General features: G+C 42.4%; 1 protein-coding gene across 1 annotated transcript; it reads left to right on the top strand.

The window, feature by feature from the left end:
• Positions 1-20450: 20450 nt before the first annotated feature.
• On the top strand, positions 20451-48060 carry LOC121569126 (V-set and transmembrane domain-containing protein 2A). Its single transcript, XM_041879787.1, has 5 exons — positions 20451-21105; positions 22286-22455; positions 40215-40265; positions 40483-40813; positions 45091-48060. The coding sequence occupies exons 1-5, from the start codon at positions 21027-21029 to the stop codon at positions 45165-45167; spliced, it is 708 nt and encodes a 235-aa protein (XP_041735721.1). The 5' UTR covers positions 20451-21026; the 3' UTR covers positions 45168-48060.
• Positions 48061-72089: the final 24029 nt, after the last annotated feature.

Below are 72089 nucleotides of genomic sequence, written 5' to 3'. Positions count from 1 at the left end.
CGGTGCTGCCCCTTAGTCAGGTACTGTCCCTTAGCCCGGTGCTGCCCCTTAGTCCGGTGCTGCCCCTTAGTCAGGTGCTGCCCCTTAGCCCGGTGCTGCCCCTTAGTCCGGTGCTGCCACTTAGTCCGGTGCTGCCCCTTAGTCAGGTGCTGTCCCTTAGTCCGGTGCTGCCTATTAAGCAGTTTGTGACTGTGGTGGGGTGGGGATCACGACCGGGGCCAGAGCCGCCACCGTGGACAGACGCCCACCCAGACCCTCCCCTAGTCTTTATGTTGGTGCGTCCGGGGTTCGCACCTTTAGGGGGGGTACTGTCACGCTCTGGTTCGGGACGTTGTGAATGAACCAGGGTGTGTTTGTTTTGTTGGGTATTTGTTGTGGGGTTGGTTGTAAGGGTGTATTCGGTTGGTTGTGTTTTGGGTGTTAATTGTGGTGTCGTGTGACTCCCAATCGGAGGTAACGAGTGTCAGCTGTCGGCTCGTTATCTCTGATTGGGAGCCATATTTATTCTGTCTGTGTTCTCATGTGGGTTGTGGGTTTTGTTCCAAGTTTAGTCTTTGTTACTATTTGGACTTCACTTTCGTCTTTTGTTTTGTATTGACGTGCTTTTCTAATTAAAAGTCATCATGTTCACTCGCAACGCTGCGCCTTGGTCCGCTTATTTAGACGATCGTGACAGTAGGCTCGCGCCCTCATGCCATAGACATTAAGGTTGACTCTCTCAGGGAAGATGAAAATGACCTGTCACGGCCACTTTCACCATGATCCATTGAGCCCCATTCAGCAATATGGTGCCCTTCAAATTCAAATACTTCCGGCTTCATGCGCCATCGGGAGTTTTCCATAGGAATATGTGGATGACGTCAGCACTACCAATATCTACTGGTTTTAATGTATATGGACTTTACCTTGAAACTTCCAAGTTTAGCCCTTTATCTCAGCAAAAGCACATTGAATTGTGGGAATGAATTGCATCGTGCTGAGATCAACATGTCATTCAGCCGTGAGTTACATTCAGAGGTACTTGGTCAAGAGAGCATTTAAAGTGGTCTCTGTGCTCTAAATGACATTTCACGGTCCGTCCAAACATAATTGGGTCTTAAAAAAAAAAAAAATCTTCACCATCTAATAAAGAACAGACTCATATTTTGACATTCATGATTCTATTAAGTGGAAAAATGCTTGATGGCTGTACCTTTGCAGAGGCTAAAACCATTCATTGTCCAAGGTTCACCTTGTGGTAATAGAGCAAAGCTCTATTTGTATTCCTCATATGTTTACAGTAAGATAGATAGAATTGCAAATGTTACCGCAGTTAAATTGGGAAATTATTATTTGGGCCAATGAAAATATAACTGAATTATTCCCGTCTGTAAATTAGATAGAAGTATCGGACCCCGGAGGAGAAGAAGTTTGTTTTATTTGTGTGTTAATAGCTTCACACGCGCGTAGTCACATGGTAGCAATGATTAATTATAGAGTCAGGCCTGTGTTACTGGATTTTGGTTAGTTGATGTCTGCCAAATCACGGACAGAAGCAATAGTGCTTGATCATTTCAATGGTAGATTGAGGGTAGATTGATTTGGTGAGTGAAGATTGTGTGAGCAGGCTAGTGTGAGGCAGAATCCAGGTACCCTATGGCTATATTGTAGAATACACCGATTATAGTTCATTGACAGTGAAAGAGGTTTACTTTTAAACCAACATAAAGATTCAAAACTAAGTTATGCTGTGGTGTTTGGCCCAAAAAAATAGTATATTTTAAGTTGGATATTTGTTACCAAGTTATTGTTAATTGGGCAGTGCAGTACTCTCCCATTGCAAATCAAAAAATATATATACACTGCTCAAAAAAATTAAGGGAATGCTTAAACAACACATCCTAGATCTGAATGAATGAAATAATCTTATTAAATACTTTACATAGTTGAATGTGCTGACAACAAAATCACACAAAAATTATCAATGGAAATCAAATTTATCAACCCATGGAGGTCTGGATTTGGAGTCACCCTCAAAATTTAAGTGGAAAACCACACTACAGGCTGATCCAACTTTGATGTAATGTCCTTAAAACAAGTCAAAATGAGGCTCAGTAGTGTGTGTGGCCTCCACGTGCCTGTATGACCTCCCTACAACGCCTGGGCATGCTCCTGATGAGGTGGTGGATGGTCTCCTGAGGGATCTCCTCTCAGACCTGGACTAAAGCATCCGCCAACTCCTGGACAGTCTGTGGTGCAACGTGGCGTTGGTGGATGGAGCGCGACATGATGTTCCAGATGTGCTCAACTGGATTCAGGTCTGGGGAACGGGCGGGCCAGTCCATAGCATCAATGCCTTCCTCTTGCAGGAACTGCTGACACACTCCAGCCACATGAGGTCTAGCATTGTCTTGCATTAGGAGGAACCCAGGGCCAACCGCACCAGCATATGGTCTCACAAGGGGTCTGAGGATCTCATCTCGGTACCTAATGCCAGTCAGGCTACCTCTGGCGAGCACATGGAGGGCTGTGCGGCCCCCCAAAGAAATGCCACCCCACACCATGACTGACCCACCGCCAAACCGGTCATGCTGGAGGATGTTGCAGGCAGCAGAACGTTCTCCACGGTGTCTCCAGACTCTGTCACGTCTGTCACATGTGCTCAGTGTGAACCTGCTTTCATCTGTGAAGAGCACAGGGCGCCAGTGGCGAATTTGCCAATCTTGGTGTTCTCTGGCAAATGCCAAACGTCCTGCACGGTGTTGGGCTGTAAGCACAACCCCCACCTGTGGACGTCGGGCCCTCATACATACATGGAGTCTGTTTCTGACCGTTTGAGCAGACACATGCACATTTGTGGCCTGCTGGAGGTCATTTTGCAGGGCTCTGGCTGCTCCTCCTGCTCCTCCTTGCACAAAGGCGGAGGTAGCGGTCCTGCTGCTGGGTTGTTGCCCTCCTACGGCCTCCTCCACGTCTCCTGATGTACTGGCCTGTCTCCTGGTAGTGCCTCCATGCTCTGGACACTACGCTGACAGACACAGCAAACCTTCTTGCCACAGCTCACATTGATGTGCCATCCTGGATGAGCTGCACTACCTGAGCCACTTGTGTGGGTTGTAGACTCCGTCTCATGCTACCACTAGAGTAAAAGCACCACCAGCATTCAAAAGTGACCAAAACATCAGCCAGGAAGCATAGGAACTGAGAAGTGGTCTGTGGTCACCACCTGCAGAACCACTTCTTTATTGGGGATGTCTTGCTAATTGCCTATAATTTCCACCTGTTGTCTATTCCATTTGCACAACAGCATGTGAAATTTATTGTCAATCAGTGTTGCTTCCTAAGTGGACAGTTTGATTTCACAGAAGTGTGATTGACTTGGAGTTACATTGTGTTGTTTAAGTGTTCCCTTTATTTTTTTGAGCAGTGTATATATTCCCACTGATGTGGACTTTCAAGTCTATTCCTATGCTTATCTATACATTTCCTTTAAGACCAGAGCCAAGATTTTGAAATCCACACTTTCGCCCCACTTCTGCATATTATTGTGTTTCCTTGCCAGGCATTTTGCTTTTAGATGTGCCAGCATTCAAATGTAAAGCAAAGCCTCAATCTGCAATGTTGAAGCTGTGACAAATGGTTGGGCTTTACGAGTGTCTCGCCAGGGGTAATTATCAGCCCCAGCATAACAATCAGATAGGACCCCGGGAGCGAATCTGGAGCCCGGCATTGGCTATCTATCTGTAAACATATGAAGAATACAAATAGAGCTTTCACAGACATTATCTGTAATAACCTTAAATTCATACCATCAATCACAGCCTTCATTCACTGCATCATAATAATATCATCACCAAAGTCATAAACAGTTATACTCGCTGATTGCTGACTGCCTGATCGCTGACTCTTAAGGTGCAAATCTTTTTTTTTATTCAGTGTCCATATTAGCATAGTCACTTCAGTTACAATGTATGCCACTTTGAAAGAGAAGATCTTACTGTACAACAGCATCACTACGGTCTGTATGTATGGTGATTCAGCATCATGGAGGTCTTTTCAGTCTTGTAAGCTGATGGATAGTGTGCGATAATCCTACCCATTGTAGTCCCTCTAATCAGTTTCCCCATCGCTACAGAGATAACACTGTTTGCAAAACACTGGGCCTCAATATAGAAGCCACTGGGTCTAAAAATAGCAGATCTGTCCTTACAGTAAGCTGGGTTAATGATGCAGGTGATATGGCAATTTTCGTTCACATAAAGAGTCACAATGTCATGGCCTCTACATAGCTGCCCCCTCAGTCACAAACCAAGCAATACTAAGTTAGCTTAATTTAAGCTAATTGTGTTGATTCAAGAGGAGACGTGATTTAATTACGTCTTATCAGGCATTCTATTTTCCAAAAAGTCAATTTAATTCAGTTTTAATCACACAGCCAGCGCCTAGGGTTTTCATCATTGCATTTATCTGCGTGCAAATCTATTTTTCTCCTCTAGCCACAACATGGTGGGCTAATCCCTATTGTAAATCAGGTAATTACCATTCATTAGTCATTTATGCAATCATTTCCATTTTGACATTAATTACTGCATCACTCAAGCCACAAGTGAGTAAAACAACACATAAATGCATCCCTTAACTTTATGGCGCCCATTTACTCATCACATCATGTTTTAATGATACCAGTGGCTGAATATACAATTGGACCTCTTCAGGGATGATACAAAACAACCAATGATCCTCTTGCACTCACTTGTGTTGTGAATGATGTGCATGCATTGTGTTTTACAGGTTCTGTTACCACTGGGATGATGGTAGTTAGCCCTACTCTCCTATACTAACACTAACTGTTAGCATAGAGAAAAAGCACATGGAACAATGCAGAGAAAGAAAGATCATCAAGGTCTCTCTAATCATGTCTGAAATGTTGAACTACAGAGTGGAACACCATCTTTAGTTGTATTCTATAGACATACCCTAATGTCTTTGCCAGAGGTAGCATTAGCTTTTCAGTTCTCTCTAAGCATTTGGAAATGTTCCCCCTCTACCCAGGTGATGGCGCCATGCCATCCACAGGATGCCAGTAGAACTCTTCCTCTCTTTACTCATACTAATTTCACAGGGCCCAATAACAAGGATTTCTATCCAAATAAAATGATTTCTTCCTGGTGTTGCTCTTGACACAACCCCCTTGATAATGATATACAGGAGAAAACGGATTGTATCTTTCCTTAAAGTCATCTCTTAGGAAAAATGAAAAAAAGATCAAATAGAGACTACCCAGCAAACCAAAATTGGTTCTGTGAATGTTCCCAGAACATTTTTAAGGTTGCGGTGAATGTTCTCATAACACAAAAACTGTCCATTCGTGGTGATGATTATAGAATGTTTGTATAAAACATTTGCCCGATGTTGCAAGAACATTCTTAGAAAACATGTAATCTGTTCTTTAAAGGTTACCAGAATGTTTCATTAGGTTGTGGGAACAGTGTGGTGAGAACATTGTGGGGACAATCACAAAATAAATGTTCCCAAAAGACAAAAGTTGTCCAGTTGTGTGCGGATGATTCTAAGTTTATTTTAGGGTGCAAAGAACATTCACCTGATGTTACAAGAAAGTTCCTAGAACACATTTAATCTGTTATTTAAAGGTTTGCAGAATCCTTCATTAGGTTTTTTAAGACAGGTCTTTTATACTTTGCGCCACCATGGAAGCTCTCTTACATCTTCTTTTTTCAGTATATAGCCATGCCTGTCACGACTCCCTCCGAAGCTGCCACCTCTCCTTGTTCGGGCAGGCTTCGGCGTTCGTCGTCACTGGCCTTCTAGCCACTGCCGCTCCTCATTTCATCATTCCATTGGTTTTGTCTTGTTCATTACACACACCTGGTTCATATCCCCTCATCAGTACGTGTATAAGTGTTCCCTCTGCCCCCTTGTCTTTGTGTGTGATTGTTTATTGTGAGGATAGTGAAGCTCGGTGGAGCTCCTTGTATTTTGTATTGCCAGGTTATTTTCCCCATGTGCCTTGATGGTTCCAGTGCGCCTGTTTTGCGCACTGGACTGTTTTGACGCATTACTGCGTAACTATGTTTTCTCGAATAAATCCTGTTATTCTGTGATTTACCTTCCTGCGCCTGACTCCTTCAACTCACCCATCACAGAAGCACACACCCAACATGGAGTCAGCAGGAGAGGAGCACATGCCTGGAGTCGTGGCATGGGTCCGGGAGCATTCGACGATGCTAGCCAGCTTGGGAGAAGCGATGGATCAGGTTCTCCAGGTCGTCCAACGCGAGAGGACCCGATCTTTCGGGACCAGCTGGCCGACCGGATCCAGCCACCCACACCCCAGCACCCAGAGGGATCCATATATCCCAACCACGGGATTTCGACGGGACAGCTGTCTCTGCCAGGGATTCCTCCTACAACTAGAGTTGTACTATTCGAACATCAGCCCAGCTCCATCGGAGCGGGAGAAGGTATCCGCCCTCGTCTCCTGCCTCTCGGGGAAAGTCCTGGAGTGGGCCAACGCGGTCTGGAGTGAAGGAGGAGCCGCGTTGGACAACTACGGGGAGTTCACTCGCCTCCTTCGGGCTGTCTTCGATCACCCACCCGAAGGTAGAGAGGTGGGCGAGCGGCTGGTCCACCTGAGGCAGGGGACGAGGACCTTGCAGGACTTCGCCCTGGAGTTTCGGACTCTAGCGACTGGGTCCGGGTGGAACGAGCGGGCCCTCATCGACCACTTCTGGTGCCATCTACGAGAGGACGTCTGAAGGGAGCTAGCCTGCTGGGACACCATATTGTCCTTCAATCACCTGGTGGACATGGCCATCCGGTTGGACAACCTGTTGGCTGCTAGAGGACGTCCTGGAAGGGGCCTGCCCGTTCCTCCCCCAACCCGGATCACGAGCTGATGGAGCTGGGTGGAGCGGCGATCTGGGAGAGCGGAGGATGACAGCGCCAGTGTCACTCTAGTGGCACGAGAGGACATTCTCCTTCACGCTGTCGTCGGCGTTCTTTTGGGTCTGGAGGCGGCAGGCAGGGCACTCTCGCGTCACCCCAGGTATCGAACACCCACACTCGTTCAGAGCCCTCTGCTGCGCACTGTACCCTACACATCCACTTCCCTGATTACACAGTAGTTTCCAAGTGTAAGGCGCTGGTCGATTCAGGCTGTCACGAGTTACAAAGCCAGAACCCAGAAGCAGACCAGGACAAGGTAAGTTGAAACGAAGGTGAGTGTTTATTTACAAATTCAAGAGTGATGCTGAATAATCCAGGGAACAGAGCGGGCGGCGTTGATTAGTTGTTGGGGGTGCAGTGGTTGATCCAGTCATGGCTCGGCAGCCGCCGACCACCAGGCAGAGGTTGGATGAAGGTTCCGGACGAGTGACTGCAGATGGAACAAAACGGAGGTAAGTAAACAACAAACCAACAAGGTGCAAAAACAACAAAACTAACGCTAGAAGCTCTAAGACTGATACTCTGGTAAACCTACTGTTCATGGCTAACGATCCGGCAGGGAATGGATGTTAGGCCAGAGCCTAAGAAGGGTGATGATCAGGACCAGGTGTGCAGATTGCTGATGGGATGCAGGTGCGGAAATCAAGAGAGCTCCCCGGAGCGTTCCAGAACCCTCGGGAAACTGGAGATCACGAGCAGAAAAACTAGTCCACAGACAGGACCCGACTCAGACTGCCGGGATCGTTACAGTACCCCCCCGACCAGACGCCACCGGGCGGACTCCCCGGAGCGCCAGGATGGAGGCGGTAGAAGTCACGGATGAGGTCAGCATCTAGGATCTGTCGCCGCGGAATCCAACTCCTCTCTTCAGGACCATACCCCTCCCAGTCCACGAGATACTGGAAACCCCGGCCCCGCCGTCTGGAATCCATGATGCGTGCGCACCGTGTAGGCAGGACCACCTCCGATCATCCGAGGAGGAGGAGGAGGAGGCGGAGGAGGTAACAGAGGACTGAGGAAAACAGGCTTGAGGCAGGAGACATGAAAGGTGGGATGGACTCTGAGCGTCTCGGGAGTTTGAGTCGAACTGCCACCGGATTGATCACCTTCTCCACCACAAACGGACCAATGAACTTGCACAACTTCCTAGACTCAGTCCGTAAAGGAAGATCCGTGGCCAACCAGACCCTATCTCCGATGGTATAGGTGGGAGCGGGGATCCGGCGACGATTCGCCTGGAGCTGATACCGGTCCGAAACTCTAAGGAGTGCCTTTCTGGCCCGATGCCGGTCCGGTGGCAACGACAATATGGGCCTGAACAGAAGGCACTGAGAGCTCCTTCTCCTGAGAAGGGAACAAGGGAGGTTGGTAGCCATACAGGCACTGGAAGGGAGACATCCCAGTGGCAGATGTAGGGAGAGTATTGTGGGCATACTCAACCCAAGGCAACTGAGAGACCCAGGAGGTGGGGTTGGAAGAGGCCAGGCAGCGTAGCGTGGATTCCATCTTCTGGTTGGCTCTCTCCGCCTGACCATTAGATTGGGGGTGAAAACCAGATGTGAGACTGACTGTAGCTCCAATGGCCAAACAGAAGGACTTCCAGACAGCAGAGGTAAACTGAGGGGCCACGGTGGAAACGATATCACTGGGCAAACCGTGGACCCTGAAACCTCCCTAACCAGGATCTCGGACGTCTCCGAGGCAGAGGGAAGCTTGGCAATTGGCACAAAGTGGCGAACTTTCTGAATCTGTCCCACGATAGTCAGAACGACCGTGTTCCCCTCAGAAGCGGGCAACCCAGTGACAAAGTCCAGGGCCAGATGCGACCTGGTCGCCGGGGAATAGGAAGGGGGTGAAGTAGTCCAGAGCTGGGCCGATTGGTACTCTTATTCTGCGCACACACTGGACAGGCAGCAACATAACCCTCGAGTATCCCGGCCATGGCAGAGCCACCAAAAACGCCTGCGAAGAAACGCCATCGTCCGAGCCACGCCAGGGTGACAAGCCATCTTGCTGGCGTGGGACCATTTGAGACCGCAGGACGAACCGACTCAGGCACAAACAACCGACCGGGTGGACCGTTACCGGACCGGGCTGCGTCCGAAGGGCCGCCATCACCTCCTCCTCAATCTTCCACCTAACAGCTCCCACGACGCAGTTCCGGGGAGAATTGTCTCGGTCTTGGACCCACTCTCCTCCGTCTTGGAGAACATCCGAGACAAACGTCCGCCTTGCCGTTCTTAGATCCAGGTCGAACGTCAGGAAAAAAATTGAATCGTCCGAAAAACAACGACCACCTGGCCTGACGGGAGTTGAGACGTCTAGCCGATTGCACGTAAGCAAGATTCTTGTGGTCAGTCCAGACAATAAACGGTTGCTCCGCCCCCTCCAACCAGTGGCGCCACTCCTCCAAGGCAAGTTTCACCACGGCGAGAAGCTCCCGGTTACCCACATCGTAATTCCTCTCCGCAGGCTAAGGCGACGGCGAGTAGTAGGCGCAGGGATGGAGTTTTACTGTCCGTGGAGCATCGCTGCGACAGGATGGCGCCAACTCCCACATCAGATGCGTCCACTTCAACGGCACGAACTGACGGGCGTGTCCGGTTGAGAGAGAATCGGTGCGTTGGTGAATCGCCTCTTCAAATCCAGAAACGCTCGATCCGCCTCCGGATTCCACTTGAAGCTCCTGATACTGGAAGTCAAGGCAGTTAACGGAGCGGCCACACGGCTGTAATCCCGGGATGAATCTGCGGTAGAAATTCGCAAACCCCAAAAATCTCTGGAGCTGCAATCTGCACCGGGCTGGGCCCATTCCAGAACCGCTCTAACCTTCTCCTGGTCCATCCTAATCTCTCCCCTGGAGATGATGTACCCGAGAAAGGATGTCGTGTGGGCGTGAAACTCGCACTTCTCGGCCTTCACGAACAGGCGATTCTCCAACAATCGCTGCAGAACCTGCCGGACATGCTGGACGTGGTCGGAAGGTTCCTTCGAGAAGATCAGAATGTCATCCAGATAAACAAACACAAAGAGACCGATCATATCTCTCAGGACGCTGATTTCACCATACTCTGGAATACCGCTGGAGCATTGGTCAGTCCAAACGCATCACCTGATACTCGGTGACCCATCGGTGTATTGAAACCGTCAACCACTCGTCTCCCCTTCTGATCCGGACCATGTGATACGCATTGCGTAGGTCTAGCTTAGGAACACCGTAGCACCCTGTAAGGAGTCGAAGGCAGAACTCATCAAGGGCAGGGGATACTTGTTCTTGACCGTGATGTCATTCAACCCCCGATAATCAGCACACGTCGAAGAGAGCCATCCTTCTTACCCACAAAGAAGAATCCTGCCCCCAGGGGTGATGACGTAGGGACGAATCGAGACCAGCAGCTAGGGACTCCTTGATGTAGGTCTCCAAGCCTCACGTTCAGGGCGGGAGATACTGTATAACCTACCCTTGGGGTAGACAGCTCCAGGGAACAGGTTGATGGCACAATCATATGGTCGGTGGGGAGGGAGTGACAGAGCCTTCTGCTTACTGAACACTTCCCCAAATCGTGATATGTCTCGGGAACCAGGGACAAATCTGGGGTTTAGCCTCAATCACCTGACTGGGAACCGAATGGGGACAGGCAGTCTTGAGACAGTTAGCATGACAATCAAGGCTCCAACTTCGTTACCTTCCCGCCACCCAATCGAACGGGGATTGTGTTCCTTCAGCCAGGGGTATCCAGGACCAGAGGAACATGGGAAGACGGCAGAATGAAGAATGAAATCATCTCCGAATGATTCCCGACAACAGCATCTTAACCGGTTCAGTCCTCATCGTGATACGTGCCAGACTACTGCCGCTCAGAGTGGTCGCTTCAATGGCTTCCGGCAATTGCTCCCTTGGAAAGCCCCAGCTGTTCCACCAACTCGGCATCAAGAAAGCTTCCATCGGCACCTGAATCGATAAAAGCGTTAATCGCTAAGCTCTGATTCCTGTTCACAAGGGTAGCCGGGAAACGGGGTCTGACAGAGGTATTGAGAGGGATTCGAAACTGGCTCGCTAAAAGTCCTCCCAACTTTAGCGAGCCGCGCAGTTTGACGACCGCCGGGAACAGGTGGCGAGGTAATGTCCCGAACCACCACAGTAGAGGCAACAGTTAGTCCTCGCCTGAGTTGGCGTTCCTCCTTGGTAACCCGTGCCGCCCTACTTGCATTGGTTCCCGAATCGGGAGACAGACCTCTCCACTAATCCTGTGTGGTGGACGATGATCGACGTATTCTGGTCCAATCCCCCGACCCGACTGGAACCTGAGAAGCTGATCGATTGGACGGACCCCATTGCTTCTCCCTCCTTCGCTCTCGGACTCGATTATCCACCGAATAGACAAGGCTACCAAGCTGTCCAGGTCACTGGGCTCCGGATAGGAGATCAACTCATCCTTGAGCTGCTCCGACAGACCCTGGTAAAGGCCGCTTGCAGAGACTCCTCATTCCACCCACTCTCCACAGCCAACGTCTTGAACTCGATCACGGTCGGCCACGCTGCGAGTTCCTTGGCGAAGCGAAACGCGCCTAGCTGCGTCCCCTCCTCGGGACGGAATGGTCGAAGAGCTTCTCATCTCGGCCGTGAACCCCTGGTATGAAGCCATGCAGGGGTCTTGTCGTTCCCAAACGGCTGAAGCCCACTCCAGCGCCTCGACCACGCAGCAACTCAATCACAAAGGCTATCCTAGCCTTGTCTGTGGCATAAGAGTAGGGCTGTAGATCGAACACTAACCCACACTGCATAAGGAAAGAACGGCATCTTCCCAGCTCCCCCTCATATTTATCCGGCGTCCGGAACCTTGGGCTCACGGAAGGACACCGCTCCAGACGCGGCAGGCGAGATGGGTGAAACCGGTAGTGGATCCTCCACCGGAAACTTGCGCTGGTTCTGGACCTCCGTCAGACCGGTAGAAAGGTTCCGAACTGCCAACGCGATCTCCTGTAGCTCCGTGCTATGATGGCCCAACATCTTCTCCTGATGGGTAATGGCATGGCGCGAACAGAGTCCAGGTCCGCTGGGTTCATTACTGGCCGGATCGTTCTGTCACGAGTTACAAAGCCAGAACCCAGAAGCAGACCAGGACAAGGTAAGTTGAAACGAAGGTGAGTGTTTATTTACAAATTCAAGAGTGATGCTGAATAATCCAGGGAACAGAGCGGGCGGCGTTGATTAGTTGTTGGGGGTGCAGTGGTTGATCCAGTCATGGCTCGGCAGCCGCCGACCACCAGGCAGAGGGTTGGATGAAGGTTCCGGACGAGTGACTGCAGATGGAACAAAAACGGAGGTAAGTAAACAACAAACCAACAAGGTGCAAAACAACAAAACTAACGCTAGAAGCTCTAAGACTGATACTCTGGTAAACCTACTGTTCATGGCTACCGATCCGGCAGGAATGGATGTTAGGCCAGAGCCTAAGAAGGGTGATGATCAGGACCAGGTGTGCAGATTGCTGATGGGATGCAGGTGCGGAAATCAAGAGAGCTCCCCGAGCGTTGCTCCAGAACCCTCGGGAAACTGGAGATCACGAGCAGAAAAACTAGTCCACAGACAGGACCCGACTCAGACTGCCGGGATCGTTACACAGGCGCAGCTGGGAACTTTATGAACAGGTAATTTGCACATAGCCTAGGCATTACATTGGTTCCCCTATCCATTCCACTCCACATCAGAGCACTTGGCAGTCGACCACTAGGGTCCAGGTTCATTAGGGAGGGTACAGCACCAGTCACTATGGTTACGCACAAGACCCATAGAGAGCAAGTCACCTTTTTTATTATTGAGTCTCCTGATTTCCCTGTTGTGTTAGGTCTTCCCCCCGAATACCTCGATTTGGCGCATGCGTTTTCCAAAACGCAGGCGACCAAATTACCACCTCATCGGGAATTACCACCTCATCGGGCGGGGGATTGCGCGATAAACCTCCGGGTAGATGCTGTGCCTCCCAGGAGTCATGTGTATCCCGTGTCGCAGGCTGAAACGTAGGCGATGGAGACATACGTCTCCGAGTCCCTGCGTCAGGGGTTCATACGTCCCTCCACTTCGCCCGCCTCCTCTAGTTAATTTTTTGAGAAGAAGATAGACGGCGGTCTGCGCCCTTGCATTGATTACTGAGCACTGAACAAGGGGACAATACGTTATAGTTATCCTCTACCCCTCATTCCATCTGTGATCGAGTCAATGCATTGGGCACGCTTCTTCACAAAATTAGATCTCCGGAGTGCGTACAACCTGGTGCGTGTCCGAGAGGGGGATGAGTGGAAGACAGCATTCAGCACAACCACGGGGCATTACGAATACCTGGTGATGCTGTACGGTTTGATGAATGCTCCATCAGTCTTCCAGTACTTTGTGAACGAGGTGTTTCGGGACATGCTTGGTCGCAGTGTAGTGGTCTACATCGATGACATTCTGGTGTTAACCGCTATGCGTGCTGAGTATGTGTCCCTGGTTCGCAAAGTGCTGCCCCGACTGTTGGAACATCTTTATGCCAAGGCAGAAAAGTGTCTGTTTTTCCAACAGTCAGTTTCCTTCCTCGGATACCACATTACCACCTCAGGTGTGGAGATGGAGGGAGATCTCATTTCAGCTGTGCGTAATTGGCCGACTCCAACCATGGTTAAGGAGGTGCTGTGCTATCGGAGGTTTATCTGGGGCTTTGGCAAGGTCGCAGCTCCCATCACATCTCTGTTGAAGAGTGGGACGTCCCGGCTCCGCTGGTCTGCTGAGTCTGACAAGGCCTTCAGTAACCTGAGGGTTCTGTTCACCTCAGCCCCGGTACTAGCCCATCCCGATCCATCACTACCGTTCGTAGTGGAGGTGGATGTGTCCGAGGTTGGGATAGGCGCTGTCCTATCTCAACACTCAGGCACGCCACCCAAATGTTTTGTTCCCCGAGCCACTTAGTTATCACTTTTGCCTTATGGCAAGGTGCTCCATCATGCTGGAAAAGGCATTGGTCTTCACTAAACTGTTCTTGGATGGTTGGGAGAAGTTGCTCTCGGAGGATGTGTTGGTACCATTCTTTATTCATGGCTATGTTCTTAGACAAAATTGTGAATGAGCCCACTCCCTTGGCTGAGAAGCAACCCCACACATGAATGGTCTCAGGATGCTTTACTGTTGGCATGACACAGGACTGATGGTAGCGCTCACCTTGTCATCTCCGGACAAGGTGTTTTCCAGATGCCCCAAACAATCGGAAAGGGGATTCATCAGAGAAAATGACTTTACTCCAGTCCTCAGGAGTCCAATCCCTGTACCTTTTGCAGAATATCAGTCTGTCCCTGATGTTTTTTCCTGGAGAGAAGTGGCTTCTTTACTGCCCTTCTTGACACCAGGCCATCCTCCAAAAGTCTTTGCCTCACTGTGCGTGCAGATGCACTCACACCTGCCTGCTACCATTCACTGGTGGTGCCCCGATCCCACAGCTGAATCAACTTTGGGAGACGGTCCTGGCGCTTGCTGGAATTCTTGGGCGCCCACACGCCTTCTTCACAACAATTGAACCTCTCTCCTTGAAGTTCTTGATGATCCGATAAATGGTTGATTTAGGTGCAATCTTACTAGCAGCAATATCCTTGCCTGTGAAGACCTTTTTGTGCAAAGCAATGATGACGGCACGTGTTTCCTTGCAGGTAACCATGGTTAACAGAGGAAGAACAATGATTTCAAGCACCACCCTCCTGTTAAAGCTTACAGTCTGTTATTCTAACTCAATCAGCATGACAGAGTGATCTCCAGCCTTGTCCTCGTCAACACTCTCACCTGTGTTAACGAGAGAATCACTGACATGATGGCAGCTGGTCCTTTGTGGCAGGGCTGAAATGCAGTGGAAATGTTTTTGGGGGATTAAGTTCATTTTCATGGCAAAGAGGGACTTTGCAATTAATTGCAATTGATCTGATCACTCTTCATGACATTCTGGAGTATATCCAAATTGCCATCATCAAAACTGAGGCAGCAGACTTTGTGAAAATTAGTATTTGTGTAATTCTCAAAACTTTTGACCACGACTGTATATCACCTTGTAGTGGGCCTACATTACAGTCCTTAAATGCAAATTGCCGTCACATCTGAAGAGAAACATAATGGGGATGTATTCCAATCTGCTTTCTTATGCTTTAAGGAGCTACAAATGTTAAGGTAATATTAGGTAAAAGTTAAATGTTCTTGAAATATTCTGAGGACCTCCAAGACAAGGTACAATATATATTGCGTGAACATCAATGGAATATTATGTTGAACCTAAAATAAATATGCTATGAAAGTAATTAAAACTGACTTATTTGGAAATTGTGGAACATTGTGCAACATTGTGGGAATGTTCCGTGCAACCTATGTTAATATCACAAGCAGGTTCTTGCAACACCCCAGACAACTCCCATAACTTAATTAAATGTTCTGGGAAGCTTTAACACCAGAACCACCAAGACAGTCAATCGGACTGACCAAGTCCATTTTATGGCAAGAACAGCTCAAATAAGCAAAGAGAAACAACAGTCCATCATTCCTTTAAGATATGAAGGTTAGTTAATACGGAACATGTCAAGAACTTTGAAAGTTTCTTCAAGTGCAGTGGCAAAAACCATCAAGTGCTATGATGAAACTGGCTCTCATGAGGACCACCACAGGAATGGAAGACCCAGAGTTACCGCTGCTGCAGAGGATAAGTTCATTAGAGTTACCAGCCTCAGAAATTGCAGCCCAAATAAATACTTCACAGAGTTCAAGTAACAGACACATCTCAACATCAACTGTTCAGAGGAGACAGTGTGAATCAGGCCTTCATGGTCGTATTACTGTAAAGAAACCACTACTAAAGCACACCAATAAGAAGAAGAGACTTGCTTGGGCCAAGAAACACGAGCAATGGACATTAGACCGGTGGAAATTTGTCCATTGGTCTGGATTCCAAATTGGAGATTTTTGGTTCCAACCGCCGTGGCTTTGTGAGACGCGGTGTGGGTGAATGGATGATCTCTGCATGTGTATTTCCTACCGTAAAGCATGGAGGAGGAGGTTATATGGTGTGGGGGTGCTTTGCTGGTGACACTGTCTGTGATTTATTTAGAATTCAAGGCACACTTAACCAGCATGGCTACCACAGCATTCTGCAATGATATGCCATCCCATTTGGTTTGGGCTTAGTGGGACTATCATTTGTTTTTCAACAGGACAATGACCCAACACACCTCCAGGCTGTGTAAGGGCTATTTTACCGAGAAGGAGAGTGATGGAGTGCTGCATCAGATGACCTGGCCTCCACAATCCCATGACCTCCACCCAATTGAGATGCTTTGGGATGAGTCGGACCGCAGAGTGAAGGAAAAGCAGCCAACAAGTGCTCAGCATATGTGGGAACTCCTTCAAGACTGTTGGAAAAACATTCCAGGTGAAGCTGGTTTGAGAGAATGCCAAGAGTGTGCAAAGATGTCATCAAGGCAAAGGGTGGCTTTTAAAAACACAGAATTTCAAGTGTAGGTCTAAAATCTATTTTCTCCATGGAGTGCCTTTGTTACAACTATGAAACAAAAAGCATGTGCGTTGAAACACAGTAAAAGCGTATTATTATAAGGACAAAAATAAATAAAAAATACCCAATCCGCAAGACACGGGTCAATTAAGTAAATATCAGAAAATATCAGTAGTCTAACATCAGTATAAGCACCAAGCGTGCATGTGAATAGTGAAAATCAGCACAAAAGCAATAATGGCATTATAATGAATATGTGTCGATATGACAGCGGTCAAAAATAGTATATTATAGTCAGTTATTGGACATGTTATTTGTGGCCTTGCTTGTGCTTACAGTATGGTGTGCATCTTCACGCAACAGTTTGATCTCATTTAGCTGTTATCCCTTGTCCTATCAGTCACCACTGTCACTTTCACTTGATTGCAACACTTCCTACAAACAAGTCGCTTGCAGCTGAAACAGGTGTCATGGGTTCTGTTCCGAATGCATCTGCTCACCTTGCAGTTTCTCCTCCCTGGGATCTGTGGGCAATTTGGCTCGCACAATGGCTCGCACAATGGCTCGCACAATGGCTCGCACAATGGCTCGCGTGGAATCTTTACTGCAGCCTTGGCCCTCGTACAGTATGTCTCTCACGTAGCCTGTGTGAGACTCATGATGAAGTCTCTCCTGCTCATGATGTTGTTAATGCACTGCTTGAACAACACGTATGCGTTGATAGAAGCCAAGTCAAGCATGTTGTAGAACACAGCAACAGGCCATCGGCGAGTTCCTCCTTTCACCTAGCACAGCCGTTCCGTCTGATCCGAAACATTATCAGACACTCCTTCAGCTGCTGCCCGATATGGATCCTTTCCCAGATATGGAAAGCTGTTCAGCATGAATCAGAATAATCATCATCAGAGATGACATGATCCATTTCTTCCTTGTTTTTATTCAGATCTTGTAGCAACGATCCATTCATCTTGGTCTTGTCATTGTAAATTACACCCACTCTCACTGTGTAGCCTACTCCAAGGAGGCCTAGAGTAGACTAATAAGACTGCTTGGATTCGGTGGGCTGATATAGGGTACACCGTTTTGAGATTATAATAGAATAGATGAATAGAATAGAATTGCCCGCCCTGTTCTTCATTCACAATTGGTAATTACATAATTATGCATATTTCGCTTCCCCTCGCTCATCAACTCACCCATTCTCCCCCTTTCTCCCTGATCATACTATACTTCATTTATTTAATCTGTTGTTATTTGTGTGAAATTAGTTTAGATTTAGTTTCGAGGCAATTATCGGGGTGATTATCAACTAGGCACGGTACATTTAACTTCTTACCCCTTTTTCTCCCCAATTGGTAGTTACAGTCTTGTCCCATCGCTGCAACTCCCGTACGGACTCGGGAGAGGCGAAGGTCGAGAGCCATGCGTCCTCCGAAACATGACCCCCTTCTTGACACACTGCTCGCTTAACCCGGAAGCCAGCCGCACCAATGTGTCGGAGGAAACACCGTACAGCTGGTGACCGAAGTCAGCGTGCATGCACCCGGCCCGCCACAAGGAGACGCTAGAGTGCGATGGGACAAAGACATCCCAGCCGGCCAAACCCTCCCCTAAACCGGACGACGCTGGGCCAGTTGTGCACCGCCTCATGGGTCTCCCGGTCGCAGCCGGCTGTGACACAGCCCGGGATCGAACCCGGATCTGTAGTGACGCCTCTATCACTGCGATGCAGTGCCTTAGACCACTGCACCACTCATGAAGCCCTGGGAACATTCTTCTAACATCAGGTGAATGTTTTTTGCATCCTAAAAGAAACATTGTAGAATCATCCACATAACTGGACAGTTTTGTGTGTTTTGGGAACATACTGTATCTTACGTAATGTCCCCACAATGTTCCCACCAGACTGTTCCCACAACCTAATGAAACATTATGGGAACCTTTACATTACAGACAAAATGTATTCTGGGATTGTTCTTGCAACCTCATGCGCTACTGGCGACAGGTAGCCTAGTGGTTAAGAGTGTTGGGCCAATAACAAAAAGGCAGCTTGTTCAAATCCCCGAGCAGGCAAGGTGGAAAAATCTGCTGTTCTCCCCTTGAGCAAGGCAGGTAACCCCCAATAACAACTGCTCCCCGGGCGCTGATGATGTGTATTAAGGCAGCCCCCCACACCTCTCTGATTCAGAGTTGTTGGGTTAAATGCAGAAGAAACATTTCGGTAGAATGCATTCAGTTGTGCAACTGGCTAGGTATTCCCTTTTAAGTGTTTGTGTTATGAGAACATTTGCCACAACAAATGTTCTGGGAACATTCACAGAACCAATTTGGGTTTTCTGGGAAAACATTACTGGTACATTATGTTATTACATTACCTAGAAACCTAATGTGAACTTTTGGGGAATGTTCTGCCGTCGTTGTTACAGATGCTGTGCACGACATTTTAGTGATTGTTCTGAGAACATTCCACGTTTTTTGGGGGGGGGGTATCAAAAACATTTTTGAATGTTTTGCGGATGTTATCATCCTAATGTTAGATACAAACCTAACTAGAACTTAATGGGAATCTTAGCTAATGTTCTGAGAATGTTCCTGGTTTGCTGGGTAGGAACATGCTATTTCAGTATGACAAACCATGTCTGAGGAGCCTATTAATATTTCATGGTGGATAGAGGTGTCCTTTTTGTGCAGACACAGTGCTCAGGGCAGACTGTCTGTTTCCCTTGATAATGATGGTGACCTAGCCAACCCTTTGTCATTGACTCCCACCAGCATTAACAGTGTGTGGTGCTCAAGGCCTAGTAGCCCTCTACATGCTATCAGCATGTTCTGCATGACCAGCTGTCATTAACATGATGAGAGAGAGAGAGAGAGAGAGAGAGAGAGAGAGAGAGAGAGAGAGAGAGAGAGAGAGAGAGAGAGAGAGAGAGAGAGAGAGAGAGAGAGAGAGAGAGAGAGAGAGAGAGAGAGAGAGAGAGAGAGAGAGAGAGAGAGAGAGAGGGTATTATTGTTGAGTGCACACTAATGAACGTGGCTGGATGTGAATGTAATTAATTATTGCTAACATCATCACCTCAGAAAAGTATTTAATTATTTCTGGATGCACTGTCAAAGGAGCTCGTGCAGAATGCTCAGGTTGAGAAAGTGGATACTGGCAAGGAGCCAGAGCTGGACAAGCCCCTTTGTGTACCGTTGCCTGCCCCCCACTGACTATTTGCTTAGAGAGTGCTGATCATCAACAACAGCAACCATAGAGTATATAACTGGACCTAGGGTTCTATTCAATCTGTATCGCTGATTACAGATTGTGTGATAGAAATGTAAAGGTCATTTCAAATTGAGCCTACATATGCAGAGTTTAACATGAATGCGGTCTCCGCTAACGCAGGAACATTGCCTTTAAATTTCAATCACACTGTAAGGCTGATCTTCCACGGTATGGATTGAATAGAGCCCTTAGCCTGATTTGATGTAAAATACTGCAGAGTTTAATGTTGCTATAAAGCCAGAATAGGCTGAGCAGGACTTCAACCAGTGACCTGGTGGTGACAAGGCAAGCTCCACTCCAACTGTTCCCCCTCTTTCACTACACTGGTGGCAGCAATGGGATTATCTCTCAGGCCTGCATTGCAAGTGTACCCTTGTCTGCGCTGAGGTTTTCACACTGGCCAGAAACACATCCTGGGATGTAAGAGAACTATAGCCTCTGGCAAGAGGTCAGGGTCTTAATGGCATAGGAAGTAGTCGTTTGTGCTTGACAGGTACATGCAGGGTTGCTGGTTCAAGCCCTGTCTGAGCTGTTGACCCTCAATGGCTACAATATTGTTTTATAGCCTCTGTACCAGTGGGTCTGATCTATGCCTGCTTGAGTGTCCTCTGACTGCATACAGTAGCTATTAAACGTGAGATGGACACACCCACACTCCATACGTAAACGCTTCATGCCGCATACCACTTCAGAATCAGATACCGTTATGATATTGCTTTGAGTGACAGCCCACTCAGTCTCTTCAATGATTTGGCATTTTTTTGGTTGCTGAGAAAAGTGAGGAGCTATATTTTCCTCACACAAATCTGGTCATAAATGCTAAAATTATCACTGGGTTTAAAAATCGTCACTCCTTCTGCTATACTTGATAATACTTTTCAATCATTTGAAAGGAATGTGAAAAACGGGGATTACAGAGATGTAAAGAGGTGTGTAGACTTCCAAACGTATCCGATGAGTGTAAATCTATTTGTCGCTAGAGCACCAGGCACGCAATCAGCACGCGATAGGGGAGCTGGACACTGACGTTGCATCAACAGCCACGTAAGGAGAGCTGGGAACAGAGGCTATTATTTTACATACTTCACAACACCTTGTGCAGAGCGCGCAGTCTTCAGTTTCTCTCCGCAAATCCCGTGGCAGCGCACATAAAGAACTTCAAGAGCCTTGCTATAGTTCCAGCATGCTACATATTCGGCATTTTGTATCCAAGCATATCCGTATGGCAACAGTTTAATTTGCTGAGCAGTTTTGGAAGATCGTTTTTTCCTCGGCTGATGTGACATTATCCCTTTGGAATGATGTGGACCTCTCATGATTCTATTGGATTTGTTTTCCTGTCCAGTTTATGTATCCAATTTGGATTCTCCTTTGAAGGTAAACTGAGACATTTCGTCATTTAAAAAGAAATATAAATTCTAACCTCTCTGGGCTTGTTCTAGGTAAAAACAACCTATAGGTCGCGTTTGATTCATTTTAACAGTGCGTATAACTTCAGCATTAAAGCTGCAGAGTGCAGACATGAAATAATGGTTATTGCGAATGAAATAAGTAACGAATGCAACATCCATTATGCTTGGCTATAAAATAAATGCAGAAAAAGTAGCCTACCTAGCATTCACCTAACGTTGCCTAAGTGACCAAAACGCAACTGTTGATTGCTTATAAAATGTAATCTAGGTATGATTTAGTATTTTCTTGTAGTTAATGTCTTTGTATAACTTTGTAGAGACACTGAGCGCGACATGCATTTAAAGTAACGGATATGCAGAAACAGGGTTGGAAAGCAGAGAGCACCATTGACAGTTACTGTGTTGACATACCAGTGAGATTCTTGATCTGTCCCTCAGTGGTTTCTGTCAACATTTGGATCTCATCAAACGAAATCTGACACATTTGCACGTCTGCCTCGGCATTGCCACTGTCTCCGTAAAGATAGTCTGTATCCCTTACAAATACTTTTTAAGCGCAGTGAGTCTTGCAGGGGAAAACTGTAGGCTACAGTGAGAGTTATTGTGATGAGTGAGAGTGTTTTCATGGATTAAACCAGTGTAACATTTGTCAACACTTAATATGTATTCAACAGATATGCACTATAGGCTATATACTATAACGTTACTGGTCTTATTTTCATTACACTATGCGCATGAATTTGAATTATAGTTATTGGAGAGTGAATCTGGCAAATATCTGTTAATGTTTAATCGCTTTTTTTCTCATATGTCAATGTTTGAGAAGGGTATTTTATATGTTATGAGGCATCCCTTTATTATCAAGATGTGATAACCATCGCAGTGACATTTTTAGACGCATAGTGGAGCCTAGCCATTTCCGAGGATTTCGTTCACTATAACGATTAACCTACACTTTAATTCTACTGCCATTTGTTGAAAGAATAAGACACATGTATGCCATACACGATGACACATTTTTTAAACGTTTTCATATCATAAGTTTGTTAGAAATAGGCTATAGTTGTGGAGAGAAAGGCCTCCAATTCAATAGCCCATGACCATGGATGCACATCAATTATACTGACTGTTTCTCTCTCTTTCAGGAAAGTTTACGGATATCCCCTCCAATCTAACAGTAAAAGAAGGTCAAAATATTGAAATGGCGTGCGCCTTCCAGAGTGGAACCGCATCAGTTTACTTGGAGATTCAGTGGTGGTTCATTAGAGCGCCAGAAGAACTGAGCAACAGCGAGGAGGACGATGATGACAAAGAAGTACGTATGGACTTCACTTGCTTCAAATACATGTTTCGATGTTTTGGACTTTCTTCACAATATGACATGTCTTGCCCCTTCACATTGCAATCACGTCTGCATAGTTGCGCAGTTTCGCAGAAGCCCATTAGGCACAGACAGCTCCGTGAATTCTAGCATGATTGGCTTATCATTACCAAGAAGAGCATAGTTCCCATAGCCTACATGAAATTTATTATCTGTGATTCTGTCTAACTGTATTTGACTTGGAACTGATTTGTTATTTTTATTCCCTTTTTACATCCCTATAGTATCCTATAACACTTATTGTAATAACCTTGGATAACAGATTGCCATAACATGCAGTGGTAAAATAATACTGGTCTGTATCATCTCAGCCTGTCTTTACCAAGTGTATTTAACATCAAGTCAACATGTACGTTTCCCCAGGAACCCAGGGCTAATTTAAGTGACTTGGATATGTCATCTGGAGTATGTATAAGGCCATGCTACCAGAGTTAAGTGACCCTCAGAGTCAACAAAAAGCTTCACTGACACATTCTTGCAAATTGCCTCATTATAATATTATACAGTTAGCCTGAACAGTGTACTGTCTGAGACCCTACTCGACTGGCATTTGTAATGTATTGCTACATTGGATAGATATGTATGACAGCTTCTCCTTGTGAATAATGATCAGTTACTTTGTGTCTGATTCTTATTATGCTCCTCTGTTCAGATGGCTGGTACATTTTAGATGAGTTTGGCAGTTTGTCATCACTGACATCAAACAGGGGAATGTTTCCTTTGATAAATGCTGGTCTTCCTTGCAGTGAAACCACAATGCATAGAGAGCGGCCTGTTCTTGGATATCCACATGGCTTTAAAACAGTTATTACTGCTCCTTTGTTGTCACCCATCATGCCCGCATTGCCAAGGCTTTGATCCATTTGGTTCATCACTCTTAGATGTCGGCTGAAGGAGCTATTGACGCACACCACGGCATTGTAGCTCATATGATCCAATTATTTTCATGGCATCTGTTTGAAATGACAAGCAGTGGTTTTCTCCTGCGAGGAATGGGTTTTGACAAAAACAGGCTGAGGAGTCGTAAGGAGAACCATAAAAAGATGCTGCAGAAAACAGTAGAGCTGAGAGAAAATGGGTGAATGTGGAATAGGATTTGAAGTCAAACAGACATGCACAGATAGACTACAGGGTCCAGTTTAGGACAAACACATAACAATTGAAACACACTTTATGGGTGGGCACATCCAGTATTTCAAAGTGGCATCACAATGTCCGTTCTTTAGCTGTCTGTGAGCTATAGTCCCAATTACACTATCATGTGCAGTGGTTGATGGTGCTCGGAGCTCTCTGCTTGACTGGACTAAGATGGTGGTCTATCCCGCTACTCTCATGTTGAAGAGGGGATTCATCTCTCCTCAAGTCTGGATCTTTCGCTATCCGGTTAATCCACAGGTCCACTGTTTGCTATCAAATCAATTTATGGAGTAAATCTTTACAATCCTGTTCGCCGGTAATTCTATTTGGTGTGGGATTAAGGGTAGCTATAAGCAAACGAAAATTGAATTTCCTTTCAAGGTAACAGTCGTGTCTTCCTAGGTCGTTGAAAAAGCCTAAAACCATTGATTGCCATTGTGTGCCACAGCCTCTTGCAACGAGATAAGATAAGTCTCTCTTTTCTTCTCTGTTAAAGAGGCAGTGTGGTGCAAAGCCTGTGGTCTTGTGGTAACACACCTGGCTGCAAGCACATATGCCTCCCCACTGAAGACCAAGGTTCAATCCCTGTGTCTCCCCTCCTCATATGTTTCTACTTCACAGAACATCAGGCTTGGATCAAGTTATAGCAGGTCTTTGTATTCCAAGAATTGTAATATGAATCATTTTGGAATGGCATGATACTGAGAGAATACGTTTAGAGCATTGCAATGTTTAATGTGAGCACATATTTCCTGTTTCAGACGGAAGCATAAAATCCATAACTGTACTCCAGCCTCTGGACCTTAGGCTACTATCTCCTTCACCGGCCCTCTCTACTACTGCCCCAAGAGCCTTGTACCCTGTCTGGCCAAGATAATAACATTCAGAGTCAATACAATGCACAGGCTCCCATCGACCCCAGTCTCATTAAGAGACAGACACACCACTTTAATGGATGGAAGGAAGGTTTTCAGGATCACATGATCAAGATGTGGGTGGTGGGGAACAGGTAGTACAGTAGATTAGGTCGTGCTTACCATCCATTTGTCTTTTTCCCTGCTACTTCACCATAATGGAGAGCCTTTATTACAGTGTGCCAATAACATTACTGATTTTTCATTTGGAATGACTCAATTATTGGGCCATGAGTGACTTTAGTTGGAGTCAATTCATTTGAAGGGAAGGGTGATAAAGAGATGGGTGAGAAAAAAACATACAGAATATGTGAGACAATAAGGATGCAAAAGCTCCTGGGAAATAACAAACGGCACACGCAATTTGATGGGTTTGGCTGAGTATTATACTTATTGGACCAATCAGACAATGATGGGGGGCCATTGCAGGTCATCATAGCAAAATGGCCTCTAGAAGATGAGTCAAAACAGAGGCATACATTACCAAATGGCTTTCAACACAGATTTCCATTAGATACTTATCCTCATGGCTAGTGTTGGCCCAATGGGTGTTAGAAAGCTAATAGTAATTTGAACAGAGCCATCTGTATGCATCCCATCTGCTGTATCATATCCATTGTCACTGACAGCAGCAGCTGAACCAACACAAGGTTCTTCTGTGCCAGTTAATTGATGATTGTAATTGAATCATTTTGACTAATTCCTTTGTTAAATATGTTTAATAATACGGGTGCTGTTTTGCTTTACAAGTTTTCTCATTTTTGTTGCATGGTATGTCATTCTTCACTTCTATGCTTGGATGATACTAGCTACCTGAAACACAAATGTGGCATGGAGAATCTCCGGAGTAATCTCCTTTCTCTGCAAGCTTTAAGAACAAAAGCTTGTTTTAAATCATTATGACAAGGACCAGCACTAACGAAGGGACATCCCGTTCAAATACTTTGCTACAAATCTTGTACTGTAATAATTGTCTCTCAGTGCTTTTTGTCAACATTACAAATGTTCAGCTTTCACTAGGGGCCCCTCGGGAGGGCCTTGGGGGCCACTGAGGTGGCCACTGTAACTAACTAGTGTGACAGACAGTCAAAGAGTGTGAGGATGTGTCCGGTGTAAAACTGCCATGTGTTAGGCCAGATTAGTTTGACCACCTGGAGGGGAAATTCACGCAGGAGATGGATCAGAACCACTGGGCAAGTTAGAGGATATAACAGCAATCTTCTCTTCAACATCCTTCAGAGAATTCCCTGCAGGAAGTCAGTGGTGATATCAGTGGGTAGGGTTATTGAGTGCAATATTGAGTGCAATGTCCAATGGCTGCATGACCCTGACCAGTGTCCAAATAATTTCTTTGTCAAAAGACACCAAACAGAAGTGAATTGTAAGAAGGAATATGACTAACAGGCTTGCAGAGCAGCACAGAGTGGGATGTCTCCTGGCTTTATGACCATATTTGGTCAGAAAGGAGAAAGACAATTCTCCAGGCATGAGGTACCTCTGACTAAACATAAGCTCGAGAAGAGGATTTGTCTGGCATGCACTGCCAGCAGCATCCTCCAGTTCAATTTGCTGGATCAAAACAGAACCAGTCCAGACGTTGGACTCACAATTAGAGAATTACTAGCATTTGATCTCGTCCACCAAGTCAATGGGAGACTAAAGGAAGGTGCAAGATCGGCTGCAGGTGTATTCACGTATGCATGCTGTGTTTGTGTGTGTGTGTGCACTCATTGGTGACTGACTGATGTTGTTGAGTCAAGGTAGGAGTAGTTGGAGCTGATATGACAAGTGTCACAACATGGTAAGCGTCACTAGAACAAACATAGTTCAAGGACAACACAAAAACCTATTTCTTTAGAGTTCCAGATATGTTTTCTCTGACAAAGACAGAAACCCTGCAGTATGTGGCATTCTGCTTGTGACCCCTATGCCCGTTAAAAACAGCAGCAACACTTGAGTGATATTTCTACCCAGATCCAGATTGTTTGCAGTGATAGAAAGCACAGGGAGGAAAGGGCTTATATGTATCACGGAAGGACAGGAAATTAAACATGGACTTGGATGATTGGAGGCCCAGGATGCTCGGTTCCAGGGAAGGATTACAGGGAGAAGGCAGAGATGGTGGTGTGAAAGTTATATAGGATCCAGAACTGCAGTGCACCAGCATCACAATGAGAATCAGCTCATATATTTTCAACAGCACCAGACAAAGGTGCTGTTGATTGTTGAGAAGCGAGGAGATGTGTTTTTGTCCACTGCATAGACCAATATTAAAGCAAGTATCGTACTTGAAGATTCTTCTGATATGATATGTATGTTCTTTAATACTTTAATATGGATATATTATTAATATACAGAAGTCTCCTGCAATAGGACAAAAACATTTGGATATGTTCTATCCCCAAGGGCAAACACTTGAGTTTTGTCACATTTTAAACTGCTGGTCTTTCTAACTTTTTCTTGTTATTGTACTAATGACATTATATGTATGGATAGACCACAACATTGTTAACCATACATTATACCTAATAACTTATGCATTAAACACACACCAAACTAAGTTAGGACATACAAACATTTCTGGTGTAATATATTTAAAGTCTTGTGGAGCACTTCTAAGAATCATATTTAATTGAATTATGTAGATTACACACTGTGCACTATATTACAACTGTTTCCTCATATCCACTTGAGGAAAGTGTTGTTGGCACATTACCTAAATGTATTTGTTACTTCATGCCGAGTGGAAAATCATAATGGATTAGCCCATTATTCTACTGACATTATTGGGGAAGGTATTCATCATGGGCCTGTCTAGAAGATCTAAAGGAACGTTAATAAGGTTTGGTCTGAGGCTGGAGTGAAGAGTTAAGTAGGGGTAAAGGCTCCTCAGAGTTCTGATCTAGGATCAGTTTGGCCTTTTAGATCATAATGAGTCTGATTACATGGACAGGGGGGACCTGATTCTAGATCAGCACTCCTACTCTGAGATGCTTCATGAATACGGGCCCAGCAGGTCTCCCTATTAAGAGACTGTAGTGTAGTGGCATCTCCACTTCAAGGTGTGACCCACTGTGGTCCAGTGTTATCGACCTGACTGCTCCCCTACTGTAATAGGGTACATTAAGAGCCCATTGTGGAGCTTTCGTGGATGAATCTCATGGACGTCTGTTGCGAGTGTCAAATAGATGAGTGTCCGCACATAAAAGTGGCTGATTAGATTAAACGTGGCCAATCCCCTTGATGTGTGGGATGACATTGACCATGCCGCTGTGCTAGCCTCCCTCTGCAACACTCCCAGATCTCTCTCGCTCTCTCTCTGTCAGTCTCACCCCCCTATCAGCTTCAAATGAACCCAGAGGGAGGGAGGGAGAGAGAGAAAGAGAGGGAGAGGAAGACGGGGGAGCAAAGAAAAGAGAGAGAGGCTCCTATATTCTGGGATAATGGAGCTGTCACACTGTTTTGATTCAGGGCATTGATTCCGTCTTTAATTGCTTATGGCTTCCACTGGATAGTGGTTTGGGGGATATCACAGTAATGTATGGTCGTGCAGAACAGTTATGGCACTGATCACATCGAGATATGTACTCATATGTTGTCGCTGCCAATAATCCTCGTATCAGTTGTGCCCTCGATTGTCTGAGCAAACGCCCATTTCCTGACATGATATACTTTGTTAAATGAAAAAGAGAATTGTCTGTGCCTTGTTATTGTATATGAGTCACGCCTGTATAGCCATAACTCTAAACGGACAGGACACAAGGCAAAAGCTGAAAATAACAGCCATTATTGACTGGATCATTGTGTCCTTTGTGATTAACAGGAAACGTCCAAGAGTATAGCCACTTAGCTGGGCTTGGACTGGAGGGTTACAAAGGTCATAGCTCAACTCACATCCCCTCTGACACGCCAAAGTCCCTCCACCTTGACTGACTCACACCAGACTGTACTGTGCTGCTATGCACCTGTAACCACGCTGCCAACCAGTCTACGATGGTAAACGTAGTCAGAAACCACCTGAACGAAAGAGCAGTTAGCCGTTATGACCCTCTTGCTTAACAATTTCCCATAATGCCTTTGGAGAAGAGTGAGCAACAAGAGTTTGGAATTAAGCCCCTAATTAGGACTCCCAGCGTAGGTTTATTTACTGACGGATTATCTAAATTTCCACTTCTACGACCAAGAAGATACCCTTTGGATATTAAGCATTTCAAGGGTACGCCGCCTCTTTTTGTGACACACATTTTAAGTCTGACAGAGAAAAAGGCAAAGGACACATTCTGCAGAAAAAGCAGAAAGTGAAAGTTTATTCTGTGTCACAATTTTTATCAGCCTTGGAAAGCTGTAGTGTTTTTCTTTGCTCCACAGACATACACTGTAATCAACGTACAATTGTAAGGCAACCAGCTGCAATACGATTATGAGTTTGCTCAACAACATTTTCCACACACAAACTTTTGGTTGTGAGTTTGCTCAACAACTTTTTTGTTGAGCAAACTCACAAACGTATTACAGCTGGTTGCCTTACAATTGTACGCTGAATCAACATCTATTTTTACAGTGTACTCAGAAACCAATGCTGTATCTGTACACAGTTCGCGTTTTCTTAGCTACTTTGGAGAAATAATCTTGGGATTCCTTGCTCTCAGGTGGGAGAAGAGCGAAACCATTTTCGGTGAGTGAAATAAGTCATTTCAATCAATGTGTCAATCTTGGAGCAGAACAGATATCTATTTGAGGGCGAGAGGTATTAATCACCCATGCGCGCCTGCTAGCTACCAGGAGTGTTGTGTTACTACTCTTACTGAAACTGTGGTGCCTCAACACCCTCATGTTGAGCTATGGTGACAGGTTATATCATGTGGTTGTGTAACGCATGTAAACACATTCTATATGTGGATATATCCCACTGTTAGGTTGGCTTTACATAAAACAAAACAGTGGAAGTGTTATGATACAGTATGTGTTATTGGCATCGTTGAGGGAAATGTGTGTATTTGTTTCCAGCTGGAATCGCTTTAATTTGATTCCATTCAGTATGATTGTATCAATCCCCACAAAGGGAGTTTGATAATGATTAATCAAAATGACTGTTATCAGTCCAGGTACTATACTTTAGTAGTTAGTGCACTTTTATTATATTGGATTACTTGTTTCTCATCATTGTTAAGTTTCTGGTATTTTTGGGGCAACATTTAACCTAAGCTGAGTCTGCATTGCAGTCTCACTGTTATTGTATTTTTTGTTTTGTTTTTAGTGGTATGTAATGCCCATTTATATATTGCATCATATGAGGCCTACTGTATCAACTTCAAAGCATGAATGGATTCCCTGCAAAATGAGGAGGGGCACTCATATTCTATCTCTCTCTCTCTCTCTCTCTCTCTCTCTCTCTCTCTCTCTCTCTCTCTCTCTCTCTCTCTCTCTCTCTCTCTCTCTCTCTCAACTTTCTGTTGCCTAAAAGGGGTCTGTTGCATTTAGAATCTAAGCATCCAGTGAAGCATAGCTTTTCAATAATGGAGTACATACAGTACCTTCCCTTGGTATGCCAAGTGCAAGGAAAATGGCTTTACTTTTAAACCCTTAAGCAAGTGTAAACTAATATTGATTTGAGGTATTCAGGTATTATTGCATTTGAGGAATTTCATATGTGCCAATGCCACAAAAATATTACTTTTGCTCAGTTTCTACTGATACTTTGCAAAATACTTTGATTGGTCAATGAACAGGTCGTGTGTAAGTGGATTGTTATGCTACTGTACTACCCATCACATTGTATGATGTACACAACTGAACAAGTTAAGAATAGACCAGTAACAAAAAGCTGTGGATATTATGCTCTCTCAAGATCTGTAATCCGTCAATGATTTTGACTTAAATACCTCAAGATGTTTTTTAATGGTTGATTGATGTGCCAATTAACTTTCATCAAATTGGATAATAGCTTACAGTGTTATTAGACTGTGCATATTACAGTTAGCTTCATAATTACAGTGATTATTCAACATGAATGTGAATAATGTATTTTTAAACTTTTCTTGTAATAAAAAATACTAAGGGTGTTTCCATACGTAGCCACTTCTTGCCCAGACTTATTTACAACATCAATGCCAGTGAAGAAATCTATATAGAAATTGTACCAGCAGTCTTCCTTCAACATCTCTCCATAGTAATCTGGAGGTAGTCTATAACTTATTTTGTAAGATGTTGTTCTTCCTTGAACTATGTATGTTTGAGCTCCCAAAGGCTCAGTTTCATCTCCTGTCTTTTTCTCCACTGTGAGTCATAACACACAGCCTCTGTCAATTCTGAAAAGCCAATGCTTTCCTATAACATATTTCTTGAAACTTAATCTTGTGTCCTGTTTCTACACTGGGAGCATCTCAAGGGCTGAGTAGGATTATTGTTTCCTCCACAAGACTCAGCTTTTTAATTTTTTAATGTTCATTTAATTGTATGCCTTCTAAACACCACTGAAATGCAGACATTATTACTTTACACTATTTGCAGAGTGATTTATCTCAAAGTCTCTCTTTTTACAATTCCTGTGAGAAGGTGATGATAAATTATGCAGATTTAATGCAAAAAGCACAAAAATATATGCAATGCAATCATGAGCTACATGTACAGTATTCCCAGTGGTGGGAAAAAGTACCCAATTGTCATACTTGAGTAAAAGTAAAGATACCTTAAAAGAAAATGACTCAAGTAAAAATGAAAGTCACCCAGTAAAATATGATTTGAGTAAAAGTCTAAAAGTATTTGATTTTCAATATACTTAACTATCAAAAGTAAAAGTAAAAGTATAAATAATTTCAAATTCCTTAAATGAAGCAAACCAGGCGGCACAATTTCCTTGTTTTAAAAATGTACGGATAGCCAGGGGCACACTTCAACACTCAGACATAATTTATAAACGAAGCATTTGTGTTTAGTGAGTCTGCCTGATCAGAGGCCGTAGGGATGACCAGGGATGTTCTCTTGATAAGTGTGTGAATTGGACAATTTTCCTGTCCTGCTAAGCATTCAAAATGTAAAGAGTAAGAGTGGAGTAAAAGTAAAAGTTGTCAAAAATATAAATAGTAAAGTAAAGTACAGATACCCCAAAAAACTACTTAAGTAGTACTCTAAAGAATTTTACTTAAGTACTTTACACCAATGAGTGTTCCAAACTCGTTTTATCCCGTCTATTTAAAATATTAGCTATTTTGAACACCTTTGCACACTTGGAGGGCTGTTTAGATGACTGAAGCTGAGTCCTACACTCTCTGTCGTATTGGGAGATACTGCAGTGTACCTATTGTACATGTAATTACCATTGCAGCACCTGACACTTGACCAATTGCAGTGGAGCCTTTACTGCTCTTTCCATGTGAGAAGAACTCAGGAACATGATTTTAGTGACTATAATTAACATTAACAACAGATCTTGGGCCATAACGTCTTGAGCTCCTACTCAAGAGTCAGTGAGGTTTGTAATTAGCGAGCATGTACAAGGCTGCATGGTGTTTTATGTACTCCAACTTAACACATTCAAGCGTTATTATCGGGCACTTGATGTTATCACGAAGGACTTGTTGAAATGTTCAGAGATTTTGTAAGGAAAGTTCACTTGTAGATCCCAAAACACATACAAAAATGGCTATACTTGAAAGTGCCCATATTAGGACAGCCTCAGACAATGAATGAAGATTGACCGTTGTCTTTCCAAGTGTGTGTTTTTTTACATGTGTTTTGGACTCTAAGTTGTTCCTAACCAGCAACTTAAAGAAAACACATTGCTGTGCACAGGGCTTCTACTTTTTGAATCAAATGAAATAAAAGTTTATTCGTCACGTGCACATGATACAGCAGGTGTAAACGGTACAGTGAAATGCTTACTTGCAAGCTTACTTCAGTCATGGTATGCCTTTCTTAGTGACAATTTTTCAACTGACTCAAAATAGCTGATAATAAACCCTTGACTGTTGGCTGTAGTCAAATCACCACATTGCCCTCTAGTGGCCTTATGGGTGGAATGTTATTAAACATTGTCATTATTTAAAAAAAAACGCCAAAAATCTGGTGTTTCTATGTCAAACGGTTTTGTTATATTTCAGTGTGCTGTGATGTATATAAAATATAATAGTGGGATGCAAACTCAAAATTGAATACATTTCAACTCTACTGTATATTTAACATGGTACAGGTGTCTTATTTTATTTAAGCCCATAACCATGTGTGTTATGTGTATACTTTTGTCTTAAAGTAGATTTGTTTAAGACTACCAAGAAACACTCTATGTGACCCTGATTTAGCCCACTGCAGTAAAAGGTTTTAAAGATCGAATCTGCATTTGGGGAAACAGCACCATTTTCAACCCAGCGCATTTGTTATCGTCTTTGTTTTGTTGATGTAATGGAGGAGAAATGGAGGAGAGGAGCACAGTAATCCCCCGTACACATCGTGACATATTTCATCTAGCCCCGCTACTGGACGGAGAGCATAGGGTTTCACAATACAAGATGGAGGAGCGTAGTATCTCGTCAGAAATTATCAGAAAATGGCATTTATTTTGGGAGATTGAAAAACATTGCCTTGTCATTTAAGACAAGATAAATATGTTTCAGGTGATAATAAAACATGTTTTGTTTAGTTACTTTTTCCTCAACTTTCCTCAAGTCAAGCTATTTACAGAGCAGCTAGCTAGCTAGATAGCTAAAATCTAGGCTAGGTTGAAGATACTGTGGCTAGCAACCTCCACCTAGTAATTATCATAAAAAACAAACGTCATTACCATCACAATAAAATATAACAGGAGGCAACAGTCATAATATAATTGGCTTAACAGCCAATGTGTATTATTTAACATTAGGCTACTAAAATAGTACTCACTTATTGGAATGGGTAATTGTTTACAAGCTATCCCATAAAGCCATTGCCGAAAACGACATCTTTTTTTTCTTGCTCTGTGGTTCGGTAACTTCCTGTTCTATTGACAGACTCTGGCTGCACTAAAGATTACTTAAAATTAGGAAAAATTCAAAATATGCAGCATCTGTTTCGCAACTGAGCCTTCAACCGCAAGGGGGCGCTGCGATACCACTCCGTTGTGGACGGTCCCTTTTTAAATTAATGACATCAGGCGCAACGCAATGGACTGCTTAGATGTAATGTGAATGGGACTTAAGTGTGGTAAAAGAAAATGCTGTACACATTCTGCTATCGCGAGTGCAATGATGTCCGAGGGGGGAAAAAAACAGTGTTAGTTGTTTGTAGTAACTACGTTGTTGTTGTAATATCCCAAACCAACGTGGCAGTTCCACCAATTAAAGACTCAAGTGTTACCGAAAGTTAATCTACATCCAAGTTGAAGGATGAGAGAGCGAGTCTAGTTGCTTATTTATTTATTAATGTACAATGTACAACAAAAACATATCAAAAGTGAGAAGTGATGCGTTGCACCAGATTTAGCTAACAGCTCAGTTACATCCGTAGTCCCAAGGCAGGTGAACATAAAAACATGAAAACATTATATACAAAAGGACAACATACATACATCAGACATTTAAAAGAATAAAGGACATACAGACACGTTTCAACACGTTGTTGCAGCTGATCTTATGACCTGATTTGTTTTTAAATCAAGGCTGCCTCTGAATAAATGTAACACGGAGGCCTATAGACAATAACATAAGGATCATAACAGCAATAATGAAATATGCCAGACAATCGTAATGATGGGTGGAAGTGCAGTAGGTCTATACTGTATTTCAACGTAAATAATACCCTTTGGTTGCAGGGACCTGAGCGGCCCCTTGCTTTTTGCATAGTAATTGCGGGACTCATTTTACAAGAAGTCAATTTCAGTTTGCATGAGAAATAGCAGTGTGTCACAGTGTTGGGTTTTTGTAATAAAGAGACAAGAGATTGAAATTGAGAGACCAAACTGCTGAGAGTGTGTCGAGCTCAGAAGGCAGCCAGGCGTCGAAAATGAAACATAAATGGGAAAACAATGGTGCTTTTGTTTCTTATTGTCACTTTAAACTTTTGCATCACTGTCGAAAGACGTTCAGTCAATCTAAAGAACACTTGTAAATTAAACAGAACACATTTGCAGACAAAAGGGTAACATTATTGATGGAAATGGGCATTCTAAGACTACAAGTCTATTTCCCATTTGAAAAACCAAGCTGTTCAGTTCCACTCAAGCTACAGATAGGCTTACGCTTATGTACATTTGTTTAGATTTCTCTCATTATGAAATCAGCACATTTCCATGACAGTTAAATGTTTGATGACACACAACGGCAGTCTGCAAGTGGCCTATAAATGTCTATTACACTTGATGATACAGTGGGGAGAACAAGTATTTGATACACTGCCAATTTTGCAGGTTTTCATACTTACAAAGCATGTAGAGGTCTGTAATTTTTTTCATAGGTACACTTCAACTGTGAGAGACGGAATAAAAAAATCCAGAAAATCACATTGTATGATTTTTAAGTAATTAATTTGCATTTTATTGCATGACATAAGTATTTGATCACCTACCAACCAGTAAGAATTCCGGCTCTCACAGACCTGTTAGTTTTTCTTTAAGAAGCCCTCCTGTTCTCCACTCATTACCTGTATTAACTGCACCTGTTTGAACTCGTTGCCTGTATAAAAGACACCTGTCCACACACTCAATCAAACAGACTCCAACCTCTCCACAATGGCCAAGACCAGAGAGCTGTGTATAAATCACATTATATGATTTTTAAGTAATTAATTAGCATTTTATTGCATGACATAAGTATTTGATACATCAGAAAAGCAGAACTTAATATTTGGTACATAAACCTTTGTTTGCAATTACAGAGATCATACGTTTCCTGTAGGTCTTGACCAGGTTTGCACACACTGCAGCAGGGATTTTGGCCCACTCCTCCATACAGACCTTCTCCAGATCCTTCAGGTTTCGGGGGCTGTCGCTGGGCAATACGGACTTTCAGCTCCCTCCAAAGATTTTCTATTGGGTTCAGGTCTGGAGACTGGCTAGGCCACTCCAGGACCTTGAGATGCTTCTTCACGGAGCCACTCCTTAGTTGCCCTGGCTGTGTGTTTCGGTCGTTGTCATGCTGGAAGACCCAGCCACGACCCATCTTCAATGCTCTTACTGAGGGAAGGAGGTTGTTGGCCAAGATCTTGCGATACATGGCCCCATCCATCCTCCCCTCAATACGGTGCAGTCGTCCTGTCCCCTTTGCAGAAAAGCATCCCCAAAGAATGATGTTTCCACCTCCATGCTTCACGGTTGGGATGGTGTTCTTGGGGTTGTACTCATCCTTCTTCTTCCTCCAAACACGGCGAGTGGCGTTTAGACCAAAAAGCTCTATTTTTGTCTCATCAGACCACATGACCTTCTCCCATTCCTCCTCTAGATCATCCAGATGGTCATTGGCAAACTTCAGACGGGCCTGGACATGCGCTGGCTTGAGCAGGGGGACCTTGCGTGCACTGCAGGATTTTAATCCATGACGGCATAGTGTGTTACTAATGGTTTTCTTTGAGACTGTGGTCCCAGCTCTCTTCAGGTCATTGACCAGGTCCTGCCATGTAGTACTGGGCTGATCCCTCACCTTCCTCATGATCATTGATGCCCCACGAGGTGAGATCTTGCATGGAGCCCCAGACCGAGGATGATTGACCGTCATCTTGAACTTCTTCCATTTTCTAATAATTGCGCCAACAGTTGTTGCCTTCTCACCAAGCTGCTTGCCTATTGTCCTGTAGCCCATCCCAGCCTTGTGCAGGTCTACAATTTTATCCCTGATGTCCTTACACAGCTCTCTGGTCTTGGCCATTGTGGAGAGGTTGGAGTCTGTTTGATTGAGTGTGTGGACAGGTGTCTTTTATACAGGTAACGAGTTCAAACAGGTGCAGTTAATACAGGTAATGAGTGGAGAACAGGAGGGCTTCTTAAAGAAAAACTAACAGGTCTGTGAGAGCTGGAATTCTTACTGGTTGGTAGGTGATCAAATACTTATGTCATGCAATAAAATGCAAATTAATTACTTAAAAATCATAAAATGTGATTTTCTGGATTTTGTTTTAGATTCTGTCTCTCACAGTTGAAGTGTACCTATGATAAAAATTACAGACCTCTACATGCTTTGTAAGTAGGAAAACCTGCAAAACCGGCAGTGTATCAAATACTTGTTCTCCCCACTGTCTGGATTCTGAAATAATATCGGAAATTCATTATTTCACAATTAAGTAAATTGCATTTGTTTGTACAAGGCTAAATGACTAATGGAGTTCCACAGTTAAATGCCCAGCATTTCTATGGTTTGCAAAGCCACTGTAAATTCACCAGACCCAATTGAGATAAAGCACCCCATAAAGCTGTGATCCAGAACTGAATTGGAGAGACAGGCGAGGCATACTCCAATCTCTTTCTGCTGGACCTAGTCTTTGGCCATTGAAGGGTAGATGAATGTCAGAGTATTTAACATTATATGTCCACTTTAAGAAATACATGATGTCTGAATACAGAGGGAAACCAGATAGGCAGATGTGAATGGATGTCTTTCTTTTAAGAAGATGATCTACCCCAGGTGACTTATATGGAGTCTATTGTTTAATCAGGTGTCAGTTTGTAAAGAAAATTGAGATAGATGACTTTGGTGAAATCCATGCTGAAGCCCCACCAATTATCTTCACATCACCACAGTCTTGATTTCGTCAACAAAAATGGTGACTAAAATATTTGTCAATAACCTATTTTTCAGTGGCAATTGATGAGACTATAACTGACTAAATAGGCCCAGAAAAAACTAGAACTAAACTAACATTATTTTTCATTTCAGTTCACTAAAACGAGACGAGACGAAATTATCTCTGTGACTAAAATCGGACTACTAAGTGGACTGGACAATAGTTTTTGGAGAGATTGAGCGCTTTTCAGTGATGAGCACATTTAATATTAGCAGTACAGATGCGTAGCGTAGTTCTGTGCAGCAGTGGGAAGGATGCACCACACCCGGCACACACAGCCTAGCCTACATTAGCTGGTGTGCTACGTGGGAGCAAGCGATGAGTGTGGGTAGACAGGCTCCACTCCGGTTCCGCCTCTGATCATACACATCGCGCAGGCGACTCTCTTGCTTCCCCATAGCTAACCAGTCACCACCCTTTGCCTGGTTAAGAAACTGCTTTATGAAATTGAAAACAATAGCAGAATTAAGTTTAATAGTAAAACAACAGTCTAGCTATGTTTTTCGCTCCCTTGAGTATAGATTTTTTTATTTATTTGTAGTCTCGCTCAACCCTCACACTTTCCCTACTGAATTTCTTAGCCAGGTTCTGTAGCCAACATACTAGCCAAGTCTCCCTCTTCTCCTCAGAGAAAACGGCTTGATTCTAGCCATTACCATTCAATGATTTGGCCCATAATACCGGCGCTATGTTTTGTTTCTTTCTATCGTGTATTGGCGGGCCGCATTTTACATTCATAAAGCATATTGCGTGCCATTCTAAAACTAGGCTACTTGCGGACTGAACTGTTAACAATGTCAAACACCTGAAACAGCTTTTTACTGCAATCTAAAGCCATAATCATTATGCTTAATTCTATGTCAAAAATATGTAAATATTTCTACATATCTATCTTGAACTGCCTGTATCCTCCTGACTGGTGGTTATTGTTTTAAAGAAACAAAATATGCATCTCTGCTCAAATCTAGGTCTTATTCAATACATTTAGTAATTGCTTGCTTGTCTAAATTGCTTTATCCTACTCTGTTTATCTTATATCCTGTTGCTTAGTCACCTTATCCCTATACAGACAGTATCTACCTCCATCACTCCAGTATCCCTGCACATTGTAAATATGGTATTGGAACTCACCATGTATATAGTATGCTTACTTACTTATTGTGTTCTTCATATTTCTTCTTATTTCTTGTGTGTTTTTTCTAGTATTACATTGTTATTGATTATTGCATTGTTGGCTTTTGATTTTGCAAGAAAGGCAATTCACTGTACTTGTGCATGTGACATTAAAACTTGAAACTTGAAACTAACAACCTTGCCAGCAGGCATACCAGCTAAGATAGTTAAACAAGCTAGCTACTCTAACTTGATAGCCTGAAATGGCTTCTTGGTAGCTAGTTATGACATTGGGAAATTGGGAACCTATCTGGACTAGCTAAAGCCAACTTCAACTTTATTATTTTTAACAGGACACATCTGATGGGGCACATGCCCCTGTGCCCCCTATGGGCATGACGCCTCTGTCTTTTGGCTACTTCTTGTTCAGTTATGTCACCTCATTAGCTAGCTATAGCTAACAACCTTGGGCACGTTCAGCAGGTCACAACATTTTGGAACATTCAGATAAATGTAGAACAAACATGCCTATCTGACATGTTGAATAAAGAATAACGTTGGTTCTATTCATGGTATTTCTATCTGCAACGTTCAACAACGTTTTGCAACTGAATGTGGCCCTATTAATCTGTCTATTAATAGTAAAATCACAGTTGGCAGAATGTATTATATTGTAAGTGTTGGCTTCTCTGAAGTGATTATATACAATACTTGACAGAAAACACTCTAGTTCCGGTTTTCTTAAGTAGCTCCTGTACTTTTCCAGCCTTATTTTCAGTCTCTCGTGGAGCAGACAGCTTTTATCCCCTCTGTAGGTGTTTTTTTCATGGACTGGTTTAAGAGAGGCTCTGCTGTTAGCACACTTTCCCAGGCATAAGTCCATTTGAAATGCAATGCCCATTCCATGATATTGGCTTTAGGCTGAGTGTTTGCTATAGTGCCAGAATACTGCCACCAGAGCAAGAATGTGGGCATGTTTTACATGTTTACTCTTATCCAGAGCAATTGAGGTTAAGTGCCTTGCTCAAGAGCACATCAATAGATGTTTAATCTAGTCAGCTTGAGGATTCGAACCAGCGACCTTTCGCTTACTGGCCCAACGCTCTTAACCACTAGGCTACCTGCCGTCAACCTAAAGCTGGGTCACTTTTTGATGGCTCTGTGTTTTAACTTCATTGCGAGTCTCTTATTTGAAGGTTTGTTGTGGATAAAGCCTCCAGACAGTTAATTATGTTTCATAAGCCTGTAGAGAGATTTACAATTATTGCCTGTTCAGTGTCATTTATGAGGGATCATTTGTCAATTGTCAATTTGTATAATAATCATTCTGTTTTCGTACTGCTTCCTTTTACAGAATATCAAAATCACTTTATTTTTATTGATTCTTTTCACAAAGCTTTTCATTGATTCTAAATGTACAGAATGGAGACAAATATGGGATTTCATTTTCTTTCATTTTAGTCGATCTTTCGTGGAATTGGTATGTTTTTGCTCCTTCCATCTGGGATAAACTGTTTATTGATGTAGCTATCAAACATTTATAGCCATCGATGAATGATGCCGCATTTACACCCGAAGTGTACTTTTGAGTGCCCGTACTCAAGGAATGCCAGAGGCTTTTTTACTATTTTAGCTTCAGTGACTGTGAAGATGACTGTTATAAAAATATATCTCTTCTAATATTTTTTAGAGTGCCACACTCTTGGAGTACTGTAATGCATTGCTGTCTCCTTTTCAAACGTATCTTCAGCTTTTTTAAGTGTATTTTTATTTTCTCTGTTTTCTTAGATGGAAATGATACCAGAGCCCGATCCAGATGACGAAGGGACTAAAATAAGTGTAAGTTACTGTATGTACAGAGTTTTTACAGTGTCCATATTAGGGCAACATCACATTTCCTAATATGGACACAATAAGTATGGACACATAAAACCATCACCATTTGAATGTTTCTGTTGTGTCATTACATGGTTCTCTGTACAGAACCACCAGTCATGTGGGTGGGATGTAGGTTGCTCCGGCATCGTTAATTGAACATCTATTTAACTCCCTAAAGACGGTGAAAGTACAGGGAAACGACATCTCCCACAAACTGCAGATCTCCCGGGTGGGGAAGAGTGACGAGGGCCTGTATGAGTGCAGAGTCACCAATGCCAACTATGGAGAGCTGCTGGAGTACAAGGTCCAGGCCTACCTGAAGGTGAACAGCACCCGGCCCCGCATCAGACCGGTCAAGAAGACGTCCCCCCTGTCCCACCTGACAGCAGATAAGAAGTCCCGCAAGACAGGCTCCACAGCAGCACAAGACGGCATGAGCGCCGACCAGAGGGTCCGCTCTACCTCCAGCTCTCAGACGTCATCAGCCAAGACAGTCAAACACAGTTCAGGTGAGATAACGGCGCCAGAGATTCTGCTGTTAGATTTTTCATATACATTTTTTTTCTTCAGTAGGGTAAATCATCAGCCAATCCATCTATCTATTCTCATCTTTTTTCTGTCTTTATTCTGCCTGTATGTCAGTCTGTCTGTTTGTCTACCTGTCCATCTGCCTGTTTCTTGTCTGTCTGCCTTCAGTCAGCTGTCCACTTGTCAGTTTGTTCAACTTTAAAGCGATTCACCCATGTGCCTAATCAAAAAGACACTGAAGGACACTGTAGAGAGCGAATATTACAATTGAATGTGGAAATACAGCAGAAATAATCCCCCAGACTGCAGTCTGTGATTATGAGGCAGAGGCGCCCCAAATTATGCTGACAACTGTGTGGCGCTGAATGCTCTGTGCAGTGTGTGACACTGATAAATGTTCCTCTATTGCTCCCCCTGTGGTCTTACCTTCACTGAGCACTGCTATGACTGGAGGACAGTTACATTGCTGCAAATGCAGGTTTTTGGGTCGATGAACAACAATTGTCAAACAATTGGATGAAATTAGACCTGTGAGAGAGAACGATTTTCCACATTGCCTTACCTGTAAACGATGGCAACTGTTAGTCAAGTAGGAATTAAGCGCATGGTGGTTTATCTGCATTACGTGCCTGTGCAGAGAAGACCAATGTGTCAGGTCTAGTTACCTCATAGTTTGCTTATATTGGTTTTGGCACTGTTGGTTTTTTAAAGCTCTTGGGTCACTGAATTGAAATACCCAGATGTGATATGTACTGTACCAAAAGGCCTTCAACTTTGTTTAAACTATGTGTCAAGTCACCAACCTGTTCTGGGAAAATAACTACTTTCATACCAACTTCCCAAAGTGCTCATACAACTTCAAACACACAGAAGAACGGATATCCCTGTCCTATCAGGCATGGCTGAGTGGTGAACGACACTGAGAACAGGGAGAATTTGTGAAATACGGGTGTATGACATCGAACCTAGCTACAGTACATTCCGATATCCCTAAATCCCAGCTGGGATTTGCTAGACAAGTCAGACTGTGTTATCACATTTATTTCAGTAGCCCACAGCTAGCTCCATCATGTAGGCAGATAGATGGCGCCAGGCCAGCTCTCTCCCTACGGTAGCGGCATATGCCTGGGTGACGCACCCACCCTCAGCAGGGAGGTCACTCTACCCTATATTCCAAATCTGTATTCCATTAGACAAAATATGGAGTAAACTGGAGACTCAGACTGTAAACTATTAGTGGTGGATCAGGTGACTTTACTCTGTGCAATGTAAAGCGATTTGAGTCAGTACTTTCACAGCAACAGTACTTGGTTTGGTATTTAGTAGTGTAGTACTCATGTTGTAACCTAATGATTTATTCAATCAAGAGTTTGGTTGTGGCAATTGATAGGTTTAAAAAAAGCTTTTCCTGTGACATTACTTTTTCAGTATTTATCTAAGAATTGCATTTAGGCTATATTCAGGGGTGGGAGTATGTAAGATGGGGCTCTCATGGATGGTCTGAGAGATTCACTGCAAATCATCAGAGCTGTCTGCATCAGCATGTAAAGCTAGCCCAGCCTCCCAGGCTGCGAGCTGATTCATTATTCTCCATGCAGAGGATGTTTTGGCCTAGTGTGATTGCTGCTCCTCTGTGGTGCTCCTGTTCACTTGATCACCCCGGGCCAAATGAAATCTGGCAGGGAGGAACAGCGGGTTACAGGCATCTATCTTTTTCCTCCTCCAGATAGTGAGCTTGGCCGAACCAAAGTGTCCCCAGACAATTATTCTCTTAGAACATTGCTGTGCTTGGTTTGACTGAAAAATCCAGTAAATGTCACCATGATTTAGGGAATATTTCATTTTCCATTTCCTGAATGCTGCCTTTGTTTCGGAGGATTACATTCTTTTTTTTGGTGCCTCTTTTTCAGTCCCGGCAGGTACAAGAACAAGTTCATTAGGGAATCTGGTTTCTTTTGATTCTTTTGGATCTTGAATCCTATTTTAGTTTCTGTGTTTCAGGGAGATTAAACAGAAAAAAAGCTTGTGTTAATATACAGTAGAGCATTGCCATTCAGAATATCTCCCTATCTCTCCCTACTGTACTATAAGTTCTGCATCATTATCCTTTGGACAGAAATGCCTCGATGCCTTTTTTCCGTGGTCTTGATCTTATCAATTCAAGGACAATGTCCCTGAGAAACAAATGAACCAAATGTGCTTTTCAGTATCACACAGTTGTCAGACAGTGTGGGTTGCTCAAAAATGCAGCCGTAACTACCTGCAGAACAGACAGCAGCTTGACAAGTTTAGGCATTGGTAGCTGTCCATGTAAATCCTTTTCATGCCAGTTCAACGACAGTTTGTACTTCCTGTACTTAAGGGTAAAGATTATATCCAAATTTTTGTGGGTGTTTGGTGTAGTGAGGGTTTATTTGAATATATTTAAATGGATTTATTCACATTTGGAGGCTAGAGGCTAAACATATATCATGCATTTTCCGTATGCCATACAGTGGGGAGAACAAGTATTTGAAACACTGCCGATTTTGCAGGTTTTCCTACTTACAAAGCATGTAGAGGTCTGTCATTTTTTATCATAGGTACACTTCAACTGTGAGAGACGGAATCTAAAACAAAAATCCAGAAAATCACATTGTATGATTTTTAAGTAATTCATTTGCATTTTATTGCATGACATTATTGCAGAACTTAATATTTGGTACAGAAACCTTTGTTTGCAATTACAGAGATCATATGTTTCCTGTAGGTCTTGACCAGGTTTGCACATTTTGGCCCACTCCTCCATACAGACCTTCTCCAGATCCTTCAGGTTTCGGGGCTGTCGCTGGGCAATACGGACTTTCAGCTCCCTCCAAAGATTTTCTATTGGGTTCAGGTCTGGAGACTGGCTAGGCCACTCCAGGACCTTGAGATGCTTCTTACGGAGCCACTCCTTAGTTGCCCTGGCTGTGTGTTTCGGGTTGTTGTCATGCTGGAAGACCCAGCCACGACCCATCTTCAATGCTCTTACTGAGGGAAGGAGGTTGTTGGCCAAGATCTTGCGATACATGGCCCCATCCATCCTCCCCTCAATACGGTGCAGTCGTCCTGTCCCCTTTGCAGAAAAGCATCCCCAAAGAATGATGTTTCCACCTCCATGCTTCACGGTTGGGATGGTGTTCTTGGGGTTGTACTCATCCTTCTTCTTCCTCCAAACACGGCGAGTGGAGTTTAGACCAAAAGGCTACATTTTTGTCTCATCAGACCACATGACCTTCTCCCATTCCTCCTCTGGATCATCCAGATGGTCATTGGCAAACTTCAGACGGGCCTGGACATGCGCTGGCTTGAGCAGGGGGACCTTGCGTGCACTGCAGGATTTTAATCCATGACGGCGTAGTGTGTTACTAATGGTTTTCTTTGAGACTGTGGTCCCAGCTCTCTTCAGGTCATTCACCAGTTCCTGCCGTGTAGTTCTGGGCTGATTCCTCACCTTCCTCATGATCATTGATGCCCCACAAGGTGAGATCTTGCATGGAGCCCCAGACCGAGGGTGATTGACCGTCATCTTGAACTTCTTCCATTTTCTAATAATTGCGCCAACAGTTGTTGCCTTCTCACCAAGCTGCTTGCCTATTGTCCTGTAGCCTATCCCAGCCTTGTGCAGGTCTACAATTTTATCCCTGATGTCTTTACACAGCTCTCTGGTCTTGGCCATTGTGGAGAGGTTGGAGTCTGTTTGATTGAGTGTGTGGACAGGTGTCTTTTATACAGGTAACGAGTTCAAACAGGTGCAGTTAATACAGGTAATGAGTGGAGAACAGGAAGGCTTCTTAAAGAAAAACTAACAGGTCTGTGAGAGCCGGAATTCTTACTGGTTGGTTTGTGATCAAATACTTATGTCATGCAATAAAATGCTAATTAATTACTTAAAAATCATACAATGTGATTTTCTGGATTTTTGTTTTAGATTCCGTCTCTCACAGTTGAAGTGTACCTATGGTAAAAATTACAGACCTCTACATGCTTTGTAAGTAGGAAAACCTGAAAAATTGGCAGTGTATCAAATACTTGTTCTCCCCACTGTATATGCATATTTCATTTCAGAATCAGATCATTCCATATGTACACAATGTATACAATGTTTCAGACTAGTGCCATGATAGCTTTTGTGTATATTTCTCTGCAGCAGTACATGTTAAAGATAACAACTGTGCACATATTTTGTGTGAAGATAAGCACTGTATATGTCCTGACTGTATGCCTTCATTCACAGGTACTAGGATAGCTACAAGCTACGGACTTGCCATCCTGATTCTTGGCTGTGGCTTTATGAGGGATACCTTGCTATAGTTTCAAGAACTTACTTTTCCTCCCAGTATCACTATGTATGGCCTGTTATTACCACCAAGCAGACAGCACAGTTGGCCCTTTTTTTCCCACCACTACTCTGCACCTAATGAATTCTTATTACCCATTGTACACAAGAGGCACCTTCTCAAAGGCCAGTGGCGGGATTACCTGTTGTGCCAATGTTTCTTCAGCGTTCCCAACAATTGAAACAAAATGGAAACTGACAGTGTCTACTTGGAATATCTTTCACAAATACTTTTATTTGGGTTTCCTGCAGTACATTTATTGTGTCAAAGTAAAAAAAAAAGATCTATATTTGTGTAATATATGAGTATATAATTGTTTTATTTCAAACTCCTTGAACTGTTTATAGCTTACATTCACTATGTTGATCATGTAACTACATTGTGCAAGGGTATTCATGCCACTCCCAAAACAAAATAACTACTAAAATACAACAAAATGATGTATAGGCCTAGTTGGATTGCTAAATTAGGGCAACTCGACGTTGTATTCTTTTAAAATCTGCATATGTATAACCTGCAACTACAATTCTTGAACTTTGTTATTATTGATCTGTTCTCATTAATTTTCACATTCTTTACTTTTGTACGGTATATAAATATAATCATTTTCCATCTCTTGTAATTTCCTGATGTTCACATGTTATGATGCATAAAAATGTCAATGTTTATACGTGACCGTGCCAGCAGACCATTCGTTGACATTTGGGCTGCACTAATATTGTACAAAGCCATTAAGAAATGGAATGCTTCACTTAGAGTACAGCTCTAATATTCAAATATGCTCCATTACTGAAAATAAGTATCTAGGTACTGCTTTAGCCTAATGCTCAGGGGCATTATCTTTGTGTAAAGAATCTCACATTAGCCAAGAAGAGTTCTTATGCCATTTGATGGTGCAATGATGCCCCAATGGTATCTACAGTACACCTTTCTTATCTGTAACACAAAGATAAGGACGAGGAAACAGTTTATAGGTCTTGTGATTAAGAAAATGTTTTTTAATTGTTCTCGCTCTTGTCCCTTCTCAATGTTCATCAACACATTGCTTTGACAATCTGACCTCTTGATTCAGAACCCGTTAGCAGAAGTCATGGATTCTACTGTTATACAAAACTGTTAATAGATATAGAAGCTGTCTAAATGTCTATCTTCATTGTTCCATAGACATTCACCACTTGGAATAATTTCCATTCACTATATGGATGCACCGATTTTATGTAGTGTCATTGTTAAGTGCAGTGACCACTGGACATATTATCCCACCATAGCTATTGTATGAATAGGTGGTATTGGTAATGGATGCAGCAACAGTGCTTCAGATCTGCCATTCAGTTGAGCTGAAGAGTGTATCCATAGACTGAAGAGAGTCTCCATTGTAAAATGTATCATGCAACCAAAGACAGTGGCTATGGCCATACATTATTGACGTTCACCAACATCGATCTCTTTGCACATTGCTTATACTGTAGCCTAGTTTTCTCACATATTGTGCCCATTTATTCCCAATATTTTTACAGTGTCAGAAGGAGGCAGACAATCTGCCCAGATTCACAAAGTACTATCTGTCCATTTCTTCAAATCGTATTTAAAATAACAGCACTTTGGACTTACTGAGATGGAATAATTATAAGTATTGGCAATGGATACAAATTCCAGGGGCCAATAAGAAGCAGGATTTTGCTTAAGGTCTCCATCGTAAACAGTCTCCAGTCTTCTGTACACAGCGCTGCTGAACTCAGTGAGGAACCTAAACCTGTTGATACAGAAGTTGGAGTTAGCTGACAGAGCATATAACACAGAAGAATCCAGCTAGAGACATATTGTAATCAGCAAGTCTTGTCAGGGTACAAAATGTGTGGGCGATATACAGTATTTAATCTGCTATGTTCCAGTGGTGCTGGGATGAGAACAGTTAATCTAGCAAAGCTACTCAACCTCAAATCAATATTAGGCTAAAGTCCATTGAGTAAAAGTTATTATATGACTATTATGACGAATCCTAACTGTTCAGTTTTGAGGAAGATGATTTTGAGAACTTGACATCTGCTAGTAGAATGTTTATCACATACAAGTTCTCCAATCAGGTAAAATGGAAAGCATATTTGTGTGCACAGTAAAATGAATGCCTTCAGTTTATCAAATCCCTGTATAAAATTTGAAAAATAAAATAAAACATCTGTAAAACTTGTAAAGTAATCAGCATGTAACCTTTTTTTTTAATCCAAATGTCTAAAAGCAGAGACAAGTGATGTTCTGTATTTGTAACAATGTTGTCATTTATTAATTTTCAAGTGCTAATAACAGGAAATGGAATTTAAAAACAACTTTATTGACAGTCTGTTAAGGAGGACCACTTTCCATGGCAGTACTCACCTGTTGCAAGGCCTACAGTACTTCAACTCACTGGATTTTATCAACAGGAAATGGACTCACAACAGAGTACAGGCTCAAGCAAAGTGGATATATCATTTAAAGGATCGACAGAGTCGTTTGTTAAGGGAATTGCGACATCTGACAATTGTCTCAGCCCACCAAACAAGATACTACTGTATACTATGACATTTTAGCAACTCAAATCAATGGATATTGTTTCAGAAACGACAACACAGCAGTTTTCATGTTCTTTTTTTATGATGCCGATATCCATTGTTTCAGCTCCACATAGATGTATTGTTTCCTTATTACGCTTCATCTCGATGCAGTCTTGTCTGTTTGTTGAGCTGTCAAAAATGTTATGACCTGTAATTTTATTTTGATTTGGTACTGTGTGAAGCTTCTGTACTGGAACGTTGCAGCAGTTTGTATTATAATGATGATATCAGAAAAATATTTAAATAAATCATTTTCACAGATGGGATTCAAACACCGCTTCCTCTGCTGGATTCCATCTGTTAAATCGGCAACATATTATGACTTGACTTAGTGAGTACATTGGATGTAGTCCACTGGGCTCAGTGTGGCACATAAAGTGGCATTCAACCATTCTGAGTGGCTATCGGGACAAGGCTTACAGCTGTCTGGTCATAACACCACTGAAGGTTGTAGTGAGGTCCAAATCAAAAAAAGTATATTTACCCTGGTTACAATTATCACAACCAAAATGTTTTATCTAATCAGATCGCAGTGCTGCCAACTGGATATTATTCTGTTCAATTAGTTGCATCTATTGGCTCACAGCACCATCTGTGGCATTGTTATCATTAATGTCTGCTGTAGGAGAAACTGTTTTCTGCAAAGGTTGCGATGTGGTTATAACTATACAGTGTACATATTAGGACACACATGAGTACGGATGTCCTAATATGTACACCGTACAGCTATAAAAACATCATTTTTGATAGAAGATATCTATCTGGAGTTACTGTATGCAAGATTGTGTTCACCCTTGTATCATTGAAAGGTAATTTAGTAAATAGTTATCAGAGATATGAGGGAGTGATCAAACATAGATTCCCGGTTCCTGCTAAAGACATCGCTTGACATTTTGACATGCAGTTATCTGCGTTATAAATAACTAAGCAGGGTTTACATTTTGAAAGCTCATGTCAGGTTGTTATCAAATAGTAATATCCAAGTATATTTCTGATTCAGAAAGTCTAAGAGTGTAGGATCAGGCGTACAATAAAATTGTAATAAAGAAATGTCTGGGAGAGTACAGTATATATTTATACTAAACAAAAATATAAACGCAACCGGCAACAATTTCTAAGATTTTACTGAGTTACAGTTCATATGAGGAAATCAGTCAATTGAAATCAATTCATTAGTCCCTAATCTATGGATTTCACATGACTACAGATATGGATCTGTTGGTCACAGATACCTTAAAAGAAATGGGCCTCACAATGGGCCTCAGGATCTCGTCACTGTATTTCTGTGCATTCAAATTGCCATCGATAAAATGCAGTTGTGTTCATTGTCCGTAGCTTATGTCTGCCCATACCATAACCCACCGCCACCATGGGGCACTTTGTTCACAACGTTGACATCAGCAAATCGATCGCCCACACGACGCCATACACGTGGTCTGCATTTGTGAGACCAGTTGGACGTACTGCCAAATTCTCTAAAACGACGTTGGAGGCGGCTTATGGTAGAGAAATTAACATAAAATGTTCTGGCAACAGCGCTGGTGGACATTCCTGCAGTCAGCATGCCAATTGCACGCTCCCTCAAAACTTGAGACATCTGTGGCATTGTGTTGTGTGACAAAACTGCACATTTTGTGGCAGTTTCTTGTGGCCTTTTAATGTCTCCAGCACCTGTGCAATGATCATGCTGTTTAATCAGCTTCCAGGTGGATGGATTATCTTGGCAAAGGAGAAATGCTCACTAACAAGAATGTAAACAAATTTGTACACAAAAATCTGAGAGAAATAAACTTTTTTGTGCGTATGGAACATTTCTGGGATCTTTTATTTCAGCTCATGAAACGTGGGACCAACACATATAAACATGTTGCGTGTATATTTTTGTTCAGTGGTAGTTTGAAAATGAAGATGATAAATGTACTTTAGTGCTAACGTTTTACTCTAACTTACTGAATTTGACAATGGTGCAGAGAAGACACAGGTATTTGTGTGCATTGTCGTGGATTGCAGAACTGGGCAAGCAGAGATGCAGTGTAACAGCTTGGTATTACTGGAGGCTTGTAATCATACGTGTTGATTTGAATTCAGTCTCTGTCTAAGTACACTGTGGTCACAGGAAACTGCTCTAATCACAACTTCACTGCCAAGAAAAATGAGCTCTCACATTTCATCCAGTCATCCTTTTGAAGCGTGTGATGAAAAAATAATATCTGAAATTCAAATTTGAAATTTGCTACTGTGGATGTAATCAGGTTTGTTTAATCATTAGATTTCGGATTGAGAAAATAACAACATTTAGCAAGGACGGTGCCAGCCATTGGGCCCACGGGTGGAAACGCCTGGCTTGTGTTTGTTAATTTGGTCAGCACCAAGTCCGTTATTTATGTGGAAATGAGTGCAACCCAGCCTCAAGTACTTTAATCGTGGTTCGGGCTCACTATACAGTGGCTTGCGAAAGTAATCATCCCCTTGGCATTTTTCCTATTTTGTTGCCTTACAACCTGGAATTAAAATGGATTTTTGGGGGGTTTGTATCATTTGATTTACACAACATGCCTACCCCTTAAAGATGAAAAAAAGAAAAAATATTGTGAAACAAACAAGAAATAAGACAAAAAAACAGAACTTGAGTGTGCATAACTATTCACCCCCCCAAAATCAATACTCTGTAGAGCCACCTTTTGCAGCAATTACAGCTGCAAGTCTCTTGGGGTATGTCTCTATAAGCTTGGCACATCTAGCAACTGGGATTTTTGCCCATTCTTCAAGGCAAGACTGCTCCAGCTCCTTCAAGTTGGATGGGTTCCACTGTTATTATTATATTTATTATTATATTTATAAATCTGGGGATGGCAGCACATTCACATTCAGCCACGGAATGTGAATATTACAGCAACGTGATCATTCCACATGTAGTCTGAGAGTGTAGGATAAGGCATAGATTAAAATTGTGATAAAGAAACGTCTGGGAGAGTATAGTATATCATTTATTTAATTTGAAAATAAAGATGATAAATGTACTTTGGCGCTAACGTTTTACTCTAACTTACTGAATTTGACAATGGTGCATGCATGTCACCTACTCAGAGAAAACACAGGTATTTTTGTGCATTGTCGTTGATTGCAGAACTGGGCAAGCAGAGATGCAGTGTAACAGCTTGGTATTACTGGAGGGCTGTAATCGTACGTATTGATTTGAATTCAGTATCTGCCTAAGTACACTGTGGTTACAGGAAACTGCTCTAATCGCAACTTCACTGCCAAGCAAAATTAGCTCTCACATTTCATCCAATCATCCTTTTGAGGGGCGAGATACAAAAAAAACTATTTGAAATTAACATTTCAAATTTGCAACTGTGGATGCAATCAGGTTTGTTTAATCAAAATATTCAGAACGGGAAAAGAAGGACATTTAGCAAGGACGATGCCAGCCATTGGGCCCACGGGTGGAAATGCTAGACGAGCAACAATGCAAAATTATGCCTGACTTGTGTTTGTTAATTTGGTCAGCACCAAGTCCGTTATTTATGTGGAAATGAGTGCAACCCAGCCTCCAGCACTTTAATCGTGTTTCGGGCTCGCTATAGCTCCACAGGGAACCATGGCTGGGAAAATTATTATATGAATAAATCTGGGGATGGCAGCACATTCACATTCAGCAACTGGATTCCAAAGTGTATTAATCTGATAACAAATATACCATATTACGGCAACGTGATCCAGTGGCAGTCGGTGACGTTTAAGATGAGGGAGGACAATTTTTTCTATTACAGCATATTGGATGACCGTCATTCATATTCCATTCACCCAGCTCAATGTAACATTGATAGGTTTAGGCTACATGATACTCAAATTGTATACCCATCATGAGGTTTCTACAACCTAGCCCAGGACTGCCCTACTCTGTTCCTGGAGAGCTACCATCCTGTAGGTTTTTGCTCCAACCCTAATCTAGCACACCTGATTCTAATAATTAGCAGGTTGATAAGATGAATCAGGTTAGTAACACCTGGGGTTGGAGTGAAAACCTACAGGAGGGTAGCTCTCTAGGAACAGGGTTGGGCAGCCTATTAATTAAATTTTACAGGTTGAGAGAAATATTGGAGTAATCAAGGTGACAGAAAGTGACACCTTCAATGCTGCCTTGCACACTCTTGCCTGCATCTTGCTGATCTAGGGTGTAATCATTAGTCCAACAGTTGCAAATGAGAGTTTGTATTGGACAAATTCAGGTGTGTTTATCCCCGTTTCGTTCAGTTTGTTTCCATTTAATAAACTTTTTCAACAGAATCTGCGGAATGAATACACCTCTGATCACACGCAAACACAGTTCACTTTCATAGCAGCTACATGCAAACAGCATGAACATTTTGCTTGTTGTATAATTCCTTCTCGCATCTACATGCTCTATCCTTCTCTCACCTTTTCCCTTCACTTGTGGACTTCAGTGCACAAATCATCAGCTGTCTGTGACCAGGCAAAAAAAACTTTCCAAGCCAAACCTTCATAACGCTAACCGCTACATACAGCCTACATCGTTGTCACCATATTAGCTAACGACGTTAGTAACGTCATAGTCAACATAGCTACTAGAACTAACGCATTAGTAAACCCGCTACAATCATGCAGTAGAGTGTACAGTCAGCAAGCAGTTTAGCAGTTACACTGGTGGGCCCCGGTGGCAATACATTTATTAAACCAAAAGCTTACCTTGACTTGGAAGAGTTCCAGTGTTGGATAGCAATAGCCAGTGAGCTAACATAGCATCCCTCTCTGATTGAACTGGGTGTTTGAGTAGGCTAAACTAGCTAGCTGCATTCACTAGCTAAGTGAAAGTGAAAGTGAAAAAAAATACAACCAAATATAGCTCTCTCTCTCTCTCTCTCTCTCTCTTGCTTCTACTTTATTTTTAAATAAATTAATTTGTTCAAAACTGTTCAACTATAGTCTTTCGCTCTCTTTGAGTCAACTACTCACCACATTTTATGCACTGCAGTGCTAGCTAACTGTAGCTTATGCTTTCAGTACTAGATTAATTCTCTGATCCTTTGATTGGGTGGACAACATATCAGTTCATGCTGCAAGAGCTCTGATAGGTTGGAGGACGTCCTCCGGAAGTTGTCATAATTACTGTGTATGTCTATGGAAGGGGGTGAGAACCATGAGTCTCCTAGGTTTTGTATCGAAGTAATTGACCCAGAGGAGTACGGAAACTAGCTGTCCTCCGGCTACACCATGGTGCTATCCTACAAAGTGCTGTTGAGGCTACTGTAGACCTTCATTGCAAAACAGTGTGTTTTAATCAATTATTTGGTGTGAATATATTTAATATAGTTTTACCTAAAAAGGATAACTTTTTTAATGTTTCACTCATTTTATTTGTATGAAATTCACTGAAATTCCCCTTCCTCCTCTGAGGAGGCTCCACTGACTTGATCATTCCACATGTAGGCCCAATGGGTCTGTCTGTCTATTCCATATTGGGGTGATATGGCAACAGGAATGTAATATCTTCTTACACTAAAAGAAGGCACTTAGGGCCGAAGCCTATTTTGAGATGTGCCGGTAACTCAAACTTTCAATACATTTTCTATTGACAAAAATGCATGTATAGATGTGGAACTTGCATGCTATACTGTATGCAATGATTGGGCTCAATTCAGAATTGAATTGAGAATGCCTCATAAATTCAAATTAAATTATTGAATTTGAATTTGAATTGAAGTAGTAAACAGGATACAGAATTGCAATTAATGGTAATATAATTGAATTCAGTGAAATTCAATGAATTCAAAGGGTTTTATTCTATATTAGGTGTAGTCTATACAAATATACATGCATATCAAATATTGTTGAAACAATTGATTTTCAGGACAAACTTAAAATTTATGATCAAGGGAAACAAAACATGTATGTGAATATTCTAAGTTATTATATTTAATTAATCACTTAAATTGTGCTCAATATGGGGAAAATACTACATTTCCAAGAATGCGTTAGTTTGACACTCAAGTTGACCTTGAGGCATTTAAAAAGAAGCCAAACAAAGTAAATAGTTGTGGAAATATAATTAGTTAATCTAAGCACTAAGGTTAAAAGAGTATATGAACATTGTTTCCAGAGGAAAGTTCTACACTGAACAAAAATATAAACGCAACATGCAAGAACTTCAAAGATTTTACTGAGTGACATATCATATAAGGAAATTGGTCAATTTAAATGAATTAATTAGGCCCTCATCTATGGATTTCACATGACTGGGAATACAGATATGCATTTGTTGGTCACAGATACCTTTAAAAAAAGTATGGCGTGGATCAGAAATCCAGTCATTATCTGGTGTGACAACCAGACTCACATAAAGAATCTCCAATCCAAAGTTAAATCTAGAATCGGCTTCCTATTTCGCAACAAAGCCTCCTTCACTCATGCTGCCAAACATGCCCTCGTAAAACTGACTATCCTACCGATCCTTGACTTCGGCGATGTCATTTATAAAATAGCCTCCAACACTCTACTCAGCAAATTGGATGTAGTCTATCACAGTGCCATCCGTTTTGTCTCCAAAGCCCCATACACTACCCACCACTGTGACCTGTACGCTCTTGTTGGCTGGTCCTCACTACATGTTCGTCGTCAAACCCACTGGCTCCAGGCCATCTATAAATCACTGCTAGGCAAATCCCCGCCTTATCTTAGCTCATTGGTCACCATAGCAGCACCCACCCGTAGTCTGCGCTCCAGCAGGTATATCTCACTGGTCATTCCCAAAGCCAACACCTCCTTTGGCCGCCATTCCTTCCAGTTCTCTGCTGCCAATGACTGGAACGAATTGCAAAAATCTCTGAAGCTGGAGACTCTTATCTCCCTCAATAACTTTAAGCATCAGTTGTCAGAGCACCTTACCGATCACTGCACCTGTACACAGCCCATCTGAAATTAGCCCACCCAACTACCTCATCCCTATATTGTTATTTAATTTGCTATTTTTGCACCCCAGTATCTCTATTTGCACATAATCTCTTGCACATCTAGCATTCCAGTGTTAATACTATTGTAATTATTCTGCACTATAGCCTATTTATTGCCTTACCTCCATAACTTGCTACATTTGCACACACTGTATATATATTTTCTGTTGTATTTCTGACTTTATGTTTTTTTTTTTACCCCATATGTAACTCTGTGTTGTTTTTGTTGCACTACTTTGCTTTGTCTTGGCCAGGTCGCAGTTGTAAATGAGAACCTGTTCTCAACTGGCTTACCTGGTTAAATAAAGGTGAAATAAATAAATAAAAAAATGCAGCGTGACACATCTCCTTCGCACAGAGTTGATCAGGCTGTTGATTATGGCCTGTGGAATGTTGTCCCACTCCTCTTCATTGGCTATGCGAAGTTGCTGGATATTGGCGGGAACTGGAACATGCTGTCGTACACGTCAATGCAAAGCATTCCAAACATGCTCAATGGGTGACAAGTCTGGTGAGTATGCAGGCCATGGAACATTTTTGGCTTCCAGGAATTGTGTAGAGATCCTTGCAACATGGGGCTGTGCATTATTACGCTGGAACATAAGGTGATGGGCCCCTTGTAGCTCAGTTGGTAGAGCGTGGCGCTTGCAACGCCAGGGTTGTGGGTTCGATTCCCACGGGGGGCCAGTATGAGACAAAAAAAAAGGGTATGCACTCACTAACTGTAAGTCGCTCTGGATAAGAGCGTCTGCTAAATGACTAAAAATGTAAAAATGTGATGGTGGCGGATGAATGCCATGACAATGGGCCTCGGGATCTCATCACGGTATCTCTGTGCATTCAAATTGCCATAGATCAAATGCAATTGTGTTCGTTGTCCGTAGCTTACGCCTGCCCATACCATAACCCCCACAACCACCATGGGGCACTCTGTTCATAACATTGAGATCAGCAAACTGCTCGCCCACACGACTCCATACACACTGTCTGCCATCTGCCCGGTGCAGTTGAAACTGGGATTCATCCGTGTAAAGCAGACTTCTCCAGCATGCCAGTGGCCATCGTAGGTGAGCATTTGCCTACTGAAGTCGGTTACGACGCCAAACTGCAGTCAGGTCAAGACCCTGGTGAGGACAACGAGCACGTAGATGAGCTACCCTGAGACGGTTTCTGACAGTTTGTGCAGAAAGACTTCGGTTGTGCAAACCCACAGTTTCATCAGCTGTCTGGGTGGCTGGTCTCAGACGGTCCTGCAGGTGAAGAAGCCAGATGTGGAGGTCCTGGCCTGGCGTGGTTACACGTGGTCTGCGGTTGTGAGGCCGGTTGGACGTACTGCCAAATTCTCTAAAACGATGTTGGATGCAGCTTATGGCAACAGCTCTTGTGGACATTCCTGCAGTTGTCGTAGAAATATTTGACAAAAAAATAGTCAACTCAAAAATATCTCTCAAGAGACTGGAGCTTGTGAATCCAGAAATTAGACTTTATTATTGCGTAACAAAGCCGAGCCACTCCATGGAACGGCTGTCTCTCTTTGGCTTAGAGATCTCTTATATACACACACAAATGCACAGTCATGTATACATACATTACAAAGCAACTCCCCTTAAGATCACTGATTAACATCTTTAACTGCCACGCCACTATTATCTTTGAAAGTCCAATAACACATGTTGTTTACTCCAAAAGGCCTTGGGCGCTTTTCCATATGGCCTCTTCCTCTTATCCATTAAAGCATGTTTACACATTGTATTGACTATATTCCTTATTTAGACATGCATCTGGACTTATAAAATGTAAATCATGTTTACTATATTTTATCTTTGACATTTCCCAACATGTTCCTTAATGATACATAAAATATTACCATATAATCCCCACTTTGGGACATTCCAACAATGTCCCAAATAATACAAAGATTAATTTTTAAATGAATGTAAGCATGCGCATTTACTTATTCTTATCCTTGCCATATGTGGTTACATTTCATATGCATATATTTAAACCAATATATATTCCTCATTGTATGACCCATCCTGATGAGGACCCAGTGCCCAGTCAGGTATTGGATACAAGTTTGGAAGGTTTTCCTCTAAATTAACCTCCAAGTTTTTATATTAGGCTTTGTAACCATGGCAGGCCCATCCACCCCCAGGAACAACTTCATAAAAACATTCAGGATTCCCAAATTCCCAAAATTTCCCATATTCATTTACCTACTGTCCTGGATCTCCCTGAACTGGGTGTATTTCTTTATAAACATTGCTCCCCACTTTTGTTTAGTTGTAGCATTTCCCATATATGTGTTAGTATCCTATCACATCAACATATGCAACTTTGTCTTAACAATAATATCTAGGACATGTTAAGAATGGTGTCAATATCTTTAGCTTACATAACCTTTTTCACCCATATCACAAGTACTATAACAATCAAAATAATCAATATCAATATCTAATCCATTAATTGCAATGTCAACATCACTAAGCATTAATATTAACACGTTATTCAGATCAATCAGTCCACTTATAATTTATAATCATAATCAAATTAATTACCCAAAACAACTTTGGAATGACAATTCTTAGTTAGTCACCTTTGTTCCATCATTCAAAGTTAAAACTCTCACCTTGGCACATATTGACACTGGCGGAATGTATATTTATATTATAATAATTCTAGCATTAACTTCCTCATAACGAGAATTACAACAGATCAGTATCTTAATGCATTCCTAGTCCAAATTACTATAAATTTAGTAGTGTATAATACCTCCTTAATCAACATACTACCTCAACTAACAGTCCCTTCCTCTACCGGCACTCAATCTTCTGGCGTCTTCATTATGTTCTTTAGATAGCTTCATAGTTCATCTTGGATTACCCATGGCAATGTCCCAATTCCAATGTCACACCTGAACCGCCCCACTTCCACCATCATTCTGTTTTGTCCATTTGCAAACCAGTATACCCAAACTAGGAAGAACGTTGCATTTGCATAGACCTCTCTCCTCCTGCTCACTCCACATGGACTCCTGTCAAATTCTTGAGAGAAAAGGCACAAAAGAGAAGGCAATTGATTGCTTTGATTTGATGCTGGATTCAGGTCTCCTGGCAGAGGTGGTGTCGGACAGGAACGTCTTCAACGCCTTTGTTGTTCCTCTTCAGCCCGGTAGAAGGTTTTTGGTTTTTATTGAGGTTTACACTTTTCTGGACCAAATTATTTCTGCTATGCATTACGACACCATCCGTAGTAACCTCAGGAAAGGACAGATCATAACAGTTTAGTTGAGTTCATTTCCAATCCAAAACATCCCTATTAACATTGTCTACATGACAAATCATTATGTTTCATCACTCATTCTTAATACCCATTTCTATCTAATGCCTGATAGATTTTTCTTTGAGGGGTCCCTGTATTCCAAAGGCTATCTGTTTAAACACCCCCTATTTTCACATTCTCCCTTGAATTCTCCCAAACTATATAACCAATTGTTTTACTTTAACATTCCTATATTTTTCCTCATAATCTATTTGACATTACTCTGGTGTTTCCCTTTTCCTTGTTCCTATTCTAACAATTGCTTACACTTCTCTCCTCATCCTGGTTGATCATAAAATGGTATATAGTTAGAATTTCCTAAATATTACAAAAGTTATGATTGAATCCTAGCACACAGTCCTAGTAACTGTGAAGATGTTGAACTACTGTTAACTGTTTAAAATGGAGATGTGGTGCATATTAGACTATTTTCTTTTATTTACTTTTAATGCAATATATTGTACTCATCTATACCAATCATTGTTTAACGGCTCCTTCAATTCCCTTTCTTCTGTATTTGGTATGGCTCTAACATGTACAGGGTTCAGTGCACTTTCCCAAGGAATAACTACTCCAATAACACTTTCCCCTGGAAATCTAACACTAAATACTACATCAAATTGTTTATCTAAGTCTTGGACTGTTCTCCTTATGTCTATGATTCACCTGTCTCTTTCTTTCATTATCTTAAAGTCACACTACCCCATGTGACTTCCCCATACTCTTTGTGCTGGTTCCTCACACACCAATAATATTTTAACCCTTGTATTTTAATAGTGATCCCTTCCTGCATTTTAGTTATGGTTCCTGCCTGTGCAAGAATATACTTTCTAATCCTGTCTATATCCCTTCTATGTCTTGTTCTTCAGGTCTCTACTATTATCAGTACCCCATTCCCCTTATTCTCAGGGAACTAGTCAAGTACAGAGAAATCAATGATGAGGATTTCTGGTGCGTCTTGGAGGTCTTGAAAGTCTCGGTGGTCTCTTAGTCATCAGTTTCCTCACTCTGGTACAATGGTTTAGATGATACCCGATCGCGCTCCCCTCTATCCGTACCGCTGTTGGTGTAACCTGGACGATAATGTATGATCACTTTAGCTGTTAACCTTCTTCCATCACTAGGGTCTCCGGATCAGCCAGAGTCCCTCTCAATCTATCGACATCGGTCTGCGAAGAGTGTCCTTCAATCAGCCTACCCATAGGGAAGCTCAGAGTTACTGCTGCAAAGACACAAGCACAGACACACACAAAAGACAACAATGCTACCCAATGGCTGAGGTTGGAACACTCCTATAGTGGGAAACATGGATCTAAATATCTGTCTCCACCAATTTTACCATCATTAAGATAGCCAACAACACCTGGTACAGGCCCCTCCACATAGGGTCTTTCCAGCTCTTTCTTCTGTAGTCTTTTGCCATCACATAGTCTCCAGGGCGCAGAGAATACTTAGATTATCCTACTTAGTTGGGCAGAGTTATCTTCACCCATGAAAAGAAAATCTTAAGAGCATTGTTAGGTAGGTGAGACACAGTATGCTACTCATGTCCTCTCATCCGTCAAGAGAAGCCTTGAGATTATGAAGCACACCTGCTTCCAGCTTGTTGTAGTCCACTTATCTCATAGACAGACCACCTCTACACCATGCCTGTCACGTTCGTTTACAGACGGGACGGACCAAGGCACAGCGTAATATGCGTACATGTTTATTAAATATTAAACACAACGACAAAATAACAAACAAAACGAAACGTGAAGTCCAAGGCAGCACAACACCACATACCTTAACTGGAACAAGATCCCACAACCCCCTAGTGCCAATAGGCTACCTAAGTATGGTCCCCAATCAGAGACAACGAGCGACAGCTGCCTCTGATTGGGAACCACACCGGCCAACATAGATCTAGACGATCTAGATCTAAACCTAGAAAACACAACATAGAACATACCACACAGAAAATACACACCCTGACTCAACAAATACGAGTCCCCAGAGTCAGGGCGTGACAGTACCCCCAAATGTGCGGACTCCGACCGCACAACATAAACATAACAGCTGCATTCACTAGCTAAGTGAAAGTGAAAGTGAAAAAAATACAACCAAATATAGTTCTCTCTCTCTCTCTCTCTCTTGCTTCTACTTTATTTTTAAAGAAATTAATTTGTTCAAAACTGTTCAACTATAGTCTTTCGCTCTCTTTGAGTCAACTACTCACCACATTTTATGCACTGCAGTGCTAGCTAACTGTAGCTTATGCTTTCAGTACTAGATTAATTCTCTGATCCTTTGATTGGGTGGACAACATATCAGTTCATGCTGCAAGAGCTCTGATAGGTTGGAGGACGTCCTCCGGAAGTTGTCATAATTACTGTGTATGTCTATGGAAGGGGGTGAGAACCATGAGTCTCCTAGGTTTTGTATCGAAGTAATTGACCCAGAGGAGTACGGAAACTAGCTGTCCTCCGGCTACACCATGGTGCTATCCTACAAAGTGCTGTTGAGGCTACTGTAGACCTTCATTGCAAAACAGTGTGTTTTAATCAATTATTTGGTGTGAATATATTTAGTATAGTTTTACCTAAAAAGGATAACTTTTTAAATGTTTCACTCATTTTATTTGTATGAAATTCACTGAAATTCCCCTTCCTCCTCTGAGGAGGCTCCACTGACTTGATCATTCCACATGTAGGCCCAATGGGTCTGTCTGTCTATTCCATATTGGGGTGATATGGCAACAGGAATGTAATATCTTCTTACACTAAAAGAAGGCACTTAGGGCCGAAGCCTATTTTGAGATGTGCCGGTAACTCAAACTTTCAATACATTTTCTATTGACAAAAATGCATGGATAGATGTGGAACTTGCATGCTATACTGTATGCAATGATTGGGCTCAATTCAGAATTGAATTGAGAATGCCTCATAAATTCAAACTAAATTATTGAATTTGAATTTGAATTGAAGTAGTAAACAGGATACAGAATTGCAATTAATGGTAATATAATTGAATTCAGTGAAATTCAATGAATTCAAAGGGTTTTATTCTATATTAGGTGTAGTCTATACAAATATACATGCATATCAAATATTGTTGAAACAATTGATTTTCAGGACAAACTTAAAATTAATGATCAAGGGAAACAAAACATGTGTGTGAATATTCTAAGTTATTATATTTAATTAATCACTTAACTTGTGCTCAATATGGGGAAAATACTACATTTCCAAGAATGCGTTAGTTTGAAACTCAAGTTGACCTTGAGGCATTTAAAAAGAAGCCAAACAAAGTAAATAGTTGTGGAAATATAATTAGTTAATCTAAGCACTAAGGTTAAAAGAGTATATGAACATTGTTTCCAGAGGAAAGTTCTACACTGAACAAAAATATAAACGCAACATGCAAGAACTTCAAAGATTTTACTGAGTGACATATCATATAAGGAAATTGGTCAATTTAAATGAATTAATTAGGCCCTCATCTATGGATTTCACATGACTGGGAATACAGATATGCATTTGTTGGTCACAGATACCTTTAAAAAAAGTATGGCGTGGATCAGAAATCCAGTCATTATCTGGTGTGACAACCATTTGCCTCATGCAGCATAACACATCTCCTTCGCACAGAGTTGATCAGGCTGTTGATTATGGCCTGTGGAATGTTGTCCCACTCCTCTTCATTGGCTGTGCGAAGTTGCTGGATATTGGCGGGAACTGGAACATGCTGTCGTACACGTCAATGCAAAGCATTCCAAACATGCTCAATGGGTGACAAGTCTGGTGAGTATGCAGGCCATGGAACATTTTTGGCTTCCAGGAATTGTGTAGAGATCCTTGCAACATGGGGCTGTGCATTATTACGCTGGAACATAAGGTGATGGGCCCCTTGTAGCTCAGTTGGTAGAGCATGGCGCTTGCAACGCCAGGGTTGTGGGTTCGATTCCCACGGGGGGCCAGTATGAGACAAAAAAAAGGGTATGCACTCACTAACTGTAAGTCGCTCTGGATAAGAGCGTCTGCTAAATGACTAAAAATGTAAAAATGTGATGGTGGCGGATGAATGCCATGACAATGGGCCTCGGGATCTCATCACGGTATCTCTGTGCATTCAAATTGCCATAGATCAAATGCAATTGTGTTCGTTGTCCGTAGCTTACGCCTGCCCATACCATAACCCCACAACCACCATGGGGCACTCTGTTCATAACATTGAGATCAGCAAACTGCTCGCCCACACGACTCCATACACACTGTCTGCCATCTGCCCGGTGCAGTTGAAACTGGGATTCATCCGTGTAAAGCAGACTTCTCCAGCATGCCAGTGGCCATCGTAGGTGAGCATTTGCCTACTGAAGTCGGTTACGACGCCAAACTGCAGTCAGGTCAAGACCCTGGTGAGGACAACGAGCACGTAGATGAGCTACCCTGAGACGGTTTCTGACAGTTTGTGCAGAAAGACTTCGGTTGTGCAAACCCACAGTTTCATCAGCTGTCTGGGTGGCTGGTCTCAGACGGTCCTGCAGGTGAAGAAGCCAGATGTGGAGGTCCTGGCCTGGCGTGGTTACACGTGGTCTGCGGTTGTGAGGCCGGTTGGACGTACTGCCAAATTCTCTAAAACGATGTTGGATGCAGCTTATGGCAACAGCTCTTGTGGACATTCCTGCAGTTGTCGTAGAAATATTTGACTAAAAAATAGTCAACTCAAAAATATCTCTCAAGAGACTGGAGCTTGTGAATCCAGAAATTAGACTTTATTATTGCGTAACAAAGCCGAGCCACTCCATGGAACGGCTGTCTCTCTTTGGCTTAGAGATCTCTTATATACACACACAAATGCACAGTCATGTATACATACATTACAAAGCAACTCCCCTTAAGATCACTGATTAACATCTTTAACTGCCACGCCACTATTATCTTTGAAAGTCCAATAACACATGTTGTTTACTCCAAAAGGCCTTGGGCGCTTTTCCATATGGCCTCTTCCTCTTATCCATTAAAGCATGTTTACACATTGTATTGACTATATTCCTTATTTAGACATGCATCTGGACTTATAAAATGTAAATCATGTTTACTATATTTTATCTTTGACATTTCCCAACATGTTCCTTAATGATACATAAAATATTACCATATAATCCCCACTTTGGGACATTCCAACAATGTCCCAAATAATACAAAGATTAATTTTTAAATGAATGTAAGCATGCGCATTTACTTATTCTTATCCTTGCCATATGTGGTTACTTTTCATATGCATATATTTAAACCAATATATATTCCTCATTGTTTGACCCATCCTGATGAGGACCCAGTGCCCAGTCAGGTATTGGATACAAGTTTGGAAGGTTTTCCTCTAAATTAACCTCCAAGTTTTTATATTAGGCTTTGTAACCATGGCAGGCCCATCCACCCCCAGGAACAACTTCATAAAAACATTCAGGATTCCCAAATTCCCAAAATTTCCCATATTCATTTACCTACTGTCCTGGATCTCCCTGAACTGGGTGTATTTCTTTATAAACATTGCTCCCCACTTTTGTTTAGTTGTAGCATTTCCCATATATGTGTTAGTATCCTATCACATCAACATATGCAACTGTGTCTTAACAATAATATCTAGGACATGTTAAGAATGGTGTCGATATCTTTAGCTTACATAACCTTTTTCACCCATATCACAAGTACTATAACAATCAAAATAATCAATATCAATATCTAATCCATTAATTGCAATGTCAACATCACTAAGCATTAATATTAATACGTTATTCAGATCAATCAGTCCACTTATAATTTATAATCATAATCAAATTAATTACCCAAAACAACTTTGGAATGACAATTCTTAGTTAGTCACCTTTGTTCCATCATTCAAAGTTAAAACTCTCACCTTGGCACATATTGACACTGGCGGAATGTATATTTATATTATAATAATTCTAGCATTAACTTCCTCATAACGAGAATTACAACAGATCAGTATCTTAATGCATTCCTAGTCCAAATTACTATAAATGTAGTAGTGTATAATACCTCCTTAATCAACATACTACCTCAACTAACAGTCCCTTCCTCTACCGGCACTCAATCTTCTGGCGTCTTCATTATGTTCTTTAGATAGCTTCATAGTTCATCTTGGATTACCCATGGCAATGTCCCAATTCCAATGTCACACCTGAACCGCCCCACTTCCACCATCATTCTGTTTTGTCCATTTGCAAACCAGTATACCCAAACTAGGAAGAACGTTGCATTTGCATAGACCTCTCTCCTCCTGCTCACTCCACATGGACTCCTGTCAAATTCTTGAGAGAAAAGGCACAAAAGAGAAGGCAATTGATTGCTTTGATTTGATGCTGGATTCAGGTCTCCTGGCAGAGGTGGTGTCGGACAGGAACGTCTTCAACGCCTTTGTTGTTCCTCTTCAGCCGGGTAGAAGGTTTTTGGTTTTTATTGAGGTTTACACTTTTCTGGACCAAATTATTTCTGCTATGCATTACGACACCATCCGTAGTAACCTCAGGAAAGGACAGATCATAACAGTTTAGTTGAGTTCATTTCCAATCCAAAACATCCCTATTAACATTGTCTACATGACAAATCATTATGTTTCATCACTCATTCTTAATACCCATTTCTATCTAATGCCTGATAGATTTTTCTTTGAGGGGTCCCTGTATTCCAAAGGCTATCTGTTTAAACACCCCCTATTTTCACATTCTCCCTTGAATTCTCCCAAACTATATAACCAATTGTTTTACTTTAACATTCCTATATTTTTCCTCATAATCTATTTGACATTACTCTGGTGTTTCCCTTTTCCTTGTTCCTATTCTAACAATTGCTTACACTTCTCTCCTCATCCTGGTTGATCATAAAATGGTGTATAGTTAGAATTTCCTAAATATTACAAAAGTTATGATTGAATCCTAGCACACAGTCCTAGTAACTGTGAAGATGTTGAACTACTGTTAACTGTTTAAAATGGAGATGTGGTGCATATTAGACTATTTTCTTTTATTTACTTTTAATGCAATATATTGTACTCATCTATACCAATCATTGTTTAACGGCTCCTTCAATTCCCTTTCTTCTGTATTTGGTATGGCTCTAACATGTACAGGGTTCAGTGCACTTTCCCAAGGAATAACTACTCCAATAACACTTTCCCCTGGAAATCTAACACTAAATACTACATCAAATTGTTTATCTAAGTCTTGGACTGTTCTCCTTATGTCTATGATTCACCTGTCTCTTTCTTTCATTATCTTAAAGTCACACTACCCCATGTGACTTCCCCATACTCTTTGTGCTGGTTCCTCACACACCAATAATATTTTAACCCTTGTATTTTAATAGTGATCCCTTCCTGCATTTTAGTTATGGTTCCTGCCTGTGCAAGAATATACTTTCTAATCCTGTCTATATCCCTTCTATGTCTTGTTCTTCAGGTCTCTACTATTATCAGTACCCCATTCCCCTTATTCTCAGGGAACTAGTCAAGTACAGAGAAATCAATGATGAGGATTTCTGGTGCGTCTTGGAGGTCTTGAAAGTCTCGGTGGTCTCTTAGTCATCAGTTTCCTCACTCTGGTACAATGGTTTAGATGATACCCGATCGCGCTCCCCTCTATCCGTACCGCTTTTGGTGTAACCTGGACGATAATGTATGATCACTTTAGCTGTTAACCTTCTTCCATCACTAGGGTCTCCGGATCAGCCAGAGTCCCTCTCAATCTATCGACATCGGTCTGCGAAGAGTGTCCTTCAATCAGCCTACCCATAGGGAAGCTCAGAGTTACTGCTGCAAAGACACAAGCACATACACACACAAAAGACAACAATGCTACCCAATGGCTGAGGTTGGAACACTCCTATAGTGGGAAACATGGATCTAAATATCTGTCTCCACCAATTTTACCATCATTAAGATAGCCAACAACACCTGGTACAGGCCCCTCCACATAGGGTCTTTCCAGCTCTTTCTTCTGTAGTCTTTTGCCATCACATAGTCTCCAGGGCGCAGAGAATACTTAGATTCTCCTACTTAGTTGGGCAGAGTTATCTTCACCCATGAAAAGAAAATCTTAAGAGCATTGTTAGGTAAGTGAGACACAGTATGCTACTCATGTCCTCTCATCCGTCAAGAGAAGCCTTGAGATTATGAAGCACACCTGCTTCCAGCTTGTTGTAGTCCACTTATCTCATAGACAGACCACCTCTACACCATGCCTGTCACGTTCGTTTACAGACGGGACGGACCAAGGCACAGCGTGATATGTGTACATGTTTATTAAATATTAAACACAACGACAAAATAACAAACAAAACGAAACGTGAAGTCCAAGGCAGCACAACACCACATACCTTAACTGGAACAAGATCCCACAACCCCCTAGTGCCAATAGGCTACCTAAGTATGGTCCCCAATCAGAGACAACGAGCGACAGCTGCCTCTGATTGGGAACCACACCGGCCAACATAGATCTAGACGATCTAGATCTAAACCTAGAAAACACAACATAGAACATACCACACAGAAAATACACACCCTGACTCAACAAATACGAGTCCCCAGAGTCAGGGCGTGACAGTACCCCCCCCCCCCCAAATGTGCGGATCCGGCTCAGGGCGTGACGACCACTTACTCTCCGCCTCCCTGTTGCACCCCTGGTCTGGTCTGGTCCTCGGCGCGCTGCTTGCCCTCTCCTTCCTCCCACGAAGTACCAAGCCCTGTCTGGACCCTGGTGTGGGAGACCCCGAACCTGGAGAGGGGCTGACGTCTGGGTCTGGACTGGAACCGCTGACTGGAGCTGGACCCGACGACGGTGGAGCGAACTGCTCAGGCTCCGGACTGGAGCCGCTGACCGGATCTGGACTGGACCCCGGTGGAGCGGACTGCTCTGGCTCCGGAGTGGAGCCGCTGACCGGAGCTGGATCAGGCACCGGTGGAGCGGACTGCTCTGGCTCCGGAGTGGAGCCGCTGACTGGAGCTGGACTGGACCCCGGTGGAGTGGACTGCTCTGGCTCCGGAGTGGAGCAGCTGACCGGAGCTGGATCAGGCACCGGTGGAGCGGACTGCTCTGGCTCCGGAGTGGAGCCGCTGACCGGAGCTGGACTGGACCCCGGTGAAGCGGATTGCTCTGGCTCCGGAGTGGAGCAGCTGACCGGTGCCGAACCAGGCACCGGTGGAACAGGCACGGGCTGTGCCGGACTGGACACATGCACCACTGGCTTGGTGCGAGGAGCAGGAACAGGCCGGACCGGTCTGGCGACGCGCACCACTGGCTTGGTGCGAGGGGCAGGGACAGGCCGGACCGGGCTGGCGACGCGCACCACTGGCTTGAAGCGAGGGGCAGGAACAGGCCGGACCGGGCTGGCGACGCGCACCACTGGTCACCGGGGTCCAGTCCAGCTCCGGTCAGCGGCTCCACTCCGGAGCCAGAGCAGTCCGCTCCACCGGTGCCTGATCCAGCTCCGGTCAGCTGCTCCACTCCGGAGCCAGAGCAGTCCACTCCACCGGGGTCCAGTCCAGCTCCAGTCAGCGGCTCCACTCCGGAGCCAGAGCAGTCCGCTCCACCGGTGCCTGATCCAGCTCCGGTCAGCGGCTCCACTCCGGAGCCAGAGCAGTCCGCTCCAAATACGAGTCCCCAGAGTCAGGGCGTGACAATGCCTCCTATCACAAAAACAAAAAAGATTTAACCTAACCCATAACACATTATTACTACTGCTCATATCCTTAATACACCTTGCATATTTCCCCACAAAACCATAATAAAACATGAAAACCTCTGTAATCCCAACTTCCCCCCTTGGACACATGCATCACATTGTGATTCATGTGTACAAAAAAACTAAACAACAACAATATTGCCTATCAAACCTAAAATAATAACTAACCTTAAAATGACAACCCTTGAGCATATCTTTACTTAACTGTATCCTATAACACTATTCAAGGAATACCTCTCCTTCAGGACTAACCCTCTCACTTCATCCTTGTCCTGTTTGAACCCAAATTACATGTGTATGCCCCTTTAAGATATTTCACTTCCATCCCGTCACAAAACCCAAAATAGAAATAAAAATCCTATACAGAATAACATTTCGTACTAAGTAATTTGTTTGTGGTTATTCGAACACCATATAGTAAAACAATAAACAAACAAAAAATGGCCAGGCCTTATTTATTTTGGTAGCTCCCTATGACAACCTAAAAATAAAACTACTTAATTTTACTAACTAGTTCCACCCTAGCTTACAGACTTTTTTAACATCCCAATGAGATATAAAGAAATCCCCATGTTCCTGGAAGAGAAAGTATACATGTCATTAACATAGAATCAACAATCCAAAGATAGTAATTACACACAAAACATCATACATATATCCCCAGTCCTATCTCATCAACAATCATTCGTATCAATCTCATTCCTTAGAACTACTCCCATCGTTCAACATACTATAAACAAATTATCGTTAACTGAAGCAATGAACCATCTTCATAACTCACTGCTGTTTAACCAAACTATATAATGTCATAATAAAATGATCAATTATCAAATATCGTTCCTTATTCAACTATCGAGACATGTTCTTCATTAGTAAATCGTCTCCACAAAGCAATACTACCTAATAACATATTCTCATTCTCCTAAATATAAATAATTACTTCTATTAAACAATCCCATTCAACATCAAGTCAACCTGTCTCATCACCCAATTAACTTACTTTTTTTTTTTTTTTTTACCCTCTACAATATCTATCATACTCTACCGCTAATTTTCCTCATAACGGTACCTCAACAGATGACAAATTATTTTACATTTATAGTAAAAACCAATAAAACATCCAATTCACCGATATGCAATTTTAATTACTATGTTATCCTATCCGACATGGATTGGTAGGACAACATCTTTCCTATAATGTTATCAATGAAACCACTAATTCACGTCAATAGCATCAATGTAAAATATTTGCTTTCTGTCCCTTAATGGATTCGAACCAGGGACCCTCTGCACACATCAACAACATTCACCATCGAAGCACCGCTCCACAAAAGCCACGGGCCCTGCAAAGCAACTACTTCCAGTTCATAGAGCAAGTGACGTCCCCCAACGAAAACCGCACTAGCTCTCACCGCTAACTAGCTAGCAATTTCCTGCCGATAATATTCAACCTCCTACGACTTCCTACAAAAACGCGATCCTTGTACACCTAACGTAACCCATAATGTCCCTTATAGCGCTCTCACGTTTCAGCAAGCCCCAATGGTTAACACCTGCAGACAAAAATGGAAATTCTTCCATTTTTACTAGCAGACCTACTAATAAAACACACTTTCAAACAGCATTCTGCATTTACCTCTATCATAGGGTTTAAAAACGAACTTAACAACATTAACCATCCTAAATTGCCGTAGTAACGTCATGTTTGGTTCAGTTTATCTATTACCATATAAGACATTCACTTCTCCATGCGTCGTAAACTATATCCTATTTCTCTTGTAATCAACTAAAATCATAGCCACGCAATTAAACCATCACTCCGCCATTATCAGAATGTATGAACTATCCTTTCTAAGTAAGCTACCAGTAACACCAAACACTTGCTGTAGTTTACCATCATATATTGAAATCATCCATTTATCACGATCCAATTTATTTTTAGACATATTCCACCATTGTCACTCGATTAATCTAGCAAAACCTTATTCAATGACAAATAAATTACTACCACGCACTTTTCTCTCCATACCCATTAACATATGTTCGTCATTTAGCTGATGCTCTTATCCCAAGCAACCCACAATTAGTGAGCTCATACATTTTTATACTAGCCCCCCTTGGGAATCGAACACGCAACCCTGGCGTTGCAAGCACCGTGCTCTACCAACTGAGCTACAGAGGACCACAGATGAGCGTATAGTGCCTTTTTCTGATAATGTTATAATTGTAGCCTATTGCATTACTTTAGTTTAAAATATAAGTTTGTTTATTCAACAAATCTAGAACCCACTTAAATTGGTGCTATTCCCTCAGCATAATAGCCAAAGCTCCTTGCATCCCCTAATTCACATAACGAAAATACATTATCATTCTAGAATTCAACTATTCGCATACATTACTGATGTCACGCAAACCATAGAATAAAGTAATAACAATTAGAATTTTGTCAAATAAATGTTTTCCATCCAACTATTCAAACTTTCTTTAAATAACTCTTTCAGCTCGATACAGTCAACCAAGTATGACTCTCTTTTTACCGGAAACTAATTCATGGCATTAGTAAAATCTATTCACATCCCAACAATAACTAATAATCCTGACTGTTCCTTCAATCTAAGCAACCCACAACTGTAGCTAAACTATACTTAGAAAACCTAGACTCTGTTCAGCGATGCAGAATCTATGCTTTATCGAAATGACAAGTTAATCCTCTTTTATTCCAATGATAATGGTCAGTAGTTTTAGTATCTGGCACATACCACACTTTATCAGAAAATAGCTTTGAAGGACACAGATCTGAGGGTAAAATCTTTGAAATTGTTGCATTCATATTTTAGTTCAGTGTACATTATAAACCGGTAGCTCAGCTGGTAGAGCACGGCGCTTGTAACGCCAAGGTAGTGGGTTCGATCCCCGGGACCACCCATACACAAAAAAAATGTATGCACGCATGACTGTAAGTCGCTTTGGATAAAAGCGTCTGCTAAATGGCATATTATATTATATTATTATCCCCTGGTTCACGTAACGAAAATACATTATCGTTCTAGAATTCACCAACTATTTGCATACATTACTGGTGTCACGCAAACTATAGAATAAAGTAATAACAATTAGAATTTCTCAAATAAATGTTTTCCATCCAGCTATTCAAACTTGCTTCAAATATCTCTTTCAGCTCGATACAGTCAAGCAAGTACGACTCTCTTTTACCCGGAAACTAGTTCATGGCATTAGTAAAGTCTATTCACATCCCAACAATAACTAATAATATATTTATATTCATATTATTAAAAGACCTTACTTTCATTCCAGTCTACCTAAACAATTCAAGTTATGGCCATAACTCTATCGCAATTGCCAGTACGCTATTCAAATGTATGTAACTGTCCTTTCTGACTATAGTCACTCCTCCTTCTTTCCCGTTGAATAAGTGAGTCCTTCAGTCTGAAAAGACGCAGGCTGCTAAATCGTCCAGTCTTATCCTGAATGTTCCGTCAATCTAAACAACCCACAACTATAGTTAAACTATACTTAGAAAACCTAGACTCTGTTCAGTGATGCAGAATCTATGCTTCATTGAAAAGACAAGTTAATCCTCCTTTATTCCAATGATAATGGTCAGTAGTTTTAGTATCTGGCACATACCACACTTTATCAGAAAATAGCTTTGAAGGACACAGATCTCACACGCTCAACGTAAACAACTTAACAGTCAACGAGTCAAACCCCACATTCATTGATTCGGAACCAGATCTAACGACCTAACCAAATGTATTATATTTTCCCCTAATATATTAGAATTCCTTGACTATATCACCTCTGCTTCTGAAATAATAGATAGTTTATTATAATGCTTAATTCTACCACATGCCCTATGTACTCTATCCCATTTCCACATACGTCTACGTGTTTGGGCAAGTCAACACCTATAATTTTGTCCAATCCCTCGTATTAAATTACACTCACATAAAATTCATTCTATTCCAATGTATTCATATCTACCAAACCATTCATGTTTCTAATGATTCTTTATTGCCACAAATCAGTTAATCACAATCTAGTCTCAGCGGAACGAACAACAAATTACCCAAATCCTTCCCCTCAGTCATAGAATCCTCCCAGAATCGTATAGGCTGGTCAGTATTCACTGATCTTACAAAATTCTATGACAGGCATTGTTGTACGAAACTCCAAGATATAATTTACAAGAAAAGCTTATTATTCCAACGTATATATAATTATCATACACACCTCTATATCTCATCATTCA

This window comes from Coregonus clupeaformis, unplaced genomic scaffold (genome assembly GCF_020615455.1).
Source record: "Coregonus clupeaformis isolate EN_2021a unplaced genomic scaffold, ASM2061545v1 scaf0509, whole genome shotgun sequence".
NCBI lineage: Eukaryota > Metazoa > Chordata > Actinopteri > Salmoniformes > Salmonidae > Coregonus > Coregonus clupeaformis.
The sequence above is the reverse complement of the archived record's forward strand: the minus strand, read 5'-3'. Positions and strand labels throughout refer to the sequence as shown.

What these genes read in the sequence shown, in the direction of transcription:
- LOC121569126 (XM_041879787.1), top strand. Translation starts at nt 21,027, where the DNA reads ATGATGTGGACCTCTCATGATTCTATTGGATTTGTTTTCCTGTCCAGT. An exon ending in AGGACGATGATGACAAAGAA is followed by an intron (nt 22,456 to 40,214) that starts GTACGTATGGAC and finishes CTGTTTTCTTAG; the next exon opens with ATGGAAATGATACCAGAGCC. An exon ending in ACGAAGGGACTAAAATAAGT is followed by an intron (nt 40,266 to 40,482) that starts GTAAGTTACTGT and finishes AACTCCCTAAAG; the next exon opens with ACGGTGAAAGTACAGGGAAA.